The sequence below is a fragment of the Lissotriton vulgaris genome, chromosome 2_1, assembly GCF_964263255.1.
Source record: "Lissotriton vulgaris chromosome 2_1, aLisVul1.2, whole genome shotgun sequence".
Taxonomy (NCBI): domain Eukaryota; kingdom Metazoa; phylum Chordata; class Amphibia; order Caudata; family Salamandridae; genus Lissotriton; species Lissotriton vulgaris.
The window spans coordinates 1,660,841,032-1,660,913,120 of NC_141687.1; the positions used below are offsets into that span (position 1 = coordinate 1,660,841,032).

At 47.1% G+C, this 72,089-nt stretch overlaps 1 protein-coding gene and 1 pseudogene across 4 annotated transcripts; both read right to left on the reverse strand.

Moving 5' to 3' along the window:
* Positions 1 to 5,745: 5,745 nt before the first annotated feature.
* MED18 (mediator complex subunit 18) lies at positions 5,746 to 57,229 on the reverse strand. Of its 4 annotated transcripts, XM_086957587.1 has the most exons (5): positions 57,147 to 57,201; positions 57,019 to 57,050; positions 23,125 to 23,229; positions 10,031 to 10,114; positions 5,746 to 6,830 (listed from the first exon to the last, which is right to left on the reverse strand). In XM_086957587.1, the coding sequence occupies exons 4-5, from the start codon at positions 10,101 to 10,103 to the stop codon at positions 6,277 to 6,279; spliced, it is 627 nt and encodes a 208-aa protein (XP_086813713.1). In that variant the 5' UTR covers positions 10,104 to 10,114; positions 23,125 to 23,229; positions 57,019 to 57,050; positions 57,147 to 57,201; the 3' UTR covers positions 5,746 to 6,276. The 4 variants fall into 4 exon arrangements, with proteins under 4 accessions (XP_086813713.1, XP_086813714.1, XP_086813715.1 ...); XM_086957588.1 differs by lacking the exon at positions 57,019 to 57,050 and having other exon boundaries at positions 57,147 to 57,229; XM_086957589.1 differs by lacking the exon at positions 23,125 to 23,229 and having other exon boundaries at positions 57,147 to 57,188.
* Positions 47,683 to 48,583, reverse strand: LOC147733025 (18S ribosomal RNA; annotated as a pseudogene; the record flags this gene model as incomplete).
* Positions 57,230 to 72,089: the final 14,860 nt, after the last annotated feature.

The window sequence follows — 72,089 nt, forward strand, 5'->3', positions numbered from 1 at the left end:
TTGTTTGAGTCCGAGATTGGCGAGATTGTCCAGAAGGGTGGTATTGTTACTGTCGTTGCTCTTTTCCAGATGGAAATGGAGGTCTCCCAGTAGAATGTATTCTTCGGAGGGGAGGGCGTGTCGGGTGATGAAGTCAGTGATGTCTTCGCTGAATTGTGTACGGGGTCCTGGTGGCCTGTAGAGGAGGGTGCCTCTGAGTGTGGTCTTGGGGTCGGTGTGGATCTGGAAGTGAAGGTGTTCGGCAATAGCGAGGTTGTCTTCTGAGCTGGTTGAGATGCGGATGGTGTTCTTATGGACGATGACGATGCCTCCTCCTGTTTGGTTGGTGCGGTCCTTTTGGATGATCTTGTAGCCGTCCGGGATGGCTATGGTGATGTCTGCAGCTGATGAGGCATTCATCCAGGTTTCTGTTAGGAAGGCGATGTCCGGAGAAATGGTGTCGAGTAGATTCCAAAGGTCGATGGCGTGTTTGTGAACCGAGCGGGTGTTGAGAAGGATGCATTTAAGGTGGTTGGTGTCGGATCTCTATTTGGTGTTTGTTGATTTGGTGTGGGTCTTGATGCAGTTGAATTTGCAGGAGTGGTAGGTGAAGGGTCCATGGGTGTGTCCCGGTGCGGCTTGGGTGCAGTTAGGGAGTCGGCCGGGGTTAAGTGCTAATAGGGGAGAGGCGTCGTATGTAATGCGGGAGGAGTGTGTGATGCGGGGACCAGGGGGTCTGGCGCTGGGCGCGGTCTAGGCGCGGACGGGCTTACCTTTGGCGCACCTTCGGCGTGGACGCTGCGCGTTGGGACATCTGTCATAAATGGATAGTGGAGGGGCGGAGCGTGGGAGGGTCAGCTGGGAGGCGGGAGCAAGGTGCGGGGAGGGTCTGGGACGGGCCAGAACACAAACAAAATGGCAGTAAAGTAAACAAACAAATGTCGCGAGGGTCCCAACAACAGGAGCTGTATTAATAATGGAGCGTTTTGGGGAAAGATTGTTTCAGGCTAGCGGCGGTAAAGCGCTACACCAGTTAAAGCCACAAAGAGCTATACAAAGCAATTCTCTAAGCGCACCACGATCAAAGGACAAGCGTAATGAATGCAGGCACAGAAGCGTTGCAGAGCGCGGTACAGTTTGGTATTTAGATAATATCAATGGCGAGGCACAAATCAGGAGAATGATATGATACCGGGAGAGGAGGTGAGGGGAGCGACCGCTTCTGAGAGGCACAGGACGGTCACAGCTCTCCACGAGGGCGGGCGCAGCCTGTATCTCGGTGGGTGGGAGGATCAGCTGGGAGGCGGGAGCAAGGTACGGGGAGGGTCTGGGATGGGCCAGAACACACAAACAAAATGGCAGTAAAGTAAACAAACAAATGTTGCGAGGGTCCCAACAACAGGAGCTGTATTAATAATGGAGCGTTAGTGGGAAAGATTGTTTCAGGCTAGCGGCGGTAAAGCGCTACACCAGTTAAAGCCACAAAGCGCTATACAAAGCAATTCTCTAAGCGCACCACGATCAAAGGACAAGCGTAATGAATGCAGGCACAGAAGCGTTGCAGAGCGCGGTACAGTTTGGTATTTAGATAATATCAATGGCGAGGCACAAATCAGCAGAATGATACGATACCGGGAGAGGAGGTGAGGGGAGCGACCGCTTCTGAGAGGCACAGGACGGTCATTGGCGCGCCTGGCTGTGATGCATCTCAGGGGGGCTACTTGATCGCACACACTGGCAAGCCATTTGTTGATAGTGTCTGCTTGAGCAGAAGAGGAAAGGTCTTTAATGTCAGGACTTGAGGCCGAGAGGGAGGAGCAAAGGGAAGCCATATCGACATGGTTCCAGTTGCGCGCCCAGGTGTTCCTTAATAGCTGGGGTCTTTTAACAAGAATGGGGTGGAGGGAGAAAGAAACTAAAAAGTTATCAGACCAGGCATATGGAGTGACTGCGGGGGGAGAGACGGGACAATTAAGCAACCAAACCTGGTTCAAAGTGTGGCCGTGAATGTGGGTGGGGGTATGGACATGAGATGAGAAGTTAAAACTGGGGAGAGATTTCGAAAATTCTCTGGACATGTGATCCTCAGCAGGGTCTGAAGGCCAAAAGTTCAAATCGCCTAGCAGGAGAACAGAGGAGTGGTTCACAGCTAGAGTGGCCAGTAATTCCTGAATAGCAGGAATGAAATGAGGCATTGGGTGAGGGGGGCGGTACATGAGCAAACAGATCAAAGGTGTTTGGAAGGATGTAGAGCGGACGACCAAGTAGTCGACCGATGAAATGGGAGGGGTCAATAGCAGCTGGAAATGAAATTCAGATAGAGCAATCAGTGCAACGCCACCACCAACTTTCCCCATGGGTCGATCAGTGCGGAGAGCATAATAGGACGAGGGAAGGGCTGCTAAAATAGTGGGCAGAGAATCCGGGCCAAACCAGGTCTCTGTGAGGAACAAAAAATCCGGTTTGTGAGTGTGGAGCAGAACAGAACAAATAATTCATAATAGTGTTTTACGGCCGACCTGGTATTCAGGAGGCAGACCGAGATGTCCGGGACGACACAGGAAGGGGAGAGCTGCTCCCGTGGGGAAAAAGTGAGGGGAGGGCGGGAAAGGCAAGTGGGGTATAGATGAAGGGATGGGAGGTGTCTGCCTAAGACCGAGGGTAGCAATATGGGCAATGATAGAGGATGCCAGTGGCCACGAACCTTGGAAGGAATGTAGCTGAGCTGAAGAGTAAGTGTAAAAACCGGCATAGTGGGATGCCACTAGCCCCGGCCGGCCGCAGACAGGCTTGCCTTATGGGCGCCTTTGGCGCGTCCGCTGCGCGCTCACATGGGGCGTCTCTTTTCAAGAACAAGGAGCGCAATGACTAGTGCGCTGGCCTGTAGGCCACCACTGCCCCTCCTAAGATGGCGCCCGCAACCCCGTCAGCCCTCCGGAACAAGCGCCACTCAGCCGTGCCGGGGCTAGGGGAGCGGGAAAAGGGCGAGGACGACAGGCAGCGGCAGAAGGTAAGAGGAGCACAAATCGAGATTAAAATTATGCAGCAGTTAAAAATAGCGAGGCAAGCCCACACGCGACCACAGCAGCCGCGAACCCACTGCCACTGGGTATTCAGCGTCCGCTGCGCGCTCGCATGGGGCGTCTCTTTTCAAGAACAAGGAGCGCAATGACTAGTGCGCTGACCTGTAGGCCACCACTGCGCCTCCTAAGATGGCGCCCGCAACCCCGTCAGCCCTCCGGAACAAGCGTCACTCAGCCGTGCCGGACCAGGGCTAGGGGAGCGGGAAAAGGGCGAGGAGGACAGGCAGCGGCAGAAAGTAAGAGGAGCACAAATCAAGATTAAAATTATGCAGCAGTTAAAAATAGCGAGGCAAGCCCACACGCGACCACAGCAGCCGTAAACCCACTGCCACTGGGTATTCAGCGTGTCAGTTTTATCCTAACACAGCATCTAAATAACTTGTAAATGAACAGTACACACATTTCAAAATATATATGATGTGAGGCGGCACTTTTTTGTAATTCAGAAGTGTGATGGAGAAAAAGCACTTTACTTGCTGAAGTGCAAATGATAAATATATGCTGAACCACGATTTCCAGATATCATTTCTAAGCTATATAGTTTTATCAGCAAAACTGAATACCAGGAGGACATTTTGTGGCCATTTCAATGGAAAACGTGCGGTTTGTACATGACAATGTGCTACCACACCATGCTTTCATAATAAATGCATATAAAGTGAGAGTTTTCAAACATGAATTGAGAAACATTCCTACCTAAAACCTGATGACGATGCGGTTAGTGAACTAAAAGGGAAGTCAGAGGTTATGAGTAGATTCTTATTATACATGGAGCAAAAAATAGTTTTTTTGTACTGCAGACATGCTTAGCTCAACTTTCTGAAGATGTCTAATATGTGATAATGAGGAAAAAGGTGGTTCAGTGAAACAAAATTTGCCCAGGATCACACACTTTGAGACCAATTTATGGGTCAAGAATATACCAATAGGGTCGAGTAGACTGCTCAGGTGTGTGCACCTGCAGGTCTGGTAACATTTTAGGATGTTTCGAGGCCTGCCAGAGCCAAATTATCATTCTCCTCTAGTAATGGAATGCCTTCTTGGAGAGTTATCACTAAAGTGAAGTCCTATTTTGTCACCAGAAAGTACACTCCTGTATCATGTTTGGGAAGTGGTCATATTTTACATCCTTAAGTAGTAGTTCCTGAACTTCCTGTTGCAAGACTTTTATATGATCGGTTTTGTAATGCAACTTCGTTGGTTTTATTGTGGAGTGGTGTCCTTATGAACTATATGCAATATCCAAATGTTATTATCCACGTTTTTCTACAGTCATTTACTTTGCCCAATACTGGAATTATGAGCGGTTGCATGGAATGAGAATGGCACTTAATGGCAGGTAGGTTCAGGTTTATAATTAGGGCTCCTGGTTTTATGGTATTTATTTTTAGGCCATTTCCGTCTGTATTTATCCATATTTATTTTTTGGTCTATTTATCTGTATTTATCCATAATTATTTTGTGTTTTGCATATAAAGGAAGTTGTACAACTGTACATTTCCATATCTATTTAACTGATAGACGTGCACTCATACTTTGAGGTCGGCCGTGTTTTAGCTATTTAAGATGTCAAATATTACATAACAATACATCCACTGGAAAATACTTGCATTATACCATAAATGTATGTCGACATATGCTGTTATTTAAAAAAAAATCATCCTGTTTTTTTTATTTCCCATGCTGCCCATCTGCTTGCCTATAATTCCTGAAAGGCAGCATGGAGAGCCACCTAAAAGAAGCACAACTTTCTGTATTTATCCACCTTTAAAAATAAATGGACAGAAAACACATTGTTTTCTGTCTGTATTTATCTGTAAAAATCCGTAAAGATGGAAAACAGGGAGCCTTATTTATAACATAGATCACTCATATTTCCCCTTCCTCTAAAGCTTAGCCTGTTTTTTCATGGTTCCCACCGTGCCTGCTTATAAAAGGGTCTCGGAGTGGATGCTTTTTCAGGAAATGTTTTATGGAGACGCCTACACTGTACTCTTCTGTCAAGCAAAGCTCCTCTGGGAAAGGAAAACATATTTCCAATGTAACTATTGCTTTTACTGTCTTCTTTGCTTTTTCAGTATTGCACTGACATTCCATGGTTACATGTCTCTGGATTTAAGACTTCAGTGCAGGCAAATGCAATCAATACTCCTTCGATAGCAGAACATTTATTTGGACCTAAAGTCGATTAACGGTTGGAACACATGAAAAAGCAGATGTATCTGACAATTTCAAGTTTTAAATACAATGATGCTAAAATATTTCCTACCACATTATGATGAAGGTACGTACATACAGGTCAGGTAAGAGGAACAGAGCCCTTCTTTGACCAGCAGAGAGCACCAAGTGATTATGAACATTTGACATCCATAATTGGCACGTCACCAATACAAGAATGTTCTAATTCATTGTCAGCATTTTTAAGAATATTGATTTAAGTTTTAATAGAAAACTGCACACAATATGTCTAACACTAACAACGTTATTGAGGTTAACGCCTCAATCAACGGCTTGTGCAGCCGAAGGCAAATCCTTGAATGGTAGCGGTCTTAAAAGTATTACATTCATGGGCTTTTAGCTCCATTAATAGAACAGACCACAGCACTAGAACCAGCCACAGTACTGGCACTATTAACAGAGGTCGAGGCCGATCTACTGGAAGATTCACAAACACAATCAGCAGTTGAAAAATATGAAAATAAAACTTTAATTGTGAGAACACATGGCTACTCTAAGTCATGCTCAGGCACTGTGAGTCTCTACATCATTGCGTTGACACACACATTTATAGTTTGAAAAGACTTGTAAAACATGTCCTTGCTCTTCCCTTCATTATTTTCAATATTCTTCAGAAAGCTAAAGCTGGATTTAGTCAGTGGTGGTTTTTAATCATTCACAAGGTTCCAGAACACTCCACTGAGGTACTCTACAATCAATTGACTAACCCTGTGTCACAATTTGACTCTCCCCCTAAAATCCACGTAAATCCGTTATACTCTTGTCCTTGCTCCCTTTGACTTTTATTGTTCCACTATCAACTTTCTTCACACGACTCGTACCATAATATGGTTTGTGTTCCAAAAGCCTCTCCGCCCAAGGCGTGCACCATTTTCCCCCAATTCACATCTTGTACTGTTCCCATCCTCACAGTGTGATTCCATTGCAAATGGTATCCACCCTTCAGAGAGGATACCCTCTTCCTTCGCACCTCCACTCACATTACTCTTTTCGGGTCAATCTTCTCAAGGTGAACAAGAGGTTTCAGCTGCTCTGCGAAGTTACGCATCTCATCTGAGATGACATCTTGTCCAGCTGGGGCCACCACACTCACTTCCACCAGATAAGAGAGAGACAGTGCCTCAATGCTGTCTGTGCTTCCTGGAACTAGCAAGCGGAAGATCTTGTACACTACAAGCTTCATGCTGCCCCGCCGGAAGATATGCCCCTGGGCCACAAATTCATGATCCAGGCGGAAGCCCATCTCTAGCAAGAACTCTGTCAAGTTGTCTGATGTGGCAATGTCCAGACAGTTGCGCACCAGTGCATGCCGGCTCTTGTCCCCCATCTCAGGCTGACCCAGATAGCGGAGGTGCCAGGGCATACTGGGTTTATCCATGGAGCGCCTTGCCCGCAGAACAAAAGGACTGCCCTGCTGGCCCTTCAGCAGAAAAACCATTTCATGGTCTTGAAAAGTTTCAGGCTCCATGTTGTCACAGAGGCCGCGAAGTCGGTGCAGGAGGCTCTCAAGGCTTTGATCCAAGACGCTTCCTGATGGAACAGAAATGACAATCCACTTTATTAAAGTATATTCACATTCATATTGAAATGTTTTTTCCACAGAAAAGATTAAGCTTTCTCTTAAAAGCGAGTAGCTTGAGTGGGTGAGTTTCTTAACATCTTTCACTGAAGCCGTTATAAGCCAGAGAAACACTAATAGTCTAGCGGCAAAAAGTGGTAGGATGCAGAGTTCTACATTACACTTACCTGCTTAACCAAACTTATGCAATCATACAAAAATCACTGTGTAACAATGCATCAATTGCCTCAAATACACCAATTAGAAGAGCTCAGAAGTAGTATGAAAACCCCTAATAAGTGCTACACAACATTTTTCAAAAGAGGTAGTGTTTCTGTAATCCTTTCTAGTTATTAAATCATGCATACAAAAGGATTATATAGTTACCAGTGACAGTGCATACATTTAATGAAATGACTCATCGTTACAGACTGGAGACACAATTTACTCTCTTTCCATTTCTACTCCCAAAGACTCCATTTGTGCTCAACAGGTGAGCATCTCAGAAGCCCAGAACTACATTAGGCATATTCAGAGATAGAATAAATATCCAAATCAAGACAGAGCAACAGCACACAGAGCCCACGAGGTCCTCCCAATCCTGTCATGTTCTGCCTTGTTTTCATACACGGAACCAGTATGACCTCATACTTCAGGCTGATTTCTCAGGTTTTCGGTCTTGGGCTACATCTTTAAATGTGTTCAGTGTTCTGGTGTCCCCAACCTCTGTTGGGAGTCTATCCTAAATGCTTTTACCCATTTCCATAAGCCACCAGCTCCAGCCTGTTATAGTGACCTTGAATTATGGGTACTAGCAACTTTTAAAAAATTCAGTCTTTTTGCTATGGTTATCTTCTTTTTCGACCTTTAAGACATCTATCTAACTCGCCCTCCACTCCCCCCATCACTGTGACACATGCAAACCTTAGATGGGCAGGAGTCATACAAATATGCAATTTAATCATGGCGTGCAACAAACTAGCCCCGATTAAAAACTCACGCCGAAACAGGAAATTTCCATCAGCACAATGGTTTACAGAGCCCCTTCGAATTCAGAGACAGCATTGTAGGAACCTTGAAAGGAAGTGGCGCCGGCAATACAACCCCACTGATAAAACAAATTACAAAAACGCTCTTTCCATTTACAAAAAACTTATAAACTCAGAAAAAAGTCGCTATTACACCGCTCAAATCAACCAGGCAAAAAACTCAGCAGGAGAACTGTTTCAGGTGGTTACCCATCTGTCCAATCCACCTGCCCCACGACTAGAAGGCTGACAATCCCTAGCAGATGATTTGGCCAGCTTCTTTGAGGATAAGGTTAGCTCCATTTTTTCGACTTTTTCCCATTCATCCTCTCTCCCCACCCTGACATCACCTCCTATAAACAATAATGTCAGCTTCACATCTTTCAATCAGACTAATCAAGAACAAATCCGACATCTGGTAACTAGCACTAAATCGGGATCTCCCCTAGACCCATGCCCTCCAGCTATTCTGAATCTTATCCCAGAAACCATCTCCCCCGCGTTATCTACTATCTGTAACGACATGTTTTCTACAGGCATTTATCCATCGGTCTGGAAAGAGGCAATCATTAAACCTCTCCTCAAGAAACCAACGTTGGACCCTCTTCTCCCTGCTAGCTATAGACCCATCGCCTGCCTTCCCTTCCCAGCTAAGATCTTCGAGAAGGTAATGAATACCCAACTCTCTAAATACATCAATGACAACGACCTTCTAGACGACACTCAGTTCGGCTTCAGGCAGGGCCATGGAACGGAAACTGCACTGCTCAAGGCAGCAGATGAGATCAGAACAGCTATGGACAAAGGAGGCGCGGCGGTCCTAATACTACTGGACCTTTCCGCTGCATTTGACACGGTCGATCATGTCACTCTGATCGACCGTGTCTCAGCTTTAGGCATAAGAGACAAGGCCAAAGACCTTATCGCCTCATTTTTAGCCAACCGCCCACAAACAGTCAAGATGGGTAACTTCACCTCCCAGACCTTTTCCCTCCCCTGCGGAGTTCCACAGGGTTCCTCGCTAAGTCCGACACTTTTTAATATCTATGTGTCGGACTTGGCGAGAGTAATAAAATCCCATGGAATTGCCCTCACAACGTATGCTGACGACACCCAATTAGTGCTATCAGTGCACAATGACGGAACATTTGTCGCAGCAAATTTTCAAGAAGGGATGAAGGCGATAGGCTCCTGGATGTCATCTAACTGCCTCAAGCTGAACTCCAACAAAACGGAGGTGATGACATTCGGGAGCTTGCAGCCGGCCTGGTCCCCCCAGTGGTGGCCATCTCAGATGGGCACGCCCCCCCAGCCAGTAGTCAAGGTACGAAATTTGGGAGTCACTTTTGATAACAAATTGACGTTCCTCCACCACGCCAATTCTGTGGTATCCTCTGCTTTCTTCATCCTAAAAAGAATAAAGAAACTCCTCCCCTACCTGCCACAATCCGCCGGTAAAACATTGATCAGTACCCTAGTGTTCTCCAGAACCGATTATTGCAATTCCCTATTGCTGAATGCTCAGGAAAAGGTACTTAATAAGCTCCAGACGGTACAGAATGCCGCGGCCAGAATTCTCCTATCCATCCCCAAATTCACCCCTACCTCCCCTTACATCAAAAAATTACACTGGCTCCCCATCAGGAGCCGAATAAAGTTTAAGGCACTCTGCATAGCCTATAAAACCTTGAACAATCCCGGACCATTGTTCCTAAAAAAAGCCCTCTGCCCAGTGGAACATCAGAGAACATTACGGTCGGCATCAGCCCACCTGTTAAAAGTCCCACGGACAAAAAAAACCAACTGGGGAGACAGATGCTTCACCATCGCAACTGCCAAACTATGGAACACTCTGCCTCTCCACATTAAAACTGCCCCCACGCTGCTAAAATTTAGAAAAAGTCTCAAAACCTGGCTGTTTACCTCCTAAATTCTTCCCCTACTGAAGTGAAGATCTGTAACATTAGCGCCGAGACACCCGTATGGGTAATTGATGCGCTCTAAAAATTGCGATAAATAAATAAATAAATAAATAAATCACCACAGTCGACCAAATTAGGTTTTATATACTTGGCAATCAGTAGAGGATCCATGAGCCACACTCATGTGGACGAGGATTGTAGGAGAGCAAGGGTATCGCTTACCTTGTAGTAAATATTCCATCATGTTAATGGCACCTCCAGATACTGGCATCACACTTACAGGGGGGGCCTCCATAGTGTATACGCCTGAAACAGAAAAGGTAAAACCGCTTAATAAATTTAAAGCAGAATAAAAAAAACCTTAATCTCTATGACTATGATTGATAATAGCTCAATATTTATTGAGGTATGGATTACATTTACCTAACTGTGCCCTACCCCTTTAAACTGTAGTAAACTCTTCCATTATCAACAAACACCTCGGGTATTAACATCCCAAAGATAAAGACCAGAGATCTTTATCTCTGAAGTGTGCCTCACTGGTTAGAGGAGGCAGACCTGGAAGCAGAGGTCAGCCCGGGACCAGGGTGCAATTCCGGCTTGGCGGGGTCTTGAGTTCTAAAAATGTCCATGGACTCGACAATTCTCGCTCCGGTGCCTACTCGATTCACGGGTTCACACTCTGCGACTCTGGGCAATAGCTTGCTTACTCTCCACAACGGCCCCTCGCAGCGGGATGCATGGCTTTCACCTTGCGGATACCCTGTCGGGGTTATCTCTCAGGGGAATACCAGGACGGGTTCCCTAAGCAAGCGCTTAGAAACCGCTTGGTGATTTGCGCTATATAAATTCCTGTACATTTATCATGTAACTAAAGCAGGAAGATCCCAGATCCTTCCACGTTCTCTTTTTGGGAAAATATAATAGTGTCTCTAGTTCATTAGGGACAAGTACATCTGGTTGTCAAACACCACCTGTCACATCCCAGCATCTGCAAGACCTTTTAAAGGTCGATCCCTTCACTCACTGATTGAATGATAAGTCCACATGCAAAAGACCTTTCCAGGCGAGCAGAAAAAATAACAAAAATATTGTCAGGAGTGATTTAAGGCCACTCAAAAGCACATGTGTCCCTGGCCAAAGGAACGGACATTTGATGACAAAATATTAGAGCACATTGTTACACTACTTTAATATGCAGGAACTGAATTGCAGAAGCGAGAAGCCACCTTTGCTATATGGTGAGGTTTTTTTAAGTGAGAAATCTAAGGACTCCTTAAATGTTGATTCCACTAGTACCCAGTCAGCTCCCCACCTCCCTATGATTCAATGAGTACTTCCCCTAAGGTACATGGTATTTATCCACTGACACAGCTACAGGAAGCTGCAGTAGGATTTGAGAATCCTGAAGTTGAGACCCCTTCACAATCCCCAAAGGGATCCCTTAAAATTAGCCTGCTAATGTCAAAGCCAGGACACACGAGTATTCCCAGACAGCAAGTAAGAGTGGGTGACTCAGTTTTCAGGACAATTAGAAGCACAATTTAAACTGCTTTTAGAACCAGCCTCTCCCTGGAAGGGTAAAGGTGAAGAGAAGGAGACAGTGACGATCAGTCGCATGTTTCATCAGGCACATTGCAACTAATACAGAAGAGAGATGCAACAGGAAGAGTAGTTAGGGAGCGAATATCTACCCCACAATGGAGAGATGCAGATGACGCTGGATGGAATGACAAGGCTGTTAGTAAGGCGCTATGGCCAGTATCCCAAGAAAGAGATGAAGATTTTAGAAGGGCTGAAGATAATGTACCACCTTGGCAGAAGGGGAGTGGAATAGTTTCACCGGAAAGCGTTCAGGAATTGGTATCACAAATTGAAGACAAAAGGAATGTGAGGGAAGAGAGGAATATGCTACTTACCAGTATGCATCTGTTCTTGGCATGTAGGGCTGCTGACATTCATATCTTGTGCATAGATCGCCGCCTAGTGTTGGGTCCGGATGATTGCACTTGTTGCCTTGGAAGAGTCTTCGAAGTATCACAAGATAAGTGACTCCTCCCTGGACTACAGTGCGCATGGGCATATTCTCCATCCTCAGATTGTTTTTCGCCATTGTGGCAGAGATAGAGATAGTAAAGTAAGAGATGGCCATGCCAGAGAGAATGCTGCAGCTGCTACAGGCACCGGGGAGGAGGGTGGGCGATATGAATGTATACTGGTAAGTAGTATATTCCGTTCGAGGCATGTGGGCTGGTGAATTCATATCTTGTGCATAGACTGTATAGCAGTATCTCCTCTAGCGGTGGCTACCTGTGTCAGCTGCAGCAGTTTGAAAAAGAGTTTTGAGGACAGCCTGGCCTACAGCAGCTTGCTGTTTTGTTTGCACATCTACACAGTAGTGTTTTGTGAAAGTGTGTATGGTGGTCCATGTGGCTGCCTTACAGATATCTTCAAGAGGAATATTTCCTAGGAAAGCCATGGATGCCCCCATTTTCCTTGAGGAGTGTGCTCTTGGGGGACGGTTAAAGTGCGTTTTGCCTTTTGATAGCATATTTGAATGCATTTAACTATCCATCTGGCTATTCCTGATTTTGAAATTGGATTTCCTTTGTGTTGTGGTTCAAAGGCGACAAACAGTTGTTTTGTTTTCCTAAAGGATTTAGTTCTGTCCACATAATAAAGTAGAGCTCTCTTTACGTCTAGTGTGTGCAGGGCTCTCTCAGCTACTGACTGTGGATTTTGAAAGAACACTGGCAGTTCTATCGATTGGTTGATATGGAAATTGGATACAACCTTAGGCATGAATTTAGCGTTTGTTCTAAGGACCACCCTGTTGGCATGTGCCTGCATGAACGGTTCTTGAATTGTTAGCGCTTGTAATTCACTCACTCTTCCGAGTGAGGTGATGGCCACTAAGAATGCAACTTTCCAAGTTAGGAATGGTAGTTCGCATGAATGTAAAGGTTCGAAAGGAGGGCCCATGAGTCTGGTAAGCACTATATTGAAATTCCAGACTGGGGAAGGGGTGTGTCTAGGAGGAATCACCGTTTTCAAACCCTCCATGAAAGCTTTGATTGCAGGTATTCTAAACATTGAAAGGTGTTGCCTGTTTTGAAGGTATGCTGCTATGGTAGCAAGGTGTAGTCGTATTGAAGAGTATGCTAAGTTACATCTTTGTAGATGCAGCAGGTAACATATAATGTTTTGTATTGAAGCGTCTAAGGTTTTTTTTTGGTTATTGTTGCAGTAAATAACAAATCTCTTCCATTTAGCTGCATAGCACGCTCGTGTGGTTGGTTTTCTTGCCTCCCTAATGATATTCATGCAATCTGGGGCAAGTTAAGGTATCCAAACTCTAAGACCTCAGGAGCCAGATCGCTAGGTTCATTTGATTGGGATCTGGGTGTCTGAGTTCTCCATGGTTCTGAGTTAGAAGATGAGGTGCAAGGCGCAATCTTTGATGAGGAACTACTGATAGTTCCAGGAATGTCGTGTACCATGGTTGTCTCGCCCATGTGGGAGCAACCAGGATTAGTGTGAGGGAGTGTTGCCGCAGTTTGCGAGCCACCAGCGGGATCAGTGGTGCAGGGGGAAAAGCGTACGCAAATCTGCCTGACCAGTTCATCCATATCGCATTGCCCTGTGACAATGGATGTGGGAACCTGGCGGCAAAGTATTGGCATTTCGAATTTCTTTTGTGGCGAACAGGTCTATTTCTGGGTGACCCCACTCCTCGAAGAATGGCTGAAGGACCTGGGGGTGAATCTCCCATTCGTGTAGTTGCTGGCTGTGCCTGCTGAGCAAGTCGGCAACTTGATTGTCCTTCCCTGGAAGGTGTTCTGCTAGTAGAAAAATGTTCTTTGGGATCGCCCACTTCCAGATACTTTGTGCCAGATGGGACAGCTGTGGAGAGTGCGTTCCTCCCTGTTTCTGGATATAGTACATCGCGGTCATGTTGTCCGTCCGGATCAACACCGTCTTGCTGTAAAAGTATTTCTGGAATGCTTTCAGGGCTAGGAATATTGCTAGCAATTACAGTTGGTTGATATGCAGCCTTTTCTGTTTGCTTGTCCAGAGCTCTTGTACTGTGTATTGAAGGAGATGGGCTCCCCGGCCTGTCAGTGATGTGTCCGCTGTTAGTACTAGTTGTGGAACCGGCTCTTGGAACAGTCGCCCCTTGGAAAGGTTTTGTGGGTTCCACCACTGCAGAGAGTTGTGAGTGCGATTGTCCACCAACACTAGGTCTTTTAGTTGTCCTTGAGCCTGGTTCCATTGCCGTGCTAGGCATTCCTGCAATGGGCGCATCTGAAGTCTGGCATGGGGGACAATGAATATGCAGGAGGCCATCATGCCTATGAGCTGCGTGGACTTGAGCCGGCAAAGAGTGTTGCGGCAGGAATTTGCGAATGAGTGTCTGCATACTGGCTATCCTTGCTGAGTTTGGATATGCCTTTGCCACTGATGTGTTTATGGTGGCTCCCAGGTACTGCTGTGTGTGTCGGACGGTTGCAGATGTGATTTTGCATAGTTGATTGAAAAACCTAAGCTGTGTAGCAGCTGGATTGTTTGAGACGTGTGTGCTGCACATTGTTGGTACGATTTTGCTTGTATTAGCCAATCGTCCAGCTAAGGGTACATATGGACGTGCTGCCTCCTGAGATTTGCTGCCACTGTCGCTAAGCATTTTGTAAACACTGTTGGAGCCGTGGTAACCCCGAAGGGCAAAACCTTGAATTGGTAGTGTTGACCCTCTATTGCAGGGGTCTCCAAACCGGTCCTGGAGGGCCGGATCCATGCCAGATTTTTTGGATATCCCCATCGAGATACATGTAGTTATTTTAAAAATCTGGCATGGATCCGGCCCTCCAGGACCGGTTTGGGGACCCCTGCTCTATTGTGAATCTGAGGTATTTTCTGTGGGATGGATGGATGGGTATGTGGAAATACGCATCTTTGAGGTCCAGTGTTGCTAGGAAATCCCCTTCTTGTAGGACGGGAGCACTTGTTGTAGTGTTATCATATGAAAGTGCTCCGACAGTATGTATTGGTTTAGGGGTCTGAGGTCCAATATTGGTCTGAGAGAGTCGTCCTTTTTGGGAATAAGGAAATATAGGAAGTATACTCCTGTTCCTCGCTGTTGGAAAGGGGCTTGCTCTATGGCCCCCTTTTCTAGCATGCAGTTCTCCTCTTGTTGTAACAGGGTGATGCGTTCTTTGGACATTGGACGATGTCTGGGTGGTATGTTTGGTGGTGTAGAAGTCAGTTCTAGGCAGTAGCCAGACTGGATGATTTCTCTTACCCACCTGTCTGTGGTAATTGCGTTCCAGACAGGTAGAAACTGTTGTAGTCTGCCTCCGACCGGTGTTAAGTGGTCTGGAGGTAGTGTAACAGAGTCACTGCTTTGAGGCAGTGGAGGTTCTGGTGTTATTGCCTCCACGTCCTCTTCCTTTGGTATTGTTACCTCTGTAGACTACTTTTGGCTTAGTAGCTGGTTTTTTCGGCTCAGGGCTTTTTTTCGGGTCGACCGTGACTTTCGGTTCGACGTGGTTTTTGTGCTCCGTAGGCTTCTTAGGAGGAGTGCCCTTTTCAGGGTCGATGTTCCTGTTTGGATCGACTGCTGACTTCTGGATTAATGTTCTTTGCAGAGTCTATTGTATTTTTTGGATCGACTGGTGTTTGTGGAGCCGGTGTCTTCGGGCCGATAGGTCGTTCTGGCCTCGACGCGGGCTTAGGTACGGCGTCTTTTGCCGGGTCGACAGATTTTGGTGCCGAAGGCTTGTTTGGGTTGGCAACCTTCTTTGGTTCGGCGCCCTTTGGTTGTGTGGCCTTGTTCGGTTCGACAACCACTTTTGGATCGACAAGTTTGGGCTGCGCGGCCCTCTTGGGGTAGACAGTCTTTTTCGGCTCGACGCTATTTGGCTCTGCGGCCGTTTTCGGATCGACGCCCTTCGGGTCGACGACCTTCTTTGGCTCTGGAACCTTCTTTGGGACAATGTTACTGGGCCCTGCTGTTTAGGAAGGTTTCGGTTTCGCTTTTGGTTTCGGAGCAGAGCCGGATGGTGGGGCAATCGAAACTCTTTTCTGATCTTCGCTAAGGCCCTTTGGTGATACCTTGACCGGAGCCGTAGGTAACGGGGTAGATGGTGTCGGGGGCAGGGTACCCACGATTTGTCCCGGTGGAATGTCGTCATCGGAGTCTGAGTAGTCCTTGACGGTGACTATCTCTAGGTCAGAGTCTAGCGCTTCTTGTAGATCAAGGTTATTATCGTCCGGGTCTGGTGCCTGTCGCTGCATTTCTTACCTGGCGGCACGTCAGTTCCGAATAGTTTTCTTCAATCGAAACTGTGCGCAGGCTGGACAGCTTTCCTCCTTATGGTCTGGGGAAAGGCACTTGTTGCCTACTGAGTGCTTATCAGTATGTGGGAACTTGGAGTGGCATTGTGGGCACCTTTTAAACGGGCTTCTTTCCATCGACGGTCAGTTCACATGGCGTCGAAAAGGCCAAACGGCCCACGTCGACGACCGCTTGGAGATGGAAGGCTGGATCGAGTAGAGAGGTACCGAGCGAGAACAATACCGTCGAATGGAAGGTCTTTTGACCTTTAGAAAAGTTTTGTTTTAGATTCCAAGTTGGCGTATAGGAGTTTGCATCCGAACCCAATGGCGGAAAAAACAATCTGAGGATGGAGAAGATGCCCATGCGCACTGTAGTCCAGGGGAGGAGTCACCTATCTCGTGATACATTGAAAACTCTTCCAAGACAACAAGTGCAATCATCTGGACCCAACACTAGGCGGCGATCTATGCACAAGATATGAATTCAGCAGCCCACATGCCTCGAACAGAATATTGTGATGATCTTTCAGGGCAGATTCATGGAAGTTTTAGGATGATGTCAAATAGGGTAGTCAATACATAGGCATATTGACAACATGGGTGAAATACTTTGATCGAGAGGCAAGGTGCTCTACTTAGGATAATAAAATTCAAGAAAGGCCCCTTATTGATTTTAACCATACAAAGGGAGAGATGGGATTTCCTAATCGCACCAACAGTAGAGGAGGAGAACAGAATATGTTCTCGCTAGGAAACCCCATGCACCTGAGCTTGAGCGGTTGCAGTTTCCAGGAACACCTGGCCAGCCAGCCCCCAGGATGGGGTCTTGCAAAGATAAGGGAGGATTGACTCTGCATATTAGACCAACAGAGCAGATGAGTGTACCATCAGTTTTGCACGGACCTGATCTCACACCTACTGAGATAGTTGCTGAAGGAGAAAACTGCTGGTACAGTGTTGTACCCTATAAGGGCAATTTAGCAGGATGGACTGAAGATTTAGCTCCACAGATGAGCACATTACCACTAGAAGGAACCTTTGAACTACATGACATGGCACATGCTGAGGACTGCATTCTTTATGGCAAAGAAGATCTAGACTGGGATTATCCCCAAATGAGGAAAGGTTTACAAATATGACAAAAATATGCCAGCACAACCCCCAACATTCTGTCACTCCCATATATATCAGATTCCCCTGATACATAGGGACCTGTGGCACCTCATTATGTTCCTCTGCCACAAATGGACAAGGGGTATCATAAAAATGTATTACCACCACACAGAGGGAACAGGGAATGTATTAGTGCTTTTGAAAAGTAACTGCAGGCATTACCTTGGCAGTAGGGGACAAAAGGTTTATTCAGCTCTCTTATAGGAGATGAGACCAATACTGTTTTCCATAAGCCTGGAGGAATGTTACACTCACTGACACTAGGTATGATGGTTCCCCATTCAACTCAGTTTTTTAAAACTTATTTTTATCTTGGGATACACTTAGCAACAATATATAATAAGAGCATATACTTCATATATACAGTACATATTTTTAATTGTCAACATATGACAGTAGTATGCCTGAGCATGTATTACAGTCAAAATGCAAAAAAAAGCTGCACATCCCTATTTTTAGGCAAATAAGTCCATTAAACACATAACCAATAAAAGAGAAAACTGAGCAGCAATTGGCAGAGCAGCACTCATCACATATCTTCTAACATCAAGGACCAATGTGATTTTACAGTTATCTCCATCCTGCCCCCTCCTCTAATGGAACTTCGGTGTACTTGAGCTTGCCCATCCCATTCAACTTAGTTGTGACAGTAGTTTGGGATCAGTAGAGGAAAATGTATCCTGAAAGGCCAGACATTGGGTCCCTCATGGCTTGATCAATGCAGCTGGATGAGGACCCTGCTCAGTTTCTTAGCAGGATGAAGGAAAAATTGACTTGAGAAGTAGGTTAGGGTTGGGAAGTAACAGGGGGAAATGCGTGTTGTTTTACAACGTAGTGTTGAAGGGTGTACCCTCTGATGTACTGGATAATCTAGACTATATAGTGGCATTGGAAGCCAAGCCATGGATAGAGATACAGGCACATATATTCCAGTTTTGTAAGAAGCAGCAGGTGAAAGAGAGAAACAAGCAGGAGGTTACAGAGAAAGCAGCAGCTAAGTTAATGCAGCGAAAGTTGGCAAAAAAAAGGAGTAGTGGAAAGAGCTGTAGTACGACTAAGGGATTGGTCCAAGGACTACCCAAAAATAGTACCCACAACAGCAGGAAGTAGCACAAGGGCACAAGGAAGTAGCAGGCGAGGAGGTATAGAAAGAGTCAGGATAGGTCCACAAAGGTTGGATCAAACATTTAATTACTGTCACAGATATGGACATTTCTTTAGAGATTACAGGACTAAGAGATGGGATGAACAAAATGGAAGGACAGGAGTTTACCATCAGCCAGGAAATACAGGAGTGAAGCCACAGTCAAGCCCGCAAATAATATATGTATCCCAGACACCACCACAAAATGAACAGCAACCAGTAATGCCTCAAGTGTAATGAATGCCGCCACAGCAAAGTTACCAAGCACCCCCAATGGCAATTCCACCCCAAAGTGGACAGGGAGGTGTGATTGTGAGAGGAGGACAAATTATGTGGGAGGATATCCACAATGAATGTGCCCACAGAGTAGTACCGTGTGTCCAGTACTGTCAGTAACACACAGGCCAGATGAGGAACCCACTGTGACAGAAGCCATCAATGACAAGGGGTATGCATTACTAATAGATACAGGAATAATCCAATCTTGTATTAGAGAGGGAGACTACCAAGTTCTATAGAGCAATGGACACAACCAAGGATTCTCTGGGGCAGTAATGCGATTTCCATTTACTAAACAAGTGGAGATGGAAATAGGAGGGAGGTTCATTGATGGCTGTTTACAGTTCTCTCCAGCAGCCCCAACTAATCTATTGGGGAGAGATCTTATGACCACATTAAATATATTATTAATTTTGAGCCTGAAGGAACTAGGATTTGTTCTACCCCTGGAAATCCACCTTCCAGGATTGTGGCTGTTAACAGTAGATTCTACTACTAGAGATCACATCAGCGCTTGAACCACTGATATAGAAGCATTCACTACAGCAGTGTATACAATAATAGCAGAGACACCAAGGTTACTAGGAAGAGCGGTCCAGATAAATAGTTTCTTTTCCAGTGACAAGGTCAACATTCATGTATACTGGACAATTAATTGATACTGCAAATAGAAGCTTGAGCAATAATACCAACCAATGAAGCACTGATAGCCAGTGATCATAACGTTGTCTTTTGGGCATGTGTTCTATTCATTGAGCCAGGTAAAGGGTTGGGGAAATACTGGATGATGAACCGTTTAATCATGAGTCCAAGTAAACATTTGTAGTCTTTCAGGATGACATACCGTTGAGGACAGTATTGGAAGTAAGGACACCCACATCAGAGACCGCTTTCGATTCTGTTAGGGAGGCAGATCTTTCCCATGTACCAGACACTTTGTGGACCAAGGGTCTCCATGATATAGGCAGTATTTGTACATTTACACCATTTAGAACTACACTAAAGGAAGGTGCTATTCTTCCTAGCGTGAGACAGTATCCTTTTTCTAAAGAAGCAGATGAGGACATCGCTGCTTCTATACAGGCCTCACTAGCGCAAGGTTTGACTTACCCTGGAGTATCTCCTTGTAACACCCCAATGTATCTGCTAACGAAATCTAAGGGTAATACCTGGCATATGGTTCAAGACCTGCGCTCCCCGAATGATGTAGTAATATCAGAATTTCCAATTGTTTCCAACTTTTCCATCATTTTGACAAATATTCCTCAGGATGCAAAATGTGTCTTTGTTATAGATTTCAAGAGTGCCTTTTTAGCATCCCTCTCCATCCAGACAGCCATTATTTGTTAGCGTTTACCTATTGCGGGACTCAGTATTTGTATTTACGTTTACCTCAAATGGTATTGTGAGTCCCCTAGTGTTTTTAACAGAGTGGTGCAAAATAATATGTCAAACTTTCAGCGTGACCGTACATTATTGCAGTATGTCAAAAAGCAGTATAGGAAAGATACCATGTCTTGTTTGGTTACTCTCCCATTGACAGGATACAAGGTAGAGAGAGAGAGACAAAGTTCAGAATTGTCAGGAGGAAGTCCATTACTTAGGACATTTACGGTCAGCTTCTGGTCGACAAGTGACTCCTGAGACAGCCGCATCTATATGTCAAATGACTGATTCAGAAACTGTTAAAGGAATGCAGAAGTTTCTTGGTCTCTGTAATTATGGGAGACAATGGGTCTTTGATTACAGCACTCTAATAGCCCCTTTGCTGGCTTCTATTAAACATGTGAAAGACAGACACAATTAGATAATGTGGAACACAGAAATGAGGGAGACTGTCCAAAAATTGAAGACTGAGATAACAGATGCCCCAGTTTTGGGTACTCCTGACTACACCAGGAGTTTTATCTCTTTTGTCATTGCAATGGTAAAGTGATGACAGCTATCCTTTTGCAGAAATATTCCTTAGGGCATAACCCATTGTATATTTTAGTGGACAGTTAAATTCAGAGACGAAAGGACATTATCCTTGCAAGCAAGCTCTTGCAGTGCAGAAGAGAACCCCATTGTTATGGGGGCACCTTTGACGCTCTATGTAGAACATACAGTGTTTGCTATCATTCAGAAGGCTAAGACTACTCTAACTACACAGAGTGTGTCAGGATATGAGGTGATAATATCACTACCACCCATAAAGGCTGAGAAGTGTCATACAGTGAACCCTGCGACATTCTTTGTTCATTCTATATTACACTCGGAGGATGATGGCCATGATTGTGCAACGTATATTCCTAAAGAATATAGTCATGCAACAGAGGATCCTATTCCAGATAGCAAAGTCTATTTTGTTGATAGTTCTACTGTTGACCAAGATACAGGAGTAAGACATACAGGTGCAGCAGTAGTTGGGAGAACATCAGCATGATTTTCAGACAAACTTCACATAGTAGAGTAATTACCACTACCAGCACATTATTCTGCACAAGCAGCAGAGTTGATAGCCTTGATAATGGCTGTTAAGCAAGGAGTAGGAAAAGTCATCACAATCTATTCAGATTTGGCTTATGTGACTACCACTGTACATTCTAGCATTATGAAATGGAGCAGGAGAGGTTTCCTTAAGTCAGACGGAAGTCCTGTTATGCATAGGAATCTTTTAGAGGCTTTAATAGACACTTGCGTTACCACAGGCAGTGGCAGTTGTGAAATGAGTGGCACACACGAATGGACAGGAGTTTGTGTCACAAGAAAATTAACTAGAAAAAACGGGAGTCAGGTCCTGGGACGTGCGGTTGGCTGGACCATAAGTTATATTTTATAAAAAACAGAGTGCCAGTCACACAATTATTTCAAATCCTCTTCTTTTGAGGAAGAAACCAAGTGAAACTCATGAAGACTCATGTCCCATGCGGTCTGACTAGTTAAACAAGATAAGTAATTATGCCTACATTTACCTTTAGACATACAGCTAAAGGACCGCAGCCTAAAACTCAATCTTCCTGCAGACCGGCAATTGCTGGCGACCAGGTAAGAAGAGTAACATTGTAACTGTTTAGTTGGAAGCAAAGGATTTCTAAAAACAAAAAAGCTAAAACTAGCTTTGTTTTATACACTTTTTAGATATGTTCTTTAAAGGCAGAGCCCTGAGGAGAATCCGTTGAGTGGACATACCGGATTCGAAACGCGTTGGCGTGAAAGAGATAAGACAGTTGTCTGTTGATCGACTAAATGAATTAATTTGTGGTCTATGATTATGAAATGAATTGCAAATCCTATTAAGTTGTTTGTAATAATTTTCTTCTGACTTTTGAAAAATAGTCTTCTTGAAATCTCGAACCCATATCTATCACAACTCTGGTCTTTTTCAAGATATTTTTGTGTATATATCAAAGTGAATCAGTATGTATACACAATTAGATGTGTAGATGTCTCAAAATGTTTTGTGTTGTTAATAAGTGTTTTTGTATGTGGATAAGTGAATATTTGTCTTTTATGTAAACAAAAATACGACAAGGTGTTCTTTTCATACAAGAAATATAAAATTTGAATTATAATAAAAAGAAAAAGGGTAAAAGTGTAATACCCAGCTAAACCCAGGAGTTTCACTTGGTTTCTTACTCAAAAGAAGAGGATTTGAAATAATTGTGTGGCTGGCACTCTGTTTTTTATAAAACAAGAAAATTAACTAGCAGACTGGGCAGCTAAAGATGCAGCTAGGCGCACCTCACCCCTGTCTGTGTCATCGGGTTCACAACATGTCCCTGTTTTGGTGGCCAAGACTGCCTCGCCATCTGAATCTGACATTACCACAGATAATGTCATGCTTTATTATGCTGAAACTGCGAATTTGCATCTTCGAGAGTTGCAGGAAGCTGCTCCACCGCATGAGAAACAGTTATGGGAGGCTAGATGATGCTTCCAGTCAGGGGATGACTTCGTTTATAGACAAATATCTGCAGGTAAGCCAGTGAGGCATCAAGCTTTACTTAAGACAGCTGTTGATCAATTATATTTACCACCCAAATCTCAAGAGATCATTTGTCTATGCAAATACAACATGATTAGTTTGTTCCCAACTTACATGATATGTTTACCAACTTACCTTCATAACTGTACTGTTTGTCAACAAAGCTCCTCAAATCCTACCTTTAACCCCTTTGATGCGGCCGCGATTCCCCTGGTGTGCTGTAAACAGCACGAACAGGGGCGGGCCGTGACGAACCCCAGCCGTCATCAGCACACGAGCACCGTAGTGCATGACGGCTGGGGTTCGTCATCAGCATGGAAGGGGTTAAGGTGATTTAATTCTACCATACCACGACCAAAAGGTCCTTTTAAGACCCTTCATATTGACATGTTAGATAGATGCAACAACTATCGGTACCTTATAGTTGTAGTTTGTCCTTTTTCCTCGATGGATTGAAGCAGGACTGTACATCCACTGTGCTGCTAAGTGAGCTGCTAATTTTCTGATTCGTGGGGGGATTCCCTAGTGGGTAATTGCAGAAGGGATAAGATTTGATAACTGCACGCACTTTGTTACTGCAATCTTCACACATCTCACAACAATACTAGGGATAAAACATAAGTTATCTTCTGATTATTATCCCCATAGCAATGGCAGCGTTGAAAGCCTAATGACTGCCAAAGAATAAGAACAACAAGCTAAATGCACACTACAAAAGAAGTGGTTGTATTGCTTACCATTTGAACTCTTCTCCTTTAGAAACACACCTAGTTTATTTATTTATATATCCTTTATTTCGATAAAATATCATAAAAAGGTACAGATAGAAGATAGAACATTTTCATTTACATTTTACATAGTCCATTGTGGCTAGCTGTATGGATAAAGTGTGTTTTAATTGAGTGCATATTATATTTAAAATATATAAATAATTAAAAAGGCACACAAAAACAATTCCATAAAATCAGCAGAGATTTCCAAATAATTTTGCATCTTTTTACAGTTTTTCGCCCACTTTTTTCCTAATAAAATAAACAGCAAGCAGGTACCTACTAATACAGAAACTATAACTTGTCGTGTATCAGTTGTTAAAATTCTTTCTACAACTCTATACATCCTAACACCAATATTCATACAAAGGGGTTTAATCCATTTCTTCCTGGCTGCCAAATATGCGGGACAAAAAAATAGAATGTGTGCGTTATCCTCCTTCATACCTTTGCTACACATACCACATTTATCATTGCCGTTTGAACTCCACTTTGCTGTACGACTTTTTATCATCAATGATCCATATCTAAGCTTTAGGTATAATGTTTTTGCTAAGGGAGGGTTTACTTCATTCAAAAAGGGCTCAAAGCAAGGCTCTGTTTTAAACAAGTAAAATTCTTTAGTTAAAGAGCCATTAGATAAATCAGTAGTTCTCCGTTCATTCATATAAGCTCAGAAGGAGATTTTTAAAATCCTTTTTGAACATGAGGTTAGTGCAGATGGATTTGTCCAAAAATATGCTAGTCCAACCCTCACTAACCATGTTCTGATATGGTCGTACCATGCAATACGGCTGAAAACATCCAGGTCTTTTAACTCAACTAGAGTAACTCTATAATGTATCAGCTCAGGTGTAGTCCATAGCCTAACCCATAACATTAACGGCCTTAATATGGCGTGGCGATCTGTACGCTTCATATTTAAGTCGCAAAGCATTGGTGTTGTTGGGGTGTGCACTGGCAATTTTAAAAGTGCTCTATAAAATGCATTCTCTTTGACCTCAAAGGATTTTCTACAGAGGGGTCCCCACAGCTCAGCCCCCTATAGGGCTGCCGATTGGGCTTTGGCCCAAAAAACTTCCGAGTGCCGGTAACACAGCTTTATTCCAGCTATCCCTATGCCTTTTTAGTATGGGGCGACTATTCTGTGTTAAAACTAACTTACTTTTTTATATTTGAGATTTCCACTGCATTTTAGAATCAAAGGATACACCCAAGTATATAAAAGTTTTGACATGTTCCAACTTTTGATTTTCTAAAACCAAGTTTCCCTTGAAGGAACTATGTGGATTTATTGCCATGTACTTTGTTTTGCTGTTGTTTATCTCAAGTCCTTTTATATTACAATATGAGTGAAAAGTATTAAGCAGTGATTGTAACCCTCTCGACGTTTGGGATATCAAGATGGTATCATCCGCAAATAGTAAGGAAGACACAATTTCACCCCCCCAATTTTGGTGAATAATTTTTACACTTGCTTAGGAAAGTAGGCAGGTCATTAACGAACAGGGAAAAAAGGGTTGGGGCAAAGACACAGCCTTGGCGAACCCCCCTTTTTATTGGTATCGCTTTAGTCAGTTCGCCATCTGGACCCCACCTCACTTTCGCAAAGTTGTTATGGTGTTGTCTTTGTACCTGCTCCAAGATATTTTTTGGTAAACCCTGGTTGGCAAGCGCTTTCCACAACAAGTGTCTGGGGATGAAGTCAAATGCGACTCTAAGACCAATGAATGCCACATACAAATGGCCCTTCCGCAAATTTATGTATTTCCAGCATAGGCAGCAGAACCTGAATAGTTGATCTATAGTGCTAACTTGCTCTGAAGCCTGCTTGGTATTTGGTAAGGACATCTCCTTCCTCAATCCATTCATTGATCCGATTCAAAAAAGGTACCTTGCGTAATTTTTTTTTGATTTATGTCTACTAAACTTATCGGGCGATAGTTCGCAGGATCACTCCGGTCGCCCTTTTTAAAAATGCAGATAATTTCCGCCCCCCTCCAAGTATCAGGCATACTAGCACCCGCAGCTATATAATTGCACAAGTGATTGAGATATGGTCCCCAAATTTTTACATCGTGCTTGAACAAGTCTCCTGGTATGGAGTCAAGTCCTGGGGCTTTACCAGATTTCACAGAGTTAATAGCTGTGTCTGTTTCCTTAAGGGTAAATTCTAAGATCTGCTCAGGTGAGTTTGGAGATATTAAAGTATCCAATTCGGCACCTGAGTCGGGTTCTGCATATAGGTTTGTAAAATGATCCACCCAAGTCATTTCTTCCAGATAAACATCTCTAGTACCCTTCGCTTCCCTATTCTTATTTGCAACAATTTTCCAAAAGCGAAAGGAATCCTTACTCTTTACTGCGGTCAGCATGTCTGCTCATATTGCTTCATCCCAGTTCTTCTTAGCAGTCTCAAGTGATATTTTGTACTTCTGTCGTGCTTCCCTCACCTAGTTCTGATAATCACCCTACAACCCCATCAGACTGTGTAGGGAGACTTATGAATGTGCCAATACCTGTCACTAGAAGTAATGTATTTGGAAAAAGCGCAGCGGACATCTTGAATGATTAAATGCATGTTAATCTCTCTGGATTAACCAGAGTTGCAAAGTTAATTTCTAAACAGGTTACCAAGGGAAAGGAGAGTTGACCTTCCAGTTGTGTACACAGGTGGCCAAGTATATGTAAAGACCTTTTCCGAAAGTGGCGAGAGGCCAGATTCGATGGGCCTTTCACTATCACGATGGTAACTTCCACTGCCCTCAATGTAGATGGCAGGAAACCTTGGATTCTCCTGTCAGACATTCGATTTAAATAAACCTAGCACCACGTCAAAAACCACCGGTGATGTAAATGGATCAAGAGGGGAGAAGAAGATTGTGACCGTAAAACTACCCCCCTCCACTTCTGCCTTTGGACACTGTTCTGCTTTTGGATTTTTTTTTTTTAGATCAACAGAATGAACGTTATGTATATTTGTTTTAATTTTCCTATTTTGTCTCTTATTCCTATTTTGTCTCTTAACACTATCACTTCTACTATTACTTTTTCCAAGTAATGTATATTTTAGCTCTACTAGTTACATAACACACCCGCAAAGAGAAGTCTCTATTCATGCTAAATGTGTCTCATAATATCCATACCAGATTATTAGATAATATGTGGTATCAGTACGTCAGACATAGCTTCAGAAAGTACTAATGGATCATGTATCGTTTGCTCTTTAATTCCTCATGCCACAGTATCAGATATCAAATCATTAAACTAAAGAAGTACCTCCAAGTACAGCTCCACGACTTTTGCATCTTTACCTGTGTAGGTTTGCTCGAATGCAAGTAACACATGTTAGGGTAGTACAGTTTCTAGTTAATGCCACAAAATAGGACTCTTCAGTGGAGGTTTTATATATACTTACAGAAAGACAGGACATCAAGGATGAGAAGGCATGAATGAAGAAAACAGGATGTCCCAACACTGCAGAATGGATACAAATGGTCTTAGGTTGAAAGTTTTTAGCAGTAACACGCCCGCCCACTGAATGAAATAGTTAATTAGTAAATCCTTTAACCCCAAATTGGGTTCGAAGGCCAAGATTTAGAGTTATTGGGTCAGTTTATGCCCATGATCAATGGCATTCTGATATTGAATTTTCCTGTAGAGTCATGTCTTTATGGAATAGTACTGATACTAGTCAGGATGCAGTAGGAAAGTGTGTGCCTATATGGGATGATAATGTTGGGCATTACACTTGGATACATAGTACACTAAGTCCTCAAACAATCATGAATTTAACATCAGTTTCTTTCTGTTTCAGAGGAAATGGCACCATTAACGTAGGCAGGAATTTCAACTGCAGTGCCACAATAGATAAAGCCGAGATGCAGGGGGGACCTCCAGCCTCTTGGACTATTAAAGTGTGGCGGACTACTGTGCGCTCAGTTACCACCAAACGGGAGTGGTCTATGTTCAACAGTCACTTTGCCCGCCCCTTTTTTGGTCATTCCTGGAGTTAATCTATCAACACTTCATGAGCAACCCATGAGCCATGCAATAACTTTGTTACGTCATCACCGAAGGAGAAGAACTGCAGAGTATTAGGGCTCATCCACTTGGATGATGTTCCCCTAGAATACCAGTTCTCCAGTATTAGGTTGTCTTTCATAGATTCACATGCTTGAATATTCCCCGTTGTCTAAGTGGTAGTCCCACTGTAAATAAAATATCAATAAAAAGAATCCCAATAAAGTATGTATGTAAAAACATATCACATAATTTGCGATACTAGAAATACTTATAAGTACCTGGTTAGCATGACCACATAGAAATACATGGAGAAAAGAAAAGACCTGTATAACATATCCATGTCATTATGTTAGTCCAAACTACAGCCAATCAGGCGCAAGCACCCCTCCAGAACCTTCTCCTCAGAGGCTCAGGCCCTCAGATTTTCTACCGCACGTCGTGTGAAGGGAGTCTCCCTGAGCTCTGCTCAGTTTTCTACTTTCTTCTCGTTTTCCAGTGTTTCAACTAGGTCTTCAAGTAAGAAGTCTTTGTTTAGACCTGGTTCTTCCTGTGGGAAGTTACGGCTCTACTCTAAGGACCCCCACAAGAAGTGTATATACTGCCTTTATCCCGACCATGAGGTAGGCAAATGTAAAATCTGCAGGACTTTTTCCACAAAAACCCTTTAAGATAGGGAGGGTTGTCTCCTTTGGTTGCAAAGATTGAAAGACAAGGACTCCGCTCTTTCTGACGCAGAAAGCCTGGTGTCAGGTACTTCTAAAGCAACTTCGAAGCCTAGCAGTGTGCAGGATCTGCCTTCCCCCTTCTTGAAGAAAAACAAACTTTCTCTCATGAAATGAAATGAAGGGGTTTTGTAAAGCGCGGCTGCTGCCCAAGGGCGTCCAAGCGATAAGTAGAGGTAATAGAACTCTGAGGGACTGGGGGGGGGGGGGGGGGGGAGTGATCCGGGTAGAGAGCTAATTCCTGAAGAGGAATGTTTTTAGCTCCTTACGGAAGGACAAGAGAATAGGGTTGGACCTTAGTGAGAAGGGAAGGGAGTTCCATAATTTAGCAGCGTTGAGCGTGAAGGACCTGCCTCCTGCTCTGGACCTTTTGACTCTGGGAACTGCAGCAAGGAATGTGTTTGTGGATCGAAGTGATTTACCGGGACAATAGGGGGTGAGAAGTGTGTGGTTAATCTCAGGGCTAGCTCTATGGAAGGCTTGATGCGATATGCACAGAGTTTTAAATTTTATTCTATCCTGACAGGGAGCCAGTGGAGTGACCGGATCCCTGGCTTAGCTGATTCTCTGCAAGGGATCTGGAGCAGCGTGCGAGCTGCACAGTTCTCCGTGCGCTGAAGTTTCTGCAGCACGTACTCAGGGGCTCCCAAGTAGAGGGCGTTGTTGAAGTCAAGCCGGGACTGGATGAGGCCCTGAATAACAACCTGCTTAGCTTTCAAGGGCAGAATTGGCAGGATCTTTCTCAGCATTCGGATAATCCCGAAGCAGGTTGCTGCTGTTTTTGTTGCCGGAGTATTAAAGGTAAGGGTTTTGTCCAGCCAGACTCCCAGACTTTTAATGTCCTCCTTCGGGGATGGAGGTGGGCCTAAACTGGGGGGCCATAGCTGGTCAATGGGGGTGGGGGTAGGGGGGCCGAGGAGCATTATCTCTGTCTTGTCGCCGTTGAGTTTTAATGAGGATGCCGTCATCCATTTTCTAACATCCTCCATGCAGGCTGCTAGATTGGTTTGGGGGAGCCCGCTGTTCTTCTGTGCCAAAGAGACCACCAGCTGAGTGTTGTCCGCATACGAGATGATCTTGATACCGTATTGTCGGACGACCTCAGCCAGCGGCCTCATGTACACATTGAACAGCGTGGGGCTCAGGGAGGAGCCTTGGGGTACCTCGCAGTTTAGAGGTTTGCTAGTGGAGCAGGAGTCGCCATCGAAGGCCTGAAATGTCCTTCCGCTCAGAAAGGAACCCAACCAGTCAAGAGCGTCTCCTGAGACCCCCAGATCGACTAGTAGAGACAGCAGGGTTTTATGGCACACCGTATCGAACGTGGCACTTAGATCAAGGAGGACCACTGCCACTGACCCCCCTTGATCCAAGATCCTCCTGGATTCTTCTGTCACGACTAGAAGAGCAGTTTCTGTGCTGTGTTTAGGATGGAATCCTGTTTGGGTGGAGCCCAGTAGAAGATTCTCCTCGAGGAAATTGGTGAGGTGGAAATTAATGTGCTTCTCCAGAATTTTGCTTGCCCAAGGCAGCAGGGAGATTGGACGGTAGTTGTTAGGGTCCGTAGGGTTGAGATTGGGTTTCTTAAGCAATGCTCTCACCATTGCCTGTTTCCAGGAGGGGGAACCACTCCTGTTTGCATGGAGCTATTGAGTAGGTCCATGAGGGTGGGGAGGATGACTTGGTTGGCCATGTTCATCATCTGAGGGGGCGGTGGGTCGAGGGGAGAGCCTGATTTTACCTGATGTGCAAGGGATTTGAGTGATTCCAGGTCTAGTGGTGGGAATTCATTCAGGGAAACTCGCGAAGGGTGTTCTGTAGCACTTGGAGGTGGTGGTATGACAGCGATAGTCTCTGGGCTGGGGGCTGCGAAGGATAAATATATGTTATTGATTTTTTGAAAGAAAAATTCAGCCAGCTCATTACATCGAGCTATAGGATTGTCGGTTGGGGCCGTGGGAGGGGAGATCTTAGAAAGGCTTTTGACTACTTGGTATATTTCTCTTGGCTTAGATCGAGCTGCCAAATTTTCTCTTTATAGTAATTAGTTTGAGCTAAGTTTATTTCGAGTTTGTATGCCCTAATGGCTTCCCTATACCTGTCTTTTTCGGTGATGGCGTATCCTAGGCGCCACTTCCTTTCCAGCTTTCTACACTGTAGTTTTAGCTCCCTGAGCTTCTCCGAGTACCAGGGGGCAGTTTCTCGTGCTCTCTTTAGCCTGGTTTTCATGGAGGGGAGGATGGCGTCGATGGAGTCCTCGATCCACTTATTGAATGTCTTGCTGTTGGGTACAGGGCTCTTGGAAAGAGCGGGTTTGGAGGTGGAAAGGAGGCTCGACTACAGCTCTAGTGGGAGTCTCGACCAGTTTCTCATCTTTCGTGAAGTGGGCGGGGGGGGGGATGACTTTGCAGGTGGACCAGTTAAGGGAAATCAGAAAGTGATCAGTCCATGGGAGGTGAGTAATAATGCCAACCGTGAGGTTGGGGCAATTGCTAAAGACGGGGTCGAGCAGGTGACCTTTGTTATGAGTGGGGGACCTGATTAATTATTCTAGTTGAATTGCGGCTAAGCTGGAAACTAGCTCGTTAGCGGTGCTGTCAGTGCTGTTGTCGAAGTGAATATTAAAGTCTCCCAGCAATGTGAAGTTGGAAGAAGACATAGCAGATTCGGCCGCTAGCGAGGGTAATGAGGAGTGGAAGTGATTCAGTGGCCTGGGGGGCGGTATACAAGTGCCCCTGTTAGACTGTCGTTAGGGGTGAGTTTGAGGCAGAAAGACATGCTTTCGCAGTCTGGGATAGGATCCAGGGTACAATGGCATTGGTATATAGATTTATGGATAATGGCATGGCCTCCTCCTTTTCCGCGTGTGAGGTCCCTACGAGCAATTTGGTAGCCCGGTGGCAGGGCTTGAATCACATCTGGGTCACAGTCTGGGGTTAACCAAGTTTCGGTTAGGAAGATGGCGTCAGGAGACCGCTCATCTAAGAGCGGTAAGATTTCTGCGCTATGTTTTGGCAGAGACCTGCAATTTAGGAGCAGTAGGGTGTAGTTTTGCTGGGCCGACCTGAGCCGGGCGGTTTGGAGGTTGGTGTTGCAGTATTGACAATAGGTGGGGAGGTTGAGAGGATGGTGTTGGTGAAGGCAGCTATCTTCCGTGGGGGGTTTAAATGCAAGAAGGGCAGCAGCACTATATTGAGTCCTAAGAGGAAGGCCAGGGGGGGTGGCCCCTGTCCCCGGCCAGACGCGCGCAGACGGGCTTGCCTTTGGCTGCGCGCGCCCGCTGAGCGTCCAGGGGAAGGGGGGGTGTGGCCTCACGGCCGTGGGCGTGGCCTGTGGGCTTGACGAAAATGGCGGCACAAACAACTCCGACCCGCGGCAGCGTTTACATCGGCTGCGCAGGGAATTGGAGTACAGGTGAGGGTAGTGCTCAGGGGGGAAGTGCCAGCATAAACACAGTTTTTAGTTAAAAGCAGTTTTTAGGTCTCGCACCTTTTCTATTTCGCAGAAATAGAAAACAGGGGTGGGTCCTTATGTCGCTGATCCAGTTCTTTCCCCAAAGGCTCTCTTCAGGCAGCTGATTGGCTCTCAAGGAGGATTTCCAACAGTTCATGTGCAGCCCAATCATGTGACCTGCTCTCATGCACGAGCCTTGTTATGTTATGTTATGTTATGTTAAAATGGGACTTTTATAGCGCAACGGCTACTCCAAAGGAGTGTCCTGGCGCTTTGTGCTCCAGACCAAAGAAAAAGCTGGAAAACATAACAGTAAAAGAACAGGGGCCTGAAAGAGGAGAAGGACTATCCAGAGAACAGCCAAGTTTTTAAGTCTTTCCTGAAGACAAGCAAATTCGCGGTACTCCGCAAAGACACCGGTAAGGAATTCCATAGCTGAGGAGCAAGGAATCTAAAGGACCGGCCGCCTAGCCGAGCCCTTTTGATACGTGGTACCCGAGCCAGAGCCAATGTTTCTGACCTGAGGGATCGTGTAGGTCGGTAGAAATCCAACCTCTTCTGAAGATATTTAGCACCATTGCCATGCAGGGCCTTATGGGCAAGGGTCATGGCCTTGAACAGTATTCTCTTCCGCACCGGAAGCCAGTGGAGGGATACAGGAGGTTAGAGGCACTGGTGCGGCGGTGCAGGCCAAAAATTGCACGAGCTGCAGCATTCTGGGTAACCTGCAGACGCTGGAGGAGATATTCTGGCAGACCCAGATATAGGACATTTGCATAGTCCAATCTGGATCCTATAAGTGCCTGAACAGTGATCCTCCGATGTTCCTCCGAGAGAAGGGGAAAGAACTTGCGTAGCATTCTGAGGATCCCAAAGCATGTTCCCGTCAGAGTAGAAACCTGGGATTTGAGCGAAAGCTCGTCGTCAATTTTAACTCCCAGGTTCTTAGCCCACTTAGAGGACTGAGTGGGAGGGAACATGTCAGCAGGCCACCATCCATGCCAATCTGGTTCCGATGGGCATCCGAAGAATAGTATTTCGGATTTGTCCGAGTTGCACTTGAGGCTGTTATGTTGAAACCAATTAAAAACAGCCCCAAGGCACTCACGGATCCTTTCTCCATCGAACTCTTCGCTCTTACGGCAGGTGAACAGAAGCTGGGTGTCGTCAGCATAAGAGACGATCCGGGCCCCATAGGACTCCGCCAGTGTCGCCAGAGGGGTCATAAGGATGTTAAAAAGAGTGGGGCTCAGTACAGAGCCCTGTGGCACTCCGACTCCCAATGGCGGCATCTCGGCGGACCCAGGTGGGACCCAGACCGCCTGCCGGCGGTTGGCAAGAAAGGAACGAAACCAGTTGAGCACCGTCCCCCCTAGGCCGATGTCGTGAAGTCTAGTGAGGAGATCCTCATGGGGGACGGTGTCAAACGCCGCCGACAGGTCTAACATGACTAACATCACCCTGCCTCCGGTATCCAGCACCTCCTTAACGATCTCAGAAACTTCCAGGAGCGCCGTCTCGGTGCTTAAGTTGGAACGAAAGCCCGATTGGGATTCATGAAGTAACTCATTAGACTCCAGGAAGTTAGAAAGCACGCTATGCACGTGTTTCTCCAGGATCTTGGTCAGTGCTGGAAGGAGCGAGATTGGCCTATAATTGGAAGGCACCTCTGGGTCAAGATTAGGCTTTTTGATGAGGGGGATGACCATGGCCTGCTTCCAGGCCTTGGGCAGAAATCCCTGACTCAGGGAGAGATTAAGGATGGGATTAGCTATGGGGTTAACGGCGTCTGCCATTCTCGCTAAGAATTTTGCTGGGCATGGATCTAACGGTGAGCCCGATTTAAGGTTCCTCATCAAGGCTAAGGATGCGGCAACCGGAAGGGGCGGAAAGTCTAGCAGAACTGGGCCAGAAGGCGACAGGAGAGCTGTCTCAGTCGGCATAGTAGACAGGTCATCTATAGATCTCAAAGGGAAAGAATCCTGAATTTGCCTGATTTTGGTGGTGAAAAAAATCAGCAATAGCGTTGGCCCAGGTCTCCGCCGGAGCGTCCTGAGTAGAGATTGACCGGGGGCTGGTGAATTCACGCACAATTGAAAAAATCTCCTTACAGGAGTTAGCCGCGTCTTCAATCCTTTTGGCAAAGTAACATTTCTTGCCCTGAAGAATTAAATCATGATATGACTTCATCATGATTTTATAACGTTGTTTAGCCTCAGGTTCATACTGGACTCTCCAAGCCCGCTCAGCAACTTTACTTTGCCTACGGGCATGGGCCAATTCCTCCGTGAACCAGGGGGCAGAGACCCGTTGGGCAGCAGACCTGGGTGGCTGTAAAGGAGCGAGCTTATTTAATCTGGCAATAAGCCAGGATTGCAGGCTCTCCAGATCTTTCTCCAGGTCGCCCGTACAAGACATGGGGTGATCTACCAGAGCCTGCGTAAGCAGATCCGGAGTCACCCGATGGAGTGCCCTGTAGCTGCTACCCTGCTGCCTCATGGCACTAGCCGGAGAAATCGTAATAGATGGTATTTCGAAATGGGCAAGATAATGATCAGACCATACGACTGGCAGAAGTGTTACAGCCATAATAGGTGAGGTGGAAAAAACCTGATCAAGTGTGTGGCCTTTGTCATGGGTCGGACCAGAGAGATAGGGGGAAAGGTCTAAAGTAGATGCGATATCCAGCAATTTGATGGCGTCCTGGTCTTGGTGGTCGTCCATGTGAAAGTTAAAATCTCCCGCCAATATACACCGCTCCGATCTGAGGACAAGGACCGACATAGCCTGCTGGAGATCATCAAGAAAGGATCCCACTGGGCCCGGAGGTCTGTAAACAATCAGACCCTTCAACGCTTGTTGCGGCGATAGGGAGATGGTAAAGGCTAAGGAGTCAGCCCCTGCGATGGTATGTGTATGCGTGACCGTGCACGGAAGAGATTTTTTCACAACCAGGGCAACTCCTCCCCCCCTGCCCTTGTCTCTATCCTGTCGATGGATGGTATAGTCAGTGGGGATGGCTGCCACAATGTCCGGGTGGGAGGAATCATTGAGCCATGTCTCAGTGAGCATCAAACAGGTAGGACTGGTAGTCGAGAGGAGATCAAAAATCTCTTGAGTGTGTCGGTGCAACGACCTCGTATTAAGGAGGAGACAAAGGTGTTTTATGCTACAATCCTTAGTAGGGATAGGGGAAGGGAGGGAGCGTACAGGGTGCCATTGACAGGCAGGGCACTTATGTTTACCCCTATATCGGCCAGGAAAAACTGAGTGACAAGACGCATTCCAGTCACGCAGAGAGTAGAGCTCTTGAGCGGAGTAGGAAAGCATAGGGCCAGAGGTACCTGCCACGCCGAACGCCTCCGGGACGCTGACGGGCGCAGACGGGCAGGACTCTGGCACGACTCCGGCGCAGATCCGGCGCGACCGCTGATCGCGTCCGCTGCGCGGAGGGAGGGGATAGCTTTTTATAGCGCTGCTAGAGCGCGAGGGCGAAGAGTCCTACCCCCAAGATGGCGGCCAAAATGAGATCCCAGCCCTCGGCGTCAACACTCAGCCGAGGGCGGTCTCACAGTCCCAGGCAAGGGAGGGGAGAAGGGCGAAGCGCTTACAAGCGCTGGGAAGTCTAATGGCAAGCAGCGCTGTGCTCAGACACGCTTATAACACAAGCGCGAGCACGAGCTGCACAAAGCAAAGAATTAAAAATAACAGCATGAAAGTCTGACACGCTAGGTTTAAAAGCCAAAGAATAGTGAGGAGACCTCCCGGCTTCCGCCTCAGGAGGGAAAAGGTAGGTAGCCTTCAAAGCCTCAGCCATTTGCTTCCCAACCAGCGCTGCAGGCTTATTCACGGCCGCAGGCCGTGACTTCAAAGGGTTCCGTTGCCCCGCCCCCTGCTTCACAGCCATCTGTTCCCCAGCACCTCCCCTCTCTCTCCCCTAATTATTCACTGCTGGCTGGCCGCAACATCTAGTTTAAAGGCCTTCTTCTCCTTGGCACTCCGAATCAAAGTGCGAGCCTGCTCCCTTCAGTTACATCAATGTGGAAATACACTTGATGCGACTTCAAGTCCCCAAGTTAAAAAGTAACCTCGGATTAGGCGAAAAACGGATTCTAGATACAGACGGAATGTGAAACAAGTACATGCTTCTTTATAATCCTACACCAGTGTCACTCTAAACGGGATCTGGTCAGAGGTCTCCGATCGATTTTCATCCATAACATGCACGTTTTTTAGGTCTCGCTAGACCTATTGCTGTCAAGTTCCTTGTCAAGCGACATAGATCTGGCCACGAGCGCCGATTACACATCGTGGCCGCGCACGCCCCGCCCCCCCAGCCGTGCACATCTCCAAGTCTGCCATGCCTCTCTCTTGCGCGCACACACACACACGCAGATACACACACACACACACCCCAACCTACTCACGCGCACACACACACACACACACACAGTCACACACGCACATCCACACACTCGAAGTGCCCATCTCCTGTCTCGCTAGCCTGATGCACCAAAAAACAGTGTTTACATTCCCCCCTACTCACCGGGCTGATTCAGGAATCCCCCGCTGCTCTCCTCAGGTGCTTTCCTCCTCAGGTGTTTAGGGTCAGCGGCTCAGGGTCTGCAGCAGGCGGGGCTCTCCATGAACTAGCTCACACACCGCAAATCTTCCGGCTGGCTTCACGATGACGAGTTTCCCCTAGATGCACGCTCACGGCACATGGGAACGCGCTCAGCGTGACTGAGTGTGCGCCCGCCCGTACAGCTGAGGTGCATGCTCGCACGCTCACGACGTTATCCTTCGCTTGTCTTCATAAGCAGCGGAAACACCTTTTCCCAGTCGTGTAAACGCCCACTTCCTCGTAGACAAGCACACCCTGGGCTAACAGTGCAAGCTTCCCTTACTTAGAAGACAGATGGAGGTAGACAAGCCGTGCAAACTTTCCCTTCACAGGACTCATACAAATGAGGCAGTAGCAGTGCTGATGGGTTCTCAATGCACGCGCAACTGGTGCTGTGCAATCCTAGCCGCGGTGCTGCACATGTTCTAAATGTTGAAGGTCACCTGTGGAAGGAGGTGAGTCTGGCACTGAGGCAGCAGGCTGACTTCAAACATCCCATGCTCCCTGCGGTGTTATCGCCCCTGTAGCCGAGTTTCCATAGGCGTGCTCCTTCGTGATGAGACAACTCTGCCCCCGTGTGGCGTTCTTTTGTAGTGCACTCACCCGCTCTGGGAAGGGAGCGGCTCAAGCGAAACAGCCGGACCAAGTTCTGTTGTGCCACTCGCTGCGCCACAGAGGAGCCTGGCAGGGCCCTGTTCACCATGTGGTTGCGCTCTTTTCTGTCGTCCTAGGATTGCTGTGAACAGGAAACGTACCCGGTGACAATCCCCGAAGGAAGGGGCGCTGCCCATGGCCATGCGATGCTCCTTGAAGGCTCTGCGGCGCTTGCTGCATCTCTGCTTATCTTCTTCATCCTGGTGCACATAGGAACTAGGGAGGAAGACGACCCCGGCGACGGTGAGTACCTATTGCCAAGGAAGGTGGTTCTGGAGACGCTACATGTCTAGACTTGGGCATTCAGTTAATAAACTAGTAACCTAAAACATTCTGGGAGTTGTAGCCTTGCGCCATGTCTACTGATTTAATCTCACCACAGTACGACTAACAGTGTTTAGTAAACGGGAAGTAAACGGGTCTCCTGTGGGCATTGTTGATATGGGGCGGGTCAGGGGTGACTCGTTCATTTCCGCTCCGCCATGTCCCGGTGTTACAGAGGTACAGGGTGTGTTTGGGAAGATTCCCCTCACCTTCATGCTGTGCTTCTCGAGTGGCAGACAGTTGTGTATCATCCCAGCAGGCGCCGAGGGCCCTGTTATCAGTAAAGGCAGACGCGTCGACAGGTTGCACTTCTAGCCTTTGATTTACTGAATAGAGTTAATAGGCGAGCACCAGAGAACAGCTCCCAACCCGTCCCCATCCGTTAAACACACACACAATACCAGGCTGGGCTATTAATAAACCCTCGCCAACTTTGATCCACAACAACACGCACAGCGTGCATGGGTGTGATAGCAGCCCGCAGAGTCCCGAAGCTGCAAGAGTCTGTAGACCACAGGTCGGAGCAGGATTTATCTTCAGGGAACGACGGTCTCATTTCGTCAGAACAGTCCTATACTTTTTGTATGTTTAAAAATCCCATTAATGGCGCTAGCAGGGAAGCCAGAGAAGGGTCAGACAGGCAGAGAACAAACAAGCCTTCTCCACAGGGCTTCCTCCTATATGAAAGAAGTACAAACACAGTTATTATTTCTGAGGGGTATTATAAAGGTATTACCAATTCGGAAATGCTGCCTTTTAGTGGACACCTTAAAAGGTGTGCAGTTGGTACAGGCTGATTGCATATTACTAAAAGTATATCTTTTGAAAGCACTTTTAGCCTTTAAACACTATCTTTAGCCCCGTTTTGCAGTAGCCTATATTTCACTGCAATACATTTTCAGGGCTGGCCTGAAAGCGCAGCAGTCGCCAGATGTAATGTGATTAACCTGCAAAAGAGCTTTCAGGAGGGGGCTTTGGCTGCGCCCACATGTTGGTAGTGATTGGGCTTCAGTTTTGTGCTTCCACAGGAAAAAAAGTGCTTCCCCTCCACGCCGCTGTGATTATTTTGTTTATTTATTCGGCCACCTAAGATAGCAGCAGCATGGCTACCTGAGCTTGAACTTTCAGGAGTGCACACATGACATAGGCATGTAAGGGTGGATTGCTATTACTCTGAAATAAAACATACCAATAGGCAATTTTGTCTTGAAATGTCACAGATTACCGTAACAGGCAAGGGTTTTGCTGCTGGTACCCTCACAGACAAACCAATGGCATAGAAGATTTGCACTGCCATTGGTAAGCCCTGTTAGGAAAGATAGCATTTGTTCTCCCACTGTAATTTATATGCTATGTTAGATTATGACTGTATGCATGATAGTTGTCTTGTGGGAAAGACTGTGCTCAGAACGGGAGGCTTCAGTTTTTTACGGCTACAAGCCTGTGATAACAGTTGGTTGGTTCATTAAGGACATATATTTCTGATGTCTTTGGTCTGATCTATTTTTTATGAAAAGTTATGATAAATGCAGTAGGCCTGACATATTGATGGCGAAAAGCATATGTTAAAGTCACCAGACATGCAAGGATATATTGTTATTTCTCATAAAGCCTACAGATATGTATTTTGTTACATGAAGTGTCATACATTACCTTAGTTGGGAAGGATTTGGATGTTGGTTAATGCCTCTGGCAAACTCTAGGAGAAGACTATTGTACTCAGTAGTGGCTGCTATAATTGCTTAGTGGTGGGCGGGGGGAGGTGGGGGAAATACAACCAAAACTAAACAGACAATTAGAAATAATTAAAATTACACTTACCTACCGCTCCGACAGCCGCCGGCTTGCTTCGCTCCTCCGATCCTGGACTCCGACTGCGCAACACAGCCAGGTTGGAGAAACTTAAGTGCCCATGTCTGTTAGGCCGGCCTAAAACAGCCGGCCAAACAGACATGCACACTTAAAAGGGCCCACCACGCCTCCCCCTGCTATGCTTTTTGAACAGGATTTCTTGGCCTGGTCCCTCTATTGCTTCCTGAGAGTATTCTCTTTCTATTAATTTTTCGGCCAATTCAGTTAATGCCTTGTCTGGTTTTTAGGTCTCGCACCTGCGACGCAGCGCGAAGCGGTGTCGCAATGCGAGACCTATAGTTGTCGAGTCTGCTTTCAAGGGCTTGCAAGGGGGACAGGAGATGGGCACGCGCAGACTGCAGATCGGATCAGTGAACGCGAGCGTTCACCACGAACACTCACGTGCTGCGCCCATCTCCTGTCTCCCTTGCAAGCCTCTGTAGCGCCTCCTACAACTGGCTCCCTGGCACGACCAAACCCCCCCCCCCCCTCTCCCCCAGAGGAAACGTGCCCCATCAACGAGCACCATACACGCGCCTCCTAAAACCGGCTCCCTGGCACGACCACGCCCACCCGCCGAGAGGAAGCGTGCATACTCACCCAGTGTGGCGCATCTTACACGCGCCTCTAACGCCGTTCACATCTGCCAGCATGCAGCCCCACTCATCGGGCTGCTGTGCAGAGACTGTTCTAGGCGGCCTGCTCGGGGTTCCAATGTGACGCTCTGAAGGGCTCCCTCAGCACACGGGAGCCCTGCAGAAACACACCCCACCTCTTGTACTTCTGAAGACTTTCACCGCTACCGCAGGGCTCTCCCTTCCTCATGGAAGCCCCGCGTGAACGAGCACGACCAACCTTTTCTGGCCGCATCACAGGCCCCGCCCATGTCATGGGCAAGGATGCCTGACTTCCTGCGTTTGCCCCTGGGCCGCAACAGTGAATTATTGCTTGCTTGTAGTTGCAGCTGCCTTGTTATTATTTGCGATGCTTTGATTTATAAAGGGTCGACTGGGGCCTGAGCACGGTATTTTTTAAATTTTATTTTACACCTGAAGTGTCTCTATAGTTCACGATATGCGCGCATGTTTGATATATGCACCAGACGCCTGTTGCATCACGTTAATTTCAAGCTGTGTGTACAGGAGGCATCTGCTGCAGTATGATCCTGAACAGCGCTGCGAGGCCCAATTGGCATAATACAGCGCTATGCAAAGCTCGGCAGCATGTAAAGCTAGCTGGAGAGGAGTATATACATATATAGTTTAGTTGAACTACGTAGCAACACATTATCATACTCCATTTAGTCTGTTGGAGAGCATTTGCTGTTCTGTTGTGTAATATACAGCTTGCAGAACGTACACAACGTGTTGGTACTCGATATAGAGTCATGTACATGCACCATTAGCTGTTGTAATATTGGACTTATGCCTTAACTTGGCAGAATGGTTTTAAATACCCGGGGGCGCGTTGAGACTATGTTGCGTAATACAGAACCTGCCAGTCACAGAATAACATATTGGGGCCAGCTAGACCCATGTAATGTATGTAGCAGACAGTTGTGTAATGAGACACTTTTATTGTATGCATTAGTAACAGGGTATCCCTTCTTTCCTTATAAGGGGTTTTCAGTGTTTATATGCTACTTTATAATTTAGACATTATTGTAGTGACCCTTTGGTGTGATATATGCAGAGGTTTCATGCCAATGAACAGTCGTATATTTTATCTATTCTTAGCTTTGCAAGGGAATTCTACTTTGTGCGTCTATGTGGCGTGCTGATCCTATTGTGTAATATAGATTGGGTGTTCTGAAGCCATCTGTGGAGATCTAATAGCCCATATACACGTTCCGATTTTACAAGGAGATGTGTACCTGATGTGTGTACATCTGTGTTGCGGTTATACATGCTTTGTCTGTGTAATATTCATTCTACAGAACTTGCCAGTGTGCTTTTGGGACCAAATATAGGGAAATATATTATGTGCAATAAAATCACATTTATTTCCCCTTTGGGTATTGTGGTTGGGTAACCTATACGTCTAACGCGGTTGAGGGTTATTTCCTCATTAAAAGAAGCCCATCATAAACCTTGGGGCCAACAGTGCACTTTACCAACACAACAATGAGGTAGGGCCTCTCACAAAGCTGAGCTGCTTACTGTAGTCCATCCAGGGGACGTGTGTGACAGAATTAATGCGAGGAGGTTTCTCTGGAGTGTAGCCCCTCACAGTCAGACGTTCACCAGACCTTTGATTCGCCTTCAGCTCTAACTCTTAAAGAATCTCTCACAAGTTTAAAACCAGCTTTTTTTATTTACCTATCCAACTTGGAACGCTAAATAAGACAAAAGGTGCCGGCATGCTGCACAGCATGGCCAAAAACCATTCACAATCCAAGAAGTCCCAAAGTCAAGATATAGTGGCTTGGCCGCCAATGCTTCTTTCATCTCGTTATAGAGACATAGCCATATCACTAGCGCGGTACATTTTATCTCCATAAACCTGCTTTTGAAGGTCAATTGCCATATTCTTTGTAGTCTAAATTATATACTGTGTAATTTGGAAGGAATGAAAACTGATAAGCACTGTCTAATGCAGATATTTTACTTATAAAGCCACAAAACAATTTAAGAAGACGAAGGAAACAGCTTGCAAATTATAAATATTAAATTATACATGCTGTCATTTTTTTTTCCTTAGGAGATCAGACAGTTGATTCTGTTAGCGCTTGATATCTTCATGTTATGTATTATGTTTCCATTATTTAATTAAATATTATTTTCTCCTTTTACATTTCAAACAATGCTCTTAAAATTCAAGGTGATTTGAAGATCAATTACATTTTAAATCAAGCATTGGCAACGCCAATCGGTCTGGCCCTGGAAACTGGTGTGATTTTTTAAAAATCTTTTATTTTTATTGCAAGCATACATAACTTAAAAAGAACAACAAACAAGCATTTGCTATGCAATAGGTCTCGCATTTACGCGAGTTTAAGCTATTGGCATTGTAAATGAGTGCCTTTTATTTATGTTTTAAAAACGAAAACATAAATAAAAGGCATTGTAAATTGCAATGTCTCGCATTTGCGAGATTTTAACTTATTGGCATTGTAATTGACAATGCCTTTTATTTACGTTTTAAAAACCAAAACTTAAATAAAAGGCAGTGCCATTTACAATGCCAATGGCTCAAACTCTAACAACTGCGAGACCTATTGCATTGTAAATGCTTTTCCTTGTTTGAAGCCCATCTTTCTGAAATATTTGATATGCGTTAAGCAAACGAAGCAACAGGCCAGGGTGCGAATCCCATATATTGCGATCCTGTGGCGAGTGGACGGGAAGAAATCCCCCTCCCCCCACTGCCTGTGCGAAAGATTCATTCCTCATGAATAAGGCGCGCATTGCACTCCCCTGAAACCAGTGACCAGGACCAGTGCCTCTCTCGAAGACGCTCAACAATCACAGAAGCATCATGGACACCGCTCGTGGCGGGTTGGTTGATCCGAGAGAGGTGGCAATCTTTATAACGCCAACAGATCTATCATCCTCCCAGCACCCTCCCCGCCCCTGCACTCCCACTCCCCCATTCTCTCCAGAAGCCGCTGACCCCTTCTGTTGACTCCGTCCTGCGGGGGTCAGAGGTCAGTGTCCTTTCAAGCCCGGCACGTGTCGCTGCTGGGGCTCCCTCCCCTCCGGTCCCTCTGCCCTTCTCTCTCATGCGGTGGATGCATAGTGACACCCCATGGCCGCTGTTAGTATCGTCCACACTGGATGGATCTGCAGCTGTGCGGCAGGCAGCACAAGGCGGGGAGACATACATTGGAGCGCACGCCGGACGCTGCGTTTGATATTTGTAAGATCACAATGACAAACATACACGCAGAGGCAGGCCCATAGGCAGATCAACAGCGTGCGCTGGGAGTAGGCACCAGACCGCACCATCCACGAATAAAATGCTGCAGCTAAGTACACATTACACCTACAAACATAAGAGGACGCAATACTTCCACTGAAACTGACAACACTTACTCATTAGCGTACAAAAGTACTGATGTGCATGTACCTAAAGCAGAAGGATCAAAAAGCTACGTAAAGCGAGATATATCTAAAACGAAGAGGCAGGGTTGAAAAACAGACACAGCTATTCAGATACAAATCTAGCTATGCAGATCGATCACATCTACAGATAAACTGAGTCAAACAAAGCAACACACACACACCCAGATACATAATACAGATACACGCCTCTCACTCAAACACCCATATATAGGCACAGACGGAGACACACAGCAACATATTGGAAATGTATAAACAGAAAACCACAAATGAAAATACACAAACACAGATCCTTACATATACAGTCAAGCATTCCAGATGGCTAAAGGCAGGGGAAAATACTTATGTACACAGGACAAAGACTTACAAATACAGACGCACAAAACATAAGTAGGTAAAACCTGTGATTCTGGGCAACTCACTTAATCTCCCTGTGCCCAAAAAATGAACGAATGTGTCCTTGTGCAGTGTAGCTGGTGCTCTCCAGTACCCTCGGGTCGAGTTCGCGCTAGATAAAAGTGCACTAAATAAATACATATTTTCCCCACGTAGGAACAGATATGAGTATGCATTTACAAACAGTGCTCAGGCATACACACAATTACTCATACAAAATACACATACAAAAGACGTTTACAGAAATCCATACAGGTAGGTTGGCACATTAATCCAGCAAAGTACGTATAATACATTCACACACAACACACCGACATCTAAACAACCGATATCTTGACCCCCACACACAAATATGCAGGCAGAGAGGTATTCTAAGCTTTGTTAATATACTTACAAATGCATTGGTATTCAGGAATAAGCCACTAGAACGGGACAGACCGCTACAAACACTAACATTTGAGACAGTTTATTAAACCAGCACCGTGTAATCCTAGGGGCACATTATCATTTACAATGCTAATAGCTCAAAACTCCAGCAAATGCGATTTGTTTGTTGTAGTTCATCAGATATAGTCCAATAATTGCTCAAAATGATCCTTGGGTTAAAACTATATTTGCAATGTCATTTCTTTATCTATTTTCAAAACTAACACATAAATAAAACCTTTACCATTTACCATGCCAATAGCTCTAACTTAAACCTATTGCATTGCAAATGCTTGTTTTAAAAAGAATCACACAAGCGTGCTCCCGGCTGTTCGCCTCAGGAGCTTTGTTTCCTCTAATGCGGGCTTTCAGTCAGCGCGCCTTAAATAGGGTCCGGGAGGGGGCGTGGCCTGTGGGCTTGACGATAATGGCGGCACAAACAACTCCGACCCGCGGCAGCGTTTACATCGGCTGTGCGGGGAATTTGAGTACAGGTGAGGGGAGTGCTCAGGGGGGAAAGTGCCAGCATAAACACAGTTTTTAGTTAAAAGCTGTTTCTTTTTAAAAGAATCACACAAGCGTGCTCCCGGCTGTTCGCCTCAGGAGCAGTTTCCTCTAATGCAGGCTTTCAGTCAGCACGCCTTAAATAGGGTCCGGGAGGGGGCGTGGCCTCACGGCCGTGGGCGTGGCCTTGACGAAAATGGCGGCACAAACAACTCCGACCCGAGGCAGCGTTTACATCGGTTGCGCGGGGAATTTGAGTACAGGCGAGGGGAGTGCTCAGGGGGGGGGAAGTGCCAGCATAAACACAGTTTTTAGTTAAAAGCAGCTTTTTTTTTTAAAAGAATCACACAAGCGTGCTCCCGGCTGTTCGCCTCAGGAGCTTTGTTTCCTCTCATGAAGGCTCCTGTGGTGTCTATACCTCCTCCTGCTACGCCTACGAGATCTGACTCAGGCGTCTTCGGCTTTTTCAAAGCATGTTTCCATCAAAAAACGTGCAAAATCGTCGACGGGAGCATCGACGATTGTCCCGACAAAGAGATCTGCCGTCTCCGGCTCGTTGATGACAACTATGATGACGACTTCTGCTTCTAGCTCGTCGAAGGCGGCTGCGTCGACGTCGTCTGCATCAACAAAGGTATGCTTCAGTTTTAAAACTGTCTTGTCGACGATTCCCATCGCCTCAACGTCGAAGAAGAGTCTATCGTCGTCGTCGACAAAGGTTGTGAAGAGTGCCTCCTCGTCGTCTGTGGCTCCGTCGACAACTGTACTGACTGGAAGGAGGTTGAAAGCACAAAAAATAGCAAAGATAGGCTATGTCCCAGAAAAATGCCAAAACTGAGTAAAAAATGTTGGTTTTCTGACAAAAGTCTGCTTGTCCCTGAAAGCTGAGAAGATGGTGATCTCAGCACCACACTCCCTTTTTTGTATACCATTTGCAGGGGACAAACCAGACGCTTTCATCTGTTGCCCTGTTTCCCATTTTAAAAAAATATCTGTATTTTGGCTAATTTCTGAGTTCCTTCCAGGGGAATCCACAAACCCCAAGTACTTTTAGAATCCCCATGAGGTTGGAAAATAAGGACGCAAATTTGGTGTGGATACCTTATGTGGTCAAAAAGTTAAAGGGGCCTAAGTGTGAACTACCCCAAATAGCCAAAAGAAAAGCTTAGTGCAGGGGGCGCATAGCAGCAAAGGTGCTAATTATAACATACTCAAAATCTCTTTGTGTTATCTTCATTTATTCCTATGAATTGTCATGTTAACATCCACCACATACATAGTTATGAATGTATTAAATGCTAACTGTTACTTTCTATTTGCTTGAAGCTTACTCGGACATTGAAATGCATGTAAAACGTTCAATGAATTAGTAGGCCGGAAGCCATAGTGTGCAGTCCTGTACTTTGCACATTTTCGTAGAGTGTAACTGTGTTTTCAAACTTGGAAAGGTAAGTGGGATGTGTGAGAATAAGGAGACCAGTACTGCACACATAAATGATACCTTCCTCAAGCCAGTTCAGCACTTCTTTGTGTACAAGATCCTGACACCTACACATTCCATATGTTTTCGCTGAGAGTAACCGGTTTCTTTTATGTGATCAAGTGACTTGTATTGAGAGAAATTGTATATGCATACTAGGCTGAATGTTAATTGTTAGCAGTTTTCTTTGATCTTTTGCTACCTGCCCTTTTGCATTAAACATTAGCTGGACTTCAGGCTGCCTGACGTTTTGTGTTTTATTTTTAACTATATCAAAGTTGTGTCATTTAAGTCCTAGAGATAGCGAAAAATCAAAGTGCTACACAAAGAACAAATAAAGCAAATGATCCATTTTTATTCAGCAGAAGAGTGTAGGTGATTCCTGTATCCAGTGGGGCGTTTTGGAGCACTTTGTCCAAAATAAAGAATAGTTTAGTATTGTACTGCCATTGACATACACCACATTTCCCATTAAAATGGCCACTAAATTTACAGTACAGATGGTTTTTATTGCAAAACATATGACGCACAAATGCTAAAATGTCAATCGTGTTGCAACGCATAGCTATCATTTGTACAACATACAAGTAAAAGGTCTTGGCTTGTTTTGATCCTATTAAAATCTTTCTTCCCATCACACTTCAGAATTACAAAAAAGAAAAATAGCAACATTCCTCATTTCTACTTTCTTTGATGCAGATACATTTTTAAATAGGTGTATAGTTTATTTACAACTATTTACATTTTGGTGTGTATTAGCAAACATTTGACATCCTACAGCTGTTCCTTTATAGCTTTCTGTACCCCAGCAAGATTGTCTCTTGGTTCATATCACAGATTTCCCTCACCTTAACGTTATAGAAAGGAAAAGTAAACATAAATGTCAAAAAGCTATGCGGCAATTTGTAAGAAGACATTAACTGACATTTGACCTCTGTGTTTGAATGCACACCAAAAGTAACAAGATAAATACTAAACTGAAATCCTCCTTTCTTCCTCATTTACCTCCCGCAGTATAATTCTAGGAACCTCTACTTCAAGTGGCACTGACTTTGCCTGCCCCACCTGACCTCTGAACTGTGCTCTTGGCCTCAATACAGGTAATAGGAAGGCCTACTGTAATCTTCCAGAATTGTTGTGCTTATTAAGGAAACAAGCATTTGCAATGCAATAGGTCTCGCATTACTGATAGTCTGAGGTATTGGTGTTGCAAATAATAATGCAATGCCATAGTTCATACTTTCAGTAATGCTATGCGTAGTGTATTGCAAATGCTAGCGTAGCGAGCCAGGAACAAGCATTTTATTTCTCGGTGCAATACCGAAAGCTGCCGTCCATAGTGAGCAACTTTAAACTAGATTGGGGTCTTGTCCATACGGAACCAGGTAGGACAAATTCAATAGATTATAAAAAGCAGGCACCTGGTCTCGATTTTGTGTTGCTACTCTTTATTTTAGTAGACGTTGTGCCTTAATTAATTAACTCTTAGGCACGTGATTATTTTGTACATTTATACCACTTTCTAAGTAAGTTATAAATATTTCAACATATCCAAATTTGACACACTACATCAAAAGAGTCTGGTCAATCACAATATAAACAATTTCAATAAACGCATTCTGTATGCACTCAACAGTGTCAAACAAGAATTCTAAACAAAGATTCAAAATAATATACATAGCATTTTAAGACAACAGTACATCAGTTCATTTTTAACAAAAAACAGTCCTTTCCAATAATTTTTTCTTTAAGTGTGCACCCATACAATGTACACTATTGGTTCTATATCCCTTTGTGAGTCTATGCCAAAAATTATTACATTTTTTCAAAGTAAACGCTTCGGACCCCCAGGACACTCAGTCAAGAGCATCAAGGGGGCGCAGCGAGGCAGGGGCTGGGACAAGCGGTAGCTCGCCTCGCGGCGGACCGCCAGCTCGATACCAAGATCCAACTACGAGCTTTTTAACTGCAGCAACTTTAATATACGCTATTGGAGCTGGAATTACCGCGGCTGCTGGCACCAGACTTGCCCTCCAATGGATCCTTGTTAAAGGATTTAAAGTGTACTCATTCCAATTACAGGGCCTCGAAAGAGTCCTGTATTGTTATTTTTCGTCACTACCTCTCCGAGTCGGGAGTGGGTAATTTGTGCGCCTGCTGCCTTCCTTGGATGTGGTAGCCGTTTCTTAGGCTCCCTCTCCGGAATCGAACCCTGATTCCCCGTTACCCGTGGTCACCATGGTAGGCACAGAAAGTACCATCGAAAGTTGATAGGGCAGACATCCGAATGTATCGTCGCCGTCACGGGGATGTGCGATCGGCCCGAGGTTATCTAGAGTCACCAAAGCGGCCGGGGCGAGCCCGGATTGGTCTTGGTCTGATAAATGCACGCATCCCAGGAGGTCAGCGCTCGTCGGCATGTATTAGCTCTAGAATTACCACAGTTATCCAAGTAACAGATGGAGCGATCAAAGGAACCATAACTGATTTAATGAGCCATTCGCAGTTTCACTGTACCGGCCGTGTGTACTTACACGTGCATGGCTTAAACTTTGAGACAAGCATATGCTACTGGCAGGATCAACCAGGTAGCCGCACCTGACGACGGGGTGGGAGCCGCATGCCCATCTCCCCAACCGGCAACCTTCATGCAACCCTCCGTCTCTCGGAAGCCTGTCAGGGGAAGGAGCCCACCCACCTGGGCGAGAGGGGTGTGGAGAGGTGCGCCGGTCACATAGGCACCGGCAGGCCCAGCCGTCTCCCGCGGGAGGGAGAGGCAGGCCAAGGCGCAGCCTGAGCGAGACGCATGGGTGTCGGAGCCTGGCGGCAGCGGCACCCCTCGGAACGGTCGTTCCGAGCTGCTGTGGAAACGTGCTGGGCAGAGAGGGGAAACAGCATGGCACACAGGGTTCGAAGACCTGCCGGCCAGGCAGCATCCGAGGGCCTGGCACCACCTGGCCCCTTCGCTCGGGTCAGACCACTCAGGGTCACGAGCTGCCAGGGCCGCTCAGCCTTCGCTCTGCTGGGTAGTGTGAACGACCTAACCGCCATGCAGCAGGCCCTCCCTAGAGTCAGACAGTCCATGCAGGGTGGAAGCTCTTTGCTTGAAACAACAGCCGAGGCTGGCCAAGCAGGCCATCCCTAAACGGACCGAGAGTGCACAATCGATCAGAGTACAGCCGGGGCATCCCCTGGCAGGCCACCCTGCACAGGGGGGGGGTACACTGGCTTAGCATCCCCTGCATGCCTGCTGCCGGGGCACGCAGACTCCGAGAAAAAAAAGACCATCGGCAAGAGGCCCGAGAGGCAGGTGCGTCCTCGGGCCCCTGGGGACCCCGGCAGGCAGGCTCCGGGCCTGCCTTCCCCCTCTCAGCATGGCCGGACCTCACGGAGGTCTGTCTGAGCAAACTCTGAGAAAAATGACCATCGGCAAGGGGCTGAGAGGCAGGAGCATCCCGGGCCCCTGGGGGCCCCGGCGGGCGGGCCCCGGGGCTGCCTTCTCCCTCTCAGCATGGCCGGACCTCACTGAGGTCTGCCTGAGCAAACTCGGAGAAAAACTACCATCGGCAAAGGGGCTGAGAGGCAGGAGCATCCCCGGGCCCCTGGGGGACCCAGCGGGCAGGCCCCGGGGCTGACTCCCCCCTCTCGGCATGGCCGGACCTCATGGGGGACTGCCTGAGAAAACTCGGAGAAAAAGGACAATCGGCAAGGGGCTGAGAGGCAGGAGCGTACCCAGGCCCCTGGAGGTCTGACTGACCCTCTCCCTAGTAATCCGGAGGAGAATTACCCCCCTTTCTTGTAGTCCGTTCACTCGAGGTGACATAGGAGACCCAAGGCGCGAAAGTATACGACCTCCTGGAGCCCTCGCTGGGATCCGGGAGGCAAATGGCACCCCATTGGGACTTCCAGGGAAGCCCTGCTATCTGGTCGCCCCATAGGAATGCATTGAGGACGACCAGATGGCCGGGCACGAAAGGGAAGCCATCTGGACACCCTGTGCCCCAACGAAGGAGTGAGCGGGCGCCGGGGCAAGGCGGACCGGAGGCCCGGGGCCACAGCTGGGCCCCAGCCATGGAGGCTGCAAGGGGGTCCCGACAGGCCCTCCGGCCTGTGGCCCGCGCATACCTTAACAAGCAGGGGAGGCCTGCCCGGGCACAACTGAACCCCGTCCCGGGCCTTTGGCCGTGCGGCAGGCCCGGGGACAGGGCCCGGGGCCCGCCGGGGCCCCTGGACCCAGCCGGGGCTCCCAGGCCTGGAAGCGAAGGGGAAGCCTCCCCGGCCTGCCGGACACCATCCCGGGCACCCTGCCACGCGGCAGAACCCAGGACGGAGCCCCGGGTGGGGAGGCCACCCTCCCCCAGGGTCCCTGAGGGGCCCCGGATGGAGCTCCTGAACCCAGACAATCAAGGGGAGACTCCCCGGGTACAACGAAAGTCCGTCCCGGGCCTTTGGCAGTGTGGCAGGCCGGGGGACAGGGCCCAGGGATGGAGCACCCAACCCGGGTCCCGGCCGGGCCCCTGGAGCTAGTAAGGGGGCCCTCTAGGCCCGGAGGTGCAGGGGACACCTCCCCGGGCCCTCCCGGACCCCATCCAGGGCATCCTGCCATGCGGCAGGACCGGGGACGGACTCGGGGCTGGGGCGGCATCCTGGCCCGTCCAGCTGCCAGCTGAGGACCGCTAGGCCGAGAGGGGTACCAGAGTACCTTGTCCCTAGTAATCCAGAGGAAGGCTACCCCTCTTACTGGGAACAAGTGCGCACCGCACGGCTCAGGGGACCCTAGGCGTGAACGTGCCCGACCTCCTGGAGCCCTGGCTGGGATCCGGGAGGCCAATGGCACCTCATCAGGACTTCCAGGGAAGTCCGGCCATCTGGTTGCCCCATAGGAAAGCATTGGGGGCGACCAGATGGCCAGGCACAAAAGGGAAGCCGCCTGGACCCTCCGGACCCTGTCCCGGGCACCGTGCCACACGGATGGACCCAGGACGGAGCCCCTAGTGGGGAGGCCATCCTCCCCGGGGCCCCCCTCAGGGGCCCCGGACGGGGCTCCTGAAGCCAGCAGAGCAAGGGGAGGCTCCCCGGGCACCACAGAACCCCCGTCCCGGGCCTTTGGCAGTGCGGCAGGCCGGGGGGACTGGTCCTGGGCCAGAGCAGCCGACCCGGGGCCCGGCAGGGCCTCTGGACCCTGCCGGGGCTCCCAGGCCCGGAGGAGCAGGGGAAGCCTACCCCAGGCCCTCCAGACCCCGTCCCAGGCACCCTGCCAAGTGGCAGGACCCAGGACAGAGCCCCAGGTGGGGAGACCACCCTCACCGGGGCCCTGGACGGAGCTCCTGAACCAAGCCGAGCAAGGGGAGGCTCCCCAGGGACCACGGAACCCCGTCCCTGGCCTTTGGCAGTGCGGCAGGCCGGGGAACGGGGCCCAGAGCCGGGGCACCCGACCCGGGGCCCGGTCGGTCCCCTGGCCCCAGCCGGGAGCCCGGAGGTGCAAGGGACACCTCCCAGGGCCTTCCCGGACCCCATCCAGGGCTTCCTGCCATGCGGCAGGCCCAGGGACGGACCCGGGGCTGGGGCGGCATCCTGGCCTAGCCAGCTGCCGGCTGAGGACTGCTAGGCCGTGAGGGGTCCCAGAGTACCTTGTCCCTAGTAATCCGGAGGAAGGCTTCCCCTCTTTCTGGGAACAAGTGCGCACCGCGAGGTTAAGGGGACCCAAGGCGCGAAAGTACTTGGAGCCCAGCGAGGGCTCCTCATCGGGACTTCCAGGGAAGTCCGGCCATCTGGTCGCCCCATAAGAAAGCATTGCGTGCGACCAGATGGCCGAGAGGAGCTACCAGATGGCCGGGACCGAAAGGACTCCCCATCCGCCCATCCCGAGGCCTTCGTGGTAGGGCTCCCGCCTGCCTACGCTCCAGGTCTCTAGGGCTCCGGGGCTCCAGGGACTGCTGCGCTCCGGCGCTCCGGGGCTGCAGGACTGCAGGACTGCGGGGTTGCAGGGCCCGGGACCCATGGAGACCGTCCCGGGTACTTCGTCACGCTGCGGGCCGGAGGAGGGAGCCCCAGATGCCTGGGAGGTGTTGCCCGGGAACAAAGCCCCTCTGGTCCTCGGCAGGGACCCACCAGGCCCAAGAGGGTGTCCGGGCATACCCTTGCCCCTAGTAATCCGGAGGAAAATTACCCCCCTTTCTTGTAATCCGTGCACTCGAGGTGACAGAGGGGACCCAGGGCGCAAACGTGCCCGACCTCCTGGAGCCCTGCCTGGGATCCGGGAGGCGAATGGCACCTCATCGGGACTTCCAGGAAAGCCCTGCCATCTGGTCGCCCCATAGGAAAGTATTGGGCGCGACCAGATGGCAAAGGCGAGAGGGGCGACCAGATGGCCGGGACCGAAATTACGCCAATCTGCTTGCCCCGAGCCTCCGCGGGAGGGCTCCCGCCTGCCCCTGCAGGGCTCCGGGGCTGCAGTGCTCCAGGGCTCGGGGACTGTAGGGGTCGGGGGCTGCAGGACTCTGGGGGCTCCAGGGGCTGCAGGGCTCCCAGGCTCCAACTGGCCCGGGGAGATCAGGGAGTCTGCCCAGGCACAAGGGACTCCTGTCCCGGGCACATGGACCCTCAGGATGTGCCCCCGTTTTCCACTTTTTTTTCCCCAAAATTCTGCGCAGTGTGCATAGTGGCACTACGCCCAGCCCTAGTTAATAAATACACAGTTGCACGCTCAGAGACAATCCATATGGGCTTTATGGATCTCACAGCGGCTTTCGACTGTGTCAACCGCAATAAGTTATGGAAGATCCTATTAGGTCTGGGCGCCGTCCCTAATATAGTATCGTTTCTCCATGGGGTTCGACAAGGTTGCACATTTGCACCTTTTTTATTTACTTTGCATGTAAATGACCTGTAACAGGCATTATTTTCAGCAAAAGAAGACTGCCTATTGATTGGTACTCGTCTCCTACCAGTACTTTTATAGGTGGATGACGCAGTGTTAATAGCGAGATCGGCCAATGGTCTACAAACCCTTTTGAATACATTTGACTCCTTTATGAGGGATTTAGACATTTTAGTCAACCTCACTAAATCCCACGTTATGGTGGTGGGTCCCATGAAACCCAGAACAAAGTCTTTTAGCCTGAATGGGGACTTATTGGCAAAGGCAGAGAGTTTTGCCTATCTGAGTGGGCTACTTGACTTCTATCTGAGCTGAAAGCCCCTGACTGGGGCCAAAGGTCAGGAGCTCAGGCAGATCATAGGATCAGTCTTTAGCTTTGCTGCTAGGCTGGGAAGTAGACTCCTTCAAGCCCTTGTCAAGATTTATCAGGCCAAGTGTGTATCCAATGCTCTATATGGGAGTGATATTTGTTTTCTTTCGGATCCATGTGAACTCCATGTGGAGGTAAACAAAACTTCTCATATGTCTACTCTGTGTGCCCAAGAGTATGTCATCCTATTGTGCACATGAAGAGCTGGGGGCCAGGTATTGAAGTGACCAGATTGCTTTCAGCCCTTTGCTGAGTTGGGTGAGGATTTGGTCCAGGGAGGAGCGGGGTCTGAATCGTTATGAGGGATTGTACGGCACTTTACCAGGTCTATAAAATTCAATGGCTATGGTATATAAGGGACTCTCTCTCTCTACAATCTGGAAAGGAGGGAGATGTTTACCAACCCCGAGAATTTTTTTAAAGGCGACCACAAATGGGTAAAGGAACATTTTATGGAAAGAATGAAATCTTCTAGGGAAGGTGTAGAGCTGTTGATACCCACTGTTAGAAAATATATCTGGACTACCACCACATTGGTCATGGAGCCATAACTTACTCTTGTAAATAAATAACAGGGCTAGATAGATATCTGCTCACAAGACTCAGATTTAATTTACTGCATTTGATATTTGCTAACCCAATGGGAAGTTTTGACCTAAATTCCTTAGGTCCTTGCAATTGTGATAACAAATCTCCTCAGGACTCCATGCACTTTATGATGTCTTGCAATTGTACATAGAACCAAGGAGGGTTTTATTGTACCAGTTTTAAAAAGGAATGGTTGTTTACAAGCCCACCCCACTTTCATATATTTACAGATGTCATCAGATGAATATGTCATAGCAAATGTTCTAAGTTATTGGAGGAAGATGGCTCTTACCAAAGTAAGGTATAGTGTGCACAGAGTCCATGGAGTCCCCAGAGGTATAGCAGTGGCAAAATTAGGTAAATACTAACAACTCTCTTTGTGGTAGCTTGGGCGAGCAGTTAGGCTTATACAGAGGGTGTGTTAAGCATTTATTGTATTCACTCAATCAAGACTGATGGTACACATGCAGAGCCTGAATCCAACCAATTAGGTAAGTATAAAAAAGGTATACTCATGTTTTCTTTTTAGAACCAAGCAGAACTTGGCACAGATAAGTAAAATATATTCTCAAATGCAAGACTTTACAAGGAAGTGCCGATGCGGTTGAATTTGCTATTGTTAGAGGTTGGTATTGGTTCAAAAAGCAGTTTAGATTACACAGTAATTATTTTGGAATACTTATGGATTACATCAACTACTCAGGGTGGTATGCCTAGATACCATGCCAGGAATCTCACAATACATGGTAAGTAAGACTTTTCAAGATTTGCAGTGTAGTTACTTTTGCTCTCTACAAAACAGTTCAACACAGAACATTTTAGGAAGAAAAACACATTACATTGGTTCCTATGGGAGAAAAATGGTTATCGGTTTCACAGGTAAGTGCTCGACTCACGAGTGGGAGTTTTGGGGTTAGGACCAAGGTTCACTAAGATCTAGGTTGGCACTAAAGTTGCACCACCAGCGGTACTGGGGCAGCTGGATGCGGAGTGCAGGGGCTCAGTGTTAGCCAATGGCGCTAAGGGGGCCTTCAGTCAGGGACTGCTCACAAGCAGGCCACTTGGCTGTGGGAGCAAAGCTCCTGGGGTTAAGATCAGCACTGCAGGGGCCAACAAGTGGCACAGGATCTGCACCACTAGCGGCACAGTGGCGGCAAGGGCGCAGGTTGCCAAGGGCCAAGTGGATGTCAATGGAGATCTTTGGTTCGGCAAAGACATTGCAGGTTCGGGCAGGGGGCGACCACCCGCTGTAGAGGTAAATTGGGATCTTGGGGGATGCCTGGACACCGTCTATTGGGCCACCCAAGGCTCTGCGGCATCGTGTGCAGGGGTGTCTTTTGGCATCGGTTTCTTCTTATCAGGTCTGGGGGGACCCTCAGGTTGAGGCTGCATGCATCATCTTGAAGCTTGAGGGAGCTCGGGGGATCACCAGATCCTAGGTCAGGATCACTAGGGAGACCTCCTAGTGGGGTTGGGCCACTCGAACCGGGGTGTGGGTGTGGTGCAGAGTGGGGCAGAATTGCAGAGACACCTGGATCCAAATTCTGTGGGTGAGTCTTGGCTTGAGAAAATCCGGTGGTCAAGGGAGACAGAGTCTGTTAGATGAGTTCAGGGGAGGTCCGCTGGGCTCTGGGGGTTGCTCGTTGATGGACTCGCCGGGGTTCTCACTGTAGGCAGGTTGAAGTTGGGACAGGCCGGTACGGCTGGGGCCAAAGCAATAGGTGTCCTATTCTTCCTGGGTCAGCATGGCTCTTCGGTCCTTCTTTCTTCCTCAAATCTCAGGAGGTAGGGTTCAGAATTGCCCCTAAATAATAAATTTAGGGGCGTTACAGGGGTGTGCAGGTCAGGACCAGTGAGTCTTTTACTTGGGGTGAGTACACCTCCTATTATGCCACTCTCCAGTGGGAGGAGAGCATTAGTCTTTTCCTAATTTGTTGGGTTCCATCATCTCTAAGATGGAGGGGACTGACATATGTGCTTCACCTCACCTCCCCCACCTGAGGAGTGGAGTTGGCAAAGGTGGGCACTGCTCTCCTCCTAGCTTAGTTTTTCATGCTGATACTCCCACACAAAGTGGGGGTCAGAACTAGTGGGAGCCAGTTGCTGGGGGCAGCAAAAGGCAGGGACAGCGTACAAAGTGGGCAGGCTTTTAAAGCTTCCCCTTTCGTGGACCCAACCCACCCTGGGGTAGGAGTCATGAAACCTAGGCCCAGGATGGGCTTTGTTTCTGGACCCAGAGAGTGGATGTTTTCTACCCAGGGTTCCAGAAACATGTCTGGTGTGGCAAATGGCAGGTAGCCTTTCAGGAACCACATCAGGGCAGGTCGTTTTTCAAGGGGCATCTCTAAGATGCCCTCAGTGGGCATTGTACATCAATTCCCACACTGGCATCAGTGTGAGTTTAATGTGTTGAGAAGTTTGCTACCAATTGTCCCAGGTTTTAGTAAAGTCTTTCTGGAGCTGTGGAGTTCATAATGACCAACATCCAGACCATATACTCTTTATGGCTTTACTTCACTTACAATGTCTAAGAATGGACTTAGACAGTGTAGGGGCACAGGGCTCATGTCACTGTACCCTCATCTGGGGACACTGGTGCACCCTGCTAATGGGGTGACTTACCTAAATATCAGACAGTGGGTTGCAGCTATGGCACACAGGGATGTGTTTCAATTGTGCCTCCAATCGGTGATTGGTTGCATCCTGTAGGGCACACTTAAATGGTTCCTTTTGGATTCCACTAATGTTCCAAAAAATATATATTCACAACTTAATCTTGAGAATAATTTTTTTATTTCCATGATTCTCCATATGAAATTATCTTCATTTCATCATCCAAAATAATATCTTTTCATCATGATTTCATATTAGCTTCAATGCATTTCGGGCTCTGTGCCCTTCGTCTGGGAGCATATCTAAGGTACACATGTTCCTCTGTACATACCCCCATGATAAACATTGCTTCTTAATGGACATTCATGCATACAGCATGCGTGATCTATTTAAATACGGCAAATAGATGAACAAATGCTTCATTGTGAATAGTGCTGTGTGGTTTAACTCGGTGCAAGCTAATTGACCATGTGAACTGCTGGTATTCGAGATCGGTCGTGGTGAAAAGTGATGCGTTAAGGGGCTGGGGTTCATGCATTAGCAACATAGTGTCGGTAAACGAACAAGCTTACTTGAACACTTTAGACTCGGTTTATGTTGGAGTCTGAAAAAGATAAGTGTCGCGCATTAAGTTTGTGAAACCGTCAGGTAAAGGAAAAAGTCAGGTGAAAGAAAAAAAGGACATGTCGATAATACTTACGCAATGGTGGTACAAAACGTGTGGAGACGCGGCGTTCTGCAGTTGTCTGTATTCAATACTGGCCAGTGCTTCCTGGTTGTGCTGCTAAATGGACGCCCATTGGGGGAATAAAGTCATGTGATCGCGCTCGAGAAATAAATCTCGAAGAAAGACTGAATACGAAGGATCGCGTAATGAAAAGTCTGTGCCGAAAACGGCTAAATAAATCTGGTAAAAGTGAAATAAAATAAAAGTGAAATCATTGGATAGCGAATGTGGGTAAGTGTGCAGAAAAATGTGTGAACACTCGATGCATCAATTTCAAAAGATGATCTCAAGAGATCTATCGAGAATGAATAAGGTGGCTCATAGTATGCTACTGGCCAAGCTAGATACACATTATCTTTCGGATTAATAATTTTAAGTACATGACAACACTAGAAGTGAGTTGCAAGGTTAATGAGATGTCTGAGTATATACCGGTAGTTTGTGTACATTGGTGTAGGAGTATGTAGAACTTCATAGCACTTTTGGAACTAAGTGTGCAGAACAACAGGCATAACATATGCATTCAACTGGTAAATGGAAACAATTATAGATAACAAGCCAGTAATGTACGGTCATTTAACCAGTTGGGTTTGGTTGCATGCAATTTACAAATCAAAAAGTTTTCATGGCGAAGCAGATGTTTGTTGTTTTCTCGTCCTTCGATTTTCTGTATTACTTCTAATATCATAAATTTCAGTTGTGAAACATTGTGATTATATTCTGAAAAGTGTGTTGCCACTGATGATTTGAGGTTACGTGTCCTAATATTCGACTTATGTTCATTAAACCGCACTTTTATTTTGCGTTCAGTTTTCCCAACGTAGATTTTTCCGCAGGGACATTTCAACAAATAGATTACATTGGCAGTGTCACATGTCGCGGTCACTGTGAGTTTGATTTTGTAACCCTTCATGGGATGTGTAACACTAGGTCCCGGTATGATGTTGTTACAGTTCGCGCATGGTCTTGTTCCTTTAGCTACCACATTTAAAGTTTTAGGTGATTTCAAAATTTCGTCAATGTTTTTCACTCTAGTATATGCAAATAGTGGTCTGTGATCAAATATTGCATTGAAGTCAGGCTCCAAACTTAGCATCGGCCAATGCTTGTTGATGATTTTCTTAAAATCTAGGCTTAGGTTAGAAAATTAAGAGACAATCACTGTCCTTTTATTCGGTGGTTTGATTGAAGTTTTAAGAAGCGATGTTCTTTGCATGACGTGTTTTGGTCTTGGCGATTTTTAATTAGATTCTTAGGGTACCCTCGTTGTAGAAATCTGTTTCCCATTTCCTCTACTCTTAACGTAGCCTGTTCTGGGTCCGATGTTATTCTCTTCACCCTAATCATCTGGGATATTGGAAGATGTTGTTTAAGTGACATTTGGTGGAAACTGGTGAAATGTAACATGTTGTTCCTGTCTGTTGGTTTGCGATAAATGTCAGTGGATAAGTGATTGGAATGTAACTTCACTTCGACGTCTAGGAACGTGATTCTTTCGGTATTTATTTCCCATGTAAATTGTATCTGTTGATCAATCCCGTTGAGAGTAGTTAATGCTTGTTGCGATCTTTCTTTGGTGTTTCTCCAAATGATGAACACTTCATCAATGTAACGTCCGTATAATTCGATGTTGTTGCTCCATTCGGTGTTGGTTAAGATGTGTTCCTCCTCATATTGATTCACAAAAAGATTCGCATATACAGGAGCAGTGCAATTTCCCATAGAGGTACCTACGAGTTGAAGATACCAGTTGTTTTTGCGTTTGAAATAGCTGTGAGAGTGTAAAGTATACAAGTTCCATGAGAAATAGTTGCATGGGTTGGTCCATGTCTAGATGTAAGATAGCTTGTTCCATAGCCTCAATGCCTTCCTTGTGCGGAATTGACGTGTATTACGATTTGACATCTGCCGTGCATAACAATAAGCTTTCATCTTTTTCCACTTGTATTTCTTGCATTTTAGTAGAAAATCGGTGGCATCCTTGATATAACTCTTCCTGGACTTGACTGCAGGTTGTAAATATTTGTCGAGGAATTGCCCCACGGGTTCGTGTAAGCTACCTCAGGTAGAAACGATAGGTCTCGGTGGTGGATCTGTGGGGTTTTTGTGAATTTTCAGGACCATATATATTGATGGACTCCTCGGGTTTGATTTAAACAAAAAATTCTTAGTTTTTTTCTTTGATGATCTCAGCCTGGTAAGCTTTCTCAACTATGTTCCTTAAAATGTCCATGAATCGTTTAGTTGGGTTATCATTGAGTCTCATGTATGTGGTGTTGTCAGCAATGTGTTCATTGAGTTTCTGCTCATACATAGTGGTGTTCATAATTACCAAGGCTCCTCCTTTGTCCGCCTTTACACATGTTATGGATTCAATATTAGCAATGGTTTTTAAAACATCCCGGTCTTTTTGTGTGTTGTTTTTATATGTGGTTTTATGGAAGTTCAATTTTGTTATATCTTGTTTGATTAAATTCTCAAACAGGTCCAAAGTTTTGTGGATGACTGGTGCTTGGTATGTGCTGCTGGTTTGTAAACCCATGAGTTGATCCGGTTGTGGTGTGTCTTGTGGAGGCAACACGTTTTCAAAAAGGTGCCTTACCCTAAGTTTCCTCAATAATTTAAAAGTGCAAACTTTCAATTCGAGTTGATCAGTTTTTGTGGTTGGTACGAAGGAAGTGCCCTTCTGTAACAATTTCATTTCATTGGGTTTGAATACATTTTTTTTTTAAAACATATTTTATTGATTTTGTTCAGCAGACAGATCACAACAACATCCACTTCCCCTAATATCATCAAATATGTCGTCAAGGTTACTCCCAACCGAATCCTCGGGTCCCTCCCCCCATGTGGCAATTGGCGTGGGTACATTCCAGATTTACACATCATAGCATAACACCAGCTATAGAGACAATATTCATAACACTTTGCACTGTTCGTAAATATCACATGAATGTTCTGTACTTTTCAGTCTTCCTCCACCCTCTGCAGTTCTTGTAAAGCCTGCACCAATGCGTCTCAAGCCTTGGCCAGTTCTAGAACGTTTTCATTGGCCGTTCGCCTGGCCTGTCGTAGCCTAATTGAGCCCTCACAGCTAGCCCATTCAGATAACTCTGCGCTCCATCTCTTGTTCGGAGGCCCCTCTCTTGATTTCCAGTGCCAGGTAATTTCTCTCTTTGCCAAGAATAAGCCTAAATCAATGAATTTACTGGTTACTTTGTTTTTGATTGTGTGTGGAAACCAATGCAGCAGGCACACTGCTATGTCAAAGTTCAGATGCCTATCCGTGACCTTGTTAAGGAGTTCCCCTACCTCCGCCCAATATCTTCCCAAAGCCGGACAGTTCCCAAGCATATGTTCTAATTCTATGCCTCGCTCGAGGCACCTGGGACATGCTGCATCTTGGACCCGAAAAACTTCTCAATCTTCCCAGGAGTCAGGTACGCCCTGTGCAAAATACCTATGCCCTCTTCTCATTTCTGTTTTAAACCAACTAGCGGACGGAGTCAGGCATGTCACTGCCTTAAAGGTCCCCGCTGCCATCACAACATATTGGCAAGCCATGGTAGTCACCGGTTCTGCCTGCCCCCCCTTCCAATGTTTCCGAAGCACCGCCGTTATTGCCACGTGCAGTAGGAATCTGCCATCGGGAGACCATACCTATCCTGCAGGGTCTGGAATGGGAGCAGTCCCCCATCCTCATACAAGTCTCCCACCACTTGGAGTCCCAGCCGTTCCCACTCCATGAGGGGGGACCAGTCCCCACCGTGTGGCAAAGCCGTCAGCATCCCCAACGGAATCTCGGGAGCATATGGGTGGGCCACCCCGGCTCTGCTCTGACTCCTATTCCAACAGAGCCTCAGGGTTTTCTCCTCCATCGTCAGGTCTCTTAAATTAAGCTTTTGTTGTAGGACTATGTATAAGAGGATATGCTGCTGTATCCCTGCACCTCGCATTTTCTCAGGACCCCTGAACTCCATTGCTACACTTTGTGTAAGTACCTGCAGCTGGGCCGCCAAATAGTAAAGCTCGAGGTCAGGAACCGCCATCCCGCCCTCAGCCTTGGGTCGCATCATTGCCGTCAATGCTACGCGCTGCCGTCCACCACCCCATAAAAAGCCAATGATCAGTGAACGCAGTTCCTTAAACAGTCGCTGGGGGACCCATATCGGCAGTGTCCGGAAATAATAAAGCAGTCTAGGTAAAGCCACCATTTTAAGGAGGGCTACCCTCCCCACAACTGAGAGAGGGAGCGTGGACCAGAATGCCACGCTCCCTTTCAGAGCACTAATACAACACCCCACATTACCCTCCAGCATGTCTGTAGCATCATGATAGACTCGGACCCCCAGGTATGTGAGACAGGTCGGTTCCCATTTCATCGCCCCAAGCATCAGTGGAGGTTGTGTACCTGGCCGCAACGGGAAGAGGCATGTCTTACGCCAATTCACCCTCAAGCCCGATAGTGTTCCAAACCGCATCCTGCGGAGCGTCTTCTGCGTTGTCCAAAAACAATAGCAGGTCATCTGCATATAAAGATATATAGTGGGGCGTGTCTTGCAACCACAACCCTCGGTAGGCTGATCCTGATCGAGCCCGCACTGCGAGGGGCTCTATCGCCAGGGCGAACAACAAAGGGGACAGCGAGCATCCCTGTCTCGTCCCCCGCAGGATAGGGTTCTGGGCGGATATTACTGTTCCCAACCGTACCCTTGCATTCGCCGAAGTGTACAACACCCTCGTCCAGACCCCAAAGTGTTCCCCCACGCCAAACCGCTCCAGAACTTTGTAGAGGAAGGCCCACTCCAAACTATCAAAAACCTTCTCTATATCCACTGATAGAGCAGCTGGCAACCGTGCCTCAAGGTGATCCCCCTCCATAATCCGCACCATTCTCCGAATATTCGAGGATGTGTTTCGGGTCGGGATAAACTCGTCCTGGTCCGCATGCACCAATGTGGTCATATAGGGCAGCAGTCGGGTCGCCAATATCCGGATCTTATAGTCCGCCATCAGCATAGATAATGGCCTATAGGAGGTCACATCTGCATCATCTCTGTAAAGATGAGTCCAAGAAAATATTAAAATTGTAGTCTTTATTGAAGAGTAGGTACAGGAACCTCCAGCTCATCCACAGCCTGGTTCACATCTCAGTTTCATCTCTCAAGAGATAACATTCTAAGCTGCTAGGCAACCATTAACATTCCACATTAGTCATCTCTACACACCTTCCCCCTTATATATCCCACAACAAAAACTTGAAGGAAACTATTATACAGAACAGAAAGATGAGTGAAAATCAATTTAACTACAAGGAGAAAAACACTTAGATACATTTCCCAAACTCCAAGTAGTCCCATCACACAGAATCACCACATTCTTCTTCACTTCCTTCACCTGAACAGGTTTAGAGAACTTGCTATCATCCTTGACAATAAAACCTCCACGTCTCACTACAACCCAATCACCAGATTTTATGTTAGGAAATTTGACACCTTTTAAGTGATCATAATGTTTGGCAGCAATGATTTGTTTGTTAAGCACTTGATCTCCAACCTCATCACAATTCACCCATACACATTCCCTGTCTTTCAACCACCCTGGTACTTCTTTCAAACCTGGTTCCCTTCCTTTAAGAGAAATGAAAGGTGACACTCCAGTCATGGAATGTGGTGTTACCCTATAAGACCACATCAGGTTCTTCAATTCTTCAGACCAGGACAAACCATTGCACAAAGAAAGTTGTATATTGTCCAAGATCAGGCGATTAATCCTCTCAACTAAGCCATTGGCTTGTGGCTTAAATAAAGCAACTCTCTCATGTTTAATCCCTTTCCCACACAGGAACTCCACCATTTTCCTAGAAATTAATTGCGGACCATTGTCTGACACCAAGAACTTTGGAATCCCCTCATTCAAGAAAACCTTCTCAAGAAACTTAATTACTTTTTCAGTTGTAATACTCTCAGATGTCTCAACCACAAACCACTTGGAGTGGTAATCCACCAAAACCATTAGGAATTTGCAATTTGTTCCCAACTTGGAAATAGGACCAATGAAATCTAAAGCCAACCTTTCCCAAGGACGCTCAGGAAACTTCACAGAAGAAATAGGAGGTTGACGTAAAACTTTGGTCTTGTCACTAGCAGCACAAGCATAACAATCTTTGACAACTGCTTCAACCTCATTATCTAAACTAGGCCACCAGAATGACTGACGTACACGTCACTTAGTCATATTTCTCCCCAAATGACCTTCGTGTGCCATGATGAGAATTTTAGATCTAAGATTCTTCGGTGGTACTAATTTGTCTCTCCTCCACAGTTTCCCTTCTCTTACACTTAACTCTTCTGCAACATTAATGAAACCTTTAAACCGTAAATCATTGCACAATTGCGCATCCCATCCATTAGAAATAGAAAACATAACTCTTTCCAATACTTCATCTTCCAACATTGCAGCATCCCATCCTCGTTGCCAATGTAAAGATGAGTCCAAGAAAATATTAAAATTGTAGTCTTTATTGAAGAGTAGGTACAGGAACCTCCAGCTCATCCACAGCCTGCTTCACAGCTCAGTTTCATCTCTCAAGAGATAACATTCTAAGCTGCTAGGCAACCATTAACATTCCACATTAGTCATCTCTACACACTCTGCCAGGCTTCAAAAGTGGAATAATCAATGCCTCGCGCATTGATGTAGGCAATTGGCCCAGTGTCTTAGCTTCCGTGTACACCTCCAACAGGCGGGGTGCCAAGATATCGACATATTGAGCGTAAAATTCTATCGGGAGCCTGTCTGCGCCAGGCGTCTTATTCCGGGCCATGCTCTTGATCGCACATCGAATCTCCGACAACGTTACATCCTTCCCCAGCATCTCGGCCTGCTCCTCATCCAGTCTCGGAAGGGGAGTCCCAGCCAGGAAGTTGTCTATGTCCGTCTCCTCCCCTCCCAGCTGACATTGATATAGAGTCTCATAGTACGTTAAGAATCGCGACAGCACCTCCCCCTGCGAGTAAACCAGGTCCCCCATCTCATTTACTATTCTCATAATCGGAGTACCCCTCTGCACAGGGTTTGCCAGTTCTGCTAGCAGCGTGCCCACTTTATCTCGCTCCGCATGCGTCTTTTCCATGTAATTTTTATAATCAAAACAGCGCAAACGCTCTACTTCAGCCGCTGCCGCTTTCTTTGCATCCAAGAGCCTCGCCTGCAGGAGCGGCTGCTCCGGCCTTTGCCTTTCCATTTCCCGCAAATGTTCTTCCGCTTTGGTTACATCATTCAAAATCACTTTCCTTACCCCGAGTACTTGCTAATACAGAGCCCCCGTATCACCACCTTCAAGGCGTCCCATTCTCCTGCCCTAGTGGAAGCCGTACCCTGATTATCCTCAAAGTAATGTTCGATGCCCTCCTTAACCTCAGTCTGGAAGACCTGGTCTTCCAGGGTTTCTGGGCAGAGCCGTCAAGTTGGTATGGCGGATCTCTCCTGCAGCCAATTAAAGGACAGTAACAGTCGATTGTGGTCGGATATGGTCCATGCTAAGTACTCGTAATGTGCTGCCATATGGGCTATGGACCGGGAGCATAGTATAGCATCTATTCTAACGTGTAACTCATGTAATGCCGAAAAAAAGGAGTAATCCCTGTCCTGTGGCTGATGTGTACGCCATGTATCCACTAGGCCTCATCTATCCTGCCATTCTAAGCGTCTCCCAGCTACTCTACGAACTGGTGAGTCAACCAATGGGGGGTGCGATCTGTCAAGAACTATGTCCGTTATTGAATTGAAGTCCCCCCCACAATCACCTGACCGGCTAAGTAATGTGCCAACACCCCCGATATTTGGTCCAAGAATCGCGCCTGGTCCACGTTGGGAGCATAGATACTACTAAGTACAACATCCCTTCCTTTTTTAAAAAAAAAATATTTTTATTGATATTTTTTACATAATAAATGCATTCCCACCCTCCCCGTCCCCCCCTTTCCCTGACCAAGAGCATGTCAAAACAATAGATAAGAAGCAGCTTATCATATACATACAACAGAAATTGATCCAGTATATTGTACTTTGCCATAAAGTTGCAAAAAAAAAAGAAAAAAAAATATATACATATAAATATATATACACATATATACAAACATGTACATACACATATATATATATATATATACACATACATACATACACATACATATACATACACATACACATACATCTACATAAATGTAAGCAATTCTATGTACACAAAATACACTCATGTATGTCTCTGGATCCACAGTAACATAGGTGACCAAATCCGCATGCCCATTGATCTTTTTTTAGCACCTTTGTTTTTATAAATTGCAATTTCCAGGCTACAGGTGGCTAATAGCCTAGCCCTCCATTGTTGAAATACAGGTGGATCCGGATCTAACCCGGCTGAGGCAATAGTAAGTCGAAGTATTGCCATGGCCACAAATATTAACCCCTGGGTGTTTGTCTGCACTTCCCGATTTGCTACCCCCAGCATGATTTCCTCCGTTGAGATTTCTATTCTTGTTTGACAAACTTCTGATAGAAATTCCGAGATATCATTAATCAGCTTAGTAAGTGTGTTACATGTAGCAAATATATGTATAATATCGGCCCCATATAGTGCACAACGTGGACATGTTGTTCCCTTCCCTGTTTCCCACTTAGCGATTTTCTTAGGGGTGTAATATAGGAAGAAGAAGGTTTTATAAAATTGTGCCTGTAGCTTTATCGACATTAATGAATTTAGAGCTAAGTCATATGCTATGCAGGGGATATTCGAATATAGTCCCAGTTGGTCCTGCCAAATTGCACAATGTTTATCCATATCATCGGGGACCATTAAATTAAAAATTTCATAGATTTCCCCAATCCTGGGGGACATTTTTTTACATATATTATCCATCAATTGATTGTTCAGGAAATTCTCCCGCCCACCAGTTTTCTTTGTTAGAAAATCTCTAACCTGAAAAAACTTAAAGAAATCTCTATGGCTAATATTATATTCCTCATGCAGATCCTCAAACATCTTAAGACAGCCTTGTTTATAGAAGCAGCCCAGTTGCACCATCCCTGCCGAGACCCATCTGTTTATACAACTATCATGGAATATTAAAGGCAAATCATTATTACTGTTCATTGGTGTATAAAATGAAAGTCGCCCTAGCCCCAGCATCTTGCGGATGCTACTCCATGCTTTATAAGCCCCTATAATAGTCTTAAACTTGACTTTCTTAAAATAATTATCGTTTGTATGTCGCCAAAAGCAACCGGCACAATCTTCTCCTAATAAAAGTTCTTGAGGGGACGGGATCTCTTGATTAATACTTTCATTCGAAATTAAATTGGCGCAATATTTCAGAACAGTGGAACAATAATACAATTTAAAATTCGGTAGGGATAAACCTCCCTTTTCCTTCGGTAGTACCAATCGTTTAAGAGCCCGTCGGGGTTTCTTATATCCCCAAATGAAGCTTGAGAGCATAGAGTCGATAGTCCTAAAGATTTTGGAGGAGAATTCAAGGCAAATAGTCCTAAAAAAATATAAAAATCGAGGGGAAAAAATCATCTTAATCAAATTACAACGGCCCCCGATAGTTAGATGTAAATTATCCAATCGTACCATCTCCTTCTTGGTTCTAGACATCAATGGTTTTAGGTTAATATCAACAATGTTTGGAATTTTAGCACATATTGTAACCCCTAGGTAAACGGCCTCCTCAGTAACTCTTGAGTCCCCCATCACAATCTTGTTGTTTAACACAATCTGGGTTTTGTGTGCTTCCTCTTCTATCACCGGCATAGCTCTATTTGGGTCTCTAGTGACAATTGCGATATCATCGGCATAAGCCAAAGTTTTGGTATTATGACTACGTATTTTAATTGGTGATATACATACACAATTGTCCAACCATCGAATAAATGTATCGATGTATATTGCAAATAAAAGGGGTGAGCAGGGCCATCCCTGCCTGGTTCCTCTCGTGATCGCAAAGTTCTCTGACAGGAGCCCGTTGACTAATACTCTAGCACTCGGTTTATTATATAGTCCTCGAGTAGCCGTAATGAATTTGTCGTTAATTCCACTATAGGACATTGCCGTCCATAAAAATCTCCAAGAGATCAAACGCTTTCTCTGCGTCCAGAAGTATAAGCGCCATAGGGTCTCCTGTAGATTCTGTATAGTCAAACAGCGAGATCACCCGTTGAACATGATCAGTTGTTGACCTTCCTGGTATAAATCCATGTTGGTGTTTGGATACTATTTTATTTATTATTGGTGCCAATCTGGCTGCCAGGAATTTTGAATAGATTTTTGAGTCCCCATTAATTAGAGTAATTGGTCGATATGACCCTAAATCAAGGGGATTTTTTTTTTTTTCAAGAAGACGACAATTTTAGCTTCTGACCAGGAGGGTGGGGGGGTACCTCCCTGAAATATGTGGGCAAATAAAGTCATCATTATTATTTTTAATTGATCAGCAAATTTCAGATAGAACTCAGATGGTATTCCATCCATTCCTGCTGCTTTCACACTTTTTAATGTTTTTTAAAGATAGCAGGATCTCAACCCAATTGGGTAATGCGTCCAGCATGTCCTTGTCCTCCTGCTCAAATCTTGGACCATCCCTTCCATATAGCCTTCCCTCCACTGCTACGTATCTATCTTCTGGGTCCAGGATGTGGTTCGTTGCCTGAAATGGGACACCTGCCCGTATCCAAACCAGTACCCCCCTGGCAAACGCCGAGGAGGACGTACTGAAAATCTGGCCTCTCCACCTGCGTTGCAGTGCCTGACCTTCTGCCCTAGTAAGATGGGTCTCCTGAAGCAGGGCTATATGGACTCCCCTCCGCACCAGATAAGCCTGGACCTTGTGCCTCCTCACCATTGAATTCAGGCCGCAAACATTCCATGTAATACAACACAGTTCAGGTAACGTTCCCATTATGTTTGTCCCTCCGCCTCCTGGTCTTCTCCATTTGTTCACCCACACCAACCGTGCCACCCCAAACAACAACCATCCCAACAACAACCCCTCCCCTCCCCCCCAGAACAGGACCTATTACAAAATTATCAGCCCCCATCCAAACCATGTCACTGCCCACACACCTATATCCTGTAGTAGCCACTACAGGTTTGCCTTAAGGGCAATGGGGGGTCGCTCGGCCCCAACAGGTAGCAGCGCCAGCCACACACCCCGCCGCCACAAGATCCCAGACAGTGTTCACAGGAGCTAGAGGCCCCCTCTCCTTCTTCAGTCGGAAGTGCCCAGTCAACCTATCCGAGTCCGTGCAGCAACCATCAGCAGCCCTCCACTCCTTCACTCATCCAACATGCCCTCTGCCGTCCTGGGAGTGACGTCTGGGCCCCTGTTGCTGTCTGTTTCTGAGTGCCTCGCTTCCGACCGCCGCCTGTCTTCTTCTGAGTCCGTCCCTGCCATCGACTCAGTTGTCTGTGAGCCAGTGATCGCCGCCTCTGCCTCCAACGCCCCCTGTCGTTCCGCTGCCGCTTGCAACAGCAGCTGTGCCCGCAATTTCCTATTCCGTTTCCGAAGTCTCTGGGACTGTCGGACTTGCGGTACTTTGAGCAATTCTGAACGCCGGTGTTCCTTGCGATCTGTTCCAGCCCTGTACGTTTCAAGCCATGCCCATGCTTCCTCCGGCGTGAGAAAGAACTGTGTCAGGCCATCCACAATAATTCTCAGCTTCGCAGGGAAGATCAACAAGTACTGGATCCCTTCCTCCCTGAGCTCCTTCTTGACTGCCAGGACCGACGCTCGGCGCCTTTGGATGTCCTGTGTGTAATCCGGAAATATTGTCACTTTACTGTTCTCTACTGCATAGGGACCGGCCGTACGCGCTTTCTGGATCAGCAGATCCCTGTCTTTGTAGTGGAGCAGTCGTGCCGCCACCGGCCTGGGGGGGCAGCCCGGCAGCGGAGGCCGTGCTGACACTCTATGCGCCCTTTCAAGTGTAAAGAAGGTGGACAAACCCTCCGGAGCCACAACCGTCTTAAGCCAATTCTCCAGATAGGCAACCATATCTTCCCCTTCTGTTTTTTCCGGGAGGCCAACCACGCGTATGTTATTGCGTCTATTGCGACTTTCGGCATCCTCCGCTTTCTTCTCCAAGGCTTCAGTTCGGTCTAGAGCATCCACCATTTTCGCTGCCAGGGCGGTGTGGGCCGGTGCTAAGTCCCGGAGGGCATCCTCGTTGGTCTTAACTTTGTCCGCTAGTTTTGCGTGGTCCGCCCGTAGTAGCCCCAGCCCAGTCGCCACTTGCGCAATATCCTGTTGCAGGGCCTCCTTCGATGCCGCTATGGCGTCCAGAATCCTGTCGAACTGTTGTTGGAGCCCTGGGTCAGGCACTGCCTCCCCTGCCCTGTGCTCTGCATTGCTAGCACCATCGGGGTCCACAACCTCATCCCTTTTGCCTTTTGGTTTCATTGCGGCTGCTGAATACCCCTCCGCGCCCTGTGCTATACGTGACGCCTCCAGGGACCCCCAGTGGCTCTCCTCCTCGTCACCTCACTCCCAGTATCTAAGGCTCAGCATAGCGTACGTGAGATAGCCTTCCAAGATCCAGCCAAACCCATAGTCCAGTCCTGGTCGTCCCCGGGTCCTCCTCCGGCTAGGCTGCTTCGCTGGAATCCCAACTGCGCTACCAGTCACCGCATGGGACACTGCTACTGAGGTCCTCTTGTATGCAAACCAGCCGGCCGAGTATGCCCCGATTCTGTGTGGGCCCAGTGTAAAAGTCTACCCTCGCTAGGCTGCTATCACTGCTCACGTGCTGATCTGCGGGCCACGCAGCCCTATGCCCAGGATATTGCCGCCCTGGCTCCACGCCACTACTGCTCCTTGTACCAGCTGGGCGGCTCAGTTCAATTGCACATCACTGGCATAGGCACTGAGGCCACCTTCTTTCAGCCCATGGAAGCTCCGTGGAGCTGCGAAATGCCCCGTTCCATCCGCTGCCACCATCACCTTGGGGACACCGTAGGCACCCCCAGCTCCGCTCCCTGGTCGCACTGTGCAGCCGTTGCTCCGCTCTTGGGTCCCACACCTCGCCTTCAGCCAACACCACCCCAGCAAGCGCAGCGCCGCGTCCCTGGTGCCCACCCCACCTTCGCAGCGCGGAGCACAGGCCCGCAACACCGCACCTACCCAGGTACCGCTGCTGGGGCTTCTCCGTGACCACTCCTCCCTGCTTGCATGGTCCGTGGAGTTCCGCACTGCTCTGCTGCCCTCCTCGGGTTTCCGGCCACCTCCAGCACTTCCTGGCCTCCGGCTCTGCCAATCCTCGTGAGCGCGATCCAGCTCCCGCAGGCGTCCTCCCGCTCTATCCGCACACCAGGGCCGGGCCTCTGCGCTCCTCGCCTCTGCGCTCACCGGTTCAGTTCCCAAGTCCGGCCGCCGGCATCCGGTCCGCCATCTTGTCCCGGGCTCTGAGCCCATCCGCCACCAGTCCTAGGTCGCAAGTAGCGGACCTGGTCTCTAGTCCAAGCCGCAGTATGCAGCGGTCAAAGTAACCTCGCCTCCAGCCAACACCACCCTAGCAAGCGCAGCGCAGCGTGCCTGGTGCCCGCCCCACCTTCGCAGTGTGGAGCACAGGCCCGCATCACCGCACCTACCTAGGTACCGCTGCTGGGGCTTCTCCGTGACCACTCCTCCCTGCTTGCGTGGTCCGTGGAGTTCCGCACTGCTCTGCTGCCCTCCTCGGGTTTCCGGCCACCTCCAGCACCCCATGGCCTCCGGCAGCACAGCTCTGCCAATCCTCGTGAGCGCGATCCAGCTCCCGCAGGCGTCCTCCCGCTCTATCCGCCCACCAGGGCCGGGCCTCTGCGCTCCTCGCCTCTGCTCTTACCGGTTCAGTTCCCAGGTCCGGCCACTGGGCATCCGGTTCGCCATCTTGTCCCGGGCTCTGAGCTCATCCGCCACCAGTCCTGGGTCGCAAGTAGCGGACCTGGGCTCTAGTCCAAGCCGCAGTATGCAGCGGTCAAAGCAGGTTCCCGGTGGCGCGTAGACTTGTCTGCAATCCCCACCGCAGGTCACGTTCATGCTCCGGCACTGGGAGCGTTCTCACCCCCAGTGCACTGCCGCCATATTGTCTTCCTCCTGCACTCCGAATCTGCCCAGCCCGCAGAGCCTCAGGCCATGCAGGAAGATCCCGATCCCGCTGCTTCGTCGCCTGCAGCCCATGCGTCCCGGGCACCCCCTTGTCACAGCTCACGATGATTCTCAGCTGGAGAAGGGGAATTTCAGGAGTTATGCTGGGATCGGGCGCGGAGCTCCTAGCTCACGAAGCCATTCCCGTCGGCGTCCCAAGCCACGCCCCTGGGTTTGAATACATGATCAGAAATGTTAATTATTAGTTGTCTCTCTGGGTTGGCTTCTTTTTGTCCCTTTTCGGTTGTGTGATGCTCCTTGTTTGAGGTTGCTCTTTTTCTCTTGCTCCTCCTGGATTGTCTTTGTCTGAACCTTGATCTAAAAAAGGAACTGTGGTGGTTTCGCTTGATTGTGCTGTAATGTTTGATTGTGTCTCGCTTGATGATATTCCCTGAGGTTTAGTTACTGTTTGGGAACATGGTCTGTTGCTGGTATCGCTATCTGTTGAAGAGGTATCGGTATGTTAGGTATAGGGGCGGTTTCTTCTTCTTTGGGCGTACACTTCCGCCCAAGTGTACACTTCTCCTAATTTGTAGTCCAGGGATGTGTGCCATGTCATCTCTTCACTTTTTTGTGAACCAAAATACGCAGCCTGCAACTGCAGTGTGTGTGCATTAAGTTACAGGGCATCTAAGGGTGGCACAATAGGTGCTGCAGCCCTTAGAGGCCTTCCCTGGTCATAGTGCTCTTGGTACCCATGGTAACTTTTACAAGGGGCTTACCTGTGGCCAGA

Coding starts and splice junctions, on each gene's coding strand:
- MED18 (XM_086957588.1), bottom strand. CDS start 10,103: ATGGAGGCCCCCCCTGTAAGTGTGATGCCAGTATCTGGAGGTGCCATT. Junction 6,831..10,030: donor GATGGAATATTTACTACAAG/GTAAGCGATACC, acceptor CTGTTCCATCAG/GAAGCGTCTTGGATCAAAGC.